Raw genomic sequence first — 72,089 nt, forward strand, 5'->3', positions numbered from 1 at the left:
CCTCTATTTGTAGTATTTTATAGTTATATATAGTTTTCTGTATTAACCACAAAAAATGTGGGTTAACATATCAGAAGAATATAAATTAGCAAACTAAGGTCAACCATGCACAAAGGCCTGTGATTTGTAGTGTTACTCCCCAAAATGTTCTAACAGTTGAATTTATTATGGGCAAAATCCCATGCCAAAAAAAAAAAAAAAAATCTTGTTTAATACAATAGTCTGAAAAACATCTAAATTTTAAAAGGGTAGATGTACAGTTTCAGAGTTAAGTTGGGCTTTGTAGGAACCTCAAAGTGCAATGGCAGCCACACTTCTCATGAGCAAGTTTATGTATTGAGAAATAGTATTGGATTTTAAATCTAAGGTAATTAGTTTTTGCTAGGAATGGAGATCCTTTTCTGGAAATGTATTTGCTGTGCTGCTTGGTAGAATTTATATGAAACTTGTGATACGTTAATATATTTAAATCTACTTAAATGTTCATATTCATATCTCCCTAGAACTGCAACTGGAAAGGATGACTTGTTTTCCAAATGCGTGTTTAAGATGATCATATTTGCACAAGCATTATTGACTCTGTGGAATTTAGAAATAGAGATCTTGCTAGCTTTAAATTATTTATCTGGCTAGATCTATTTCAAGGATTCTGAAAAATATATCTGTTGTCAAAAGTCTTCCAATAATAATTAGAATAATAATTCTATTAGAATTTTTCTATTAGAACAACAGAGAATGACTTGTCCTAGAATGTCCATCATTTGCTTCTGCCTTGAGAATCAGCTTTGACAATAAAGATCGGATCAAGAATCCAGAGATTCATGATCTTTTTAATTATTTTTCCTACCTGAAATATATTCATAACCATATTCTTGACACTGTGAAGTTCTAATCACCAGATATTTTTAACCTTCCATTTTGAGAAATCAATTCTACCTCAGATCTGCTGCCTGTACAGAGATATTAGCATAATCAGAAAGACTCTCTGTTCCCCAGGGTTCCAGATTCCTGAAATACATTAATCCTGGTCAGAGATGATATTTGAGATGCCAAGGTTAAGATAACAATATTGCTTAGCCTGGATTGAAATTGTTTAATACAAAGTCAAAGAAAAAAATTTAAGGAATGTCAGAGAGAAAATGTGTCACAAAGACTTATACAGATACCAATAAGGTTTTTAAACAAGAAAACCAAAAAAGAAGTGGCAAAGGGCAGAGTTTTTTCTCTGGTAGACAGTTTATGGATATTAAGCAGGATGCTGTCACTTCTTTGATCTACTCACCACTGCTTATAATGTGACTGAGAGGAGGATGGTGACTTCAGACAAATTGGGAGTAGGGTTATCTGTATGCCAGTACTGGCTGTTTAGAAGGAAGAGCTGTAAATATGTTATTTATTAATCTTTTAGTCTTGCTTCACTATAACACTCTCCATACATAATTGGTTGTTATGCGAGAACACAAAGAGCAATAGCAGAGTGTATAATAAACAAAGTAACATACGGGACAAAGAGGTTTTCTTTTGTTTCAATAAAAGGGACAGGGAAGTCCTGGATGGTGTTAGTAGTTCTCTCCATCAGCAGAATTATAAAACTATAGTTCAAATTCTTTTTCATTATAATAGCTTGAAATCCAGTTATTTTAGAAAAAAATACTTAATTGCTATAAAGCTATAGTTCAAATTCTTTTTCATTATAATCGCTTGAAAAATTTAAAAAATATTTAATTATACTACCATTTAACTTATTTATAATTAATAACTGCAATTTTATCATTTATTAAACTCTGAAAGGTAGGTATTTTTATATTCATTGATGAATTCTCAGCTCTGAAGCCTACAGAAATTGGTCCAGAGCCAGGCGTATCTGATTCCAAAGACAACGCTTTTTCCATAGGGCCTTGCTTGCTTTATTCAGGCCTCTTCCACCTACAGAGTTTCTTTCACTTTGAGTGATTACCAACTTAAAAAATCTGGCCAGGTCTCTTGAGAGAATGATATAATTTTGAAGTTCTGTGGCACATTAGAAACTTCCTAGACCAAATCCCATCCAATTTAAGAACAATATCTTTATTTTTATCCGAGGAATGTTCTTTCATTGGCATGATAAGAAGTATGTTATTTCAAAAGTAAACTATTGTATTAAGCAGAAATCACATTATTTTTTTCCTGGTTTTGCTTTGTGGCACAATTTAGAAAAGAATAATCTTTTTTATTTTTAATATGCTTTATTGTTTATGCTATTAAAGTTGTCCCAATTTCTTTTCCCTTTGTTTCCCTCCACCCAGTGACACACCTCCCTCCAGTTGTCCCCCCCCCTTAGTCCATGTCCATTGGTTGTGCATATAGTTCTTCTCAACATCTTTCTATCTACTCCACTACCTCCTATTTTGCTTCTTAATTCCTGTACCATCTCCTTTCCCTTCCCCTGTTCCCCCTCCCCACTGACCTCCCCCAAAAATGTTCTCCATACCCATAATTCCCCTCCCACTCTCGTTGCCTACTCAGTCTGTCTTTGTTTCAATTCCCTAGCTTCTGTTGTTGGTTGTTGTGATAGAGTTTTCATTTTAATCTTCATAGTTTTGATCCTCCTAAACAAGTCCCTTTAACATTTCATATAACAGTGGTTTGAATCTGATGAACTCCTTCAGTTTTCCTTTGTCCTGGAAGCACTTTCGCTGCCCTTCTATTCTGAATGACAGCTTCGTTGGTTAGAGTAATTGTGGTTGTAGGTTTTTGCTTTTCATTACTTGGAATATTTCTTGCCAGTCCCTTCTTGCCTGCAGAGTTTCTTCTGAGAAATCAGCTGATAGTCTTATTGGGACCCCTTTGTATGTAATTCTCTTCTTCTCTCTTGCTGCTTTTAAGATTCTCTCTTTATCCTTAATTTTTGACATTTTGATTATAATGTGTCTTGGTGTGGTTCTCCCTGGGTCCAGTTTTTTTGGAACTCTCTATGCTTCCTGGACCTGTAATTCTATGTCCTTCCCCAAGTTAGGGAAGTTCTCCTTCATTATATTTTCACATAATTTTTCAATTTCTAGTTCTTCTTCACCTTCTGGTAGCCCTGTGATTTGGATGTTGGCCCGCTTATAGCTGTCCGATAAGTTTCTGAGCCCTCCTCATTTTCCTCACTTCTCATTTCCTCTTTCTGCACTGGTTGACTGTTTCTTCCCTATGTTCTGATTTGTTGATATGATCCCTGGTTTTCTTGCTCTCACCACTAGTGTCATATGTGTTTTTGTTCATTTCAGCAGGACTAGCCTTCAGTCCTTCCCCAGCTTGTTTAACATCTGCTATTAGGTCTGTAAGCATTTTCATAAGCAAAGCTCTGAACTGGGCCTCAGAAATATTTCCTATCTGTTGCTTCTTTATTAGATATTTGCTGTCTGGTGAGCTGCATCACCAGGATCTCTATCATGATCTGTGCCAACCTGACCATTTTGTGTTTACCTTTGCTTCCTGGGCAGGGCTGTCACACTTCCTATGCTAAAGGGGGCAGAGCCCTGTGCACTCATCACAGCCAGGCGGCCCATCTGACCATGCTGTGGTATTTTCTGCGGGGGTAGGAATCCAAGACGGTTTCCTGCCGTTCACTCTGCGCCGAGAGACCAAGAGCCTCCTCCTCTGTTCCCACCTCTTCCAGGCCTCACAGTCCAAGGCAATGAAGGTCCGCCTTCCCCAGCTTTGGAATCGTAAGCTGACAGATCTGGCCTGCAGCCTGGGGTGTTCCCCAGGCGCTTCTCGCTTCCCCCTAAATACAGGTTTCTGTGCTTACTGCTCTTCTGCCTCTGTCGCTGCTGCTGCTCTGGACAGCACAGCTTGAACTCTTCTCTCCGGCTTTGCCCCTCCTACCTCTCTGGACGAGCACCACTTCTTTATAACTTCATATGTTGGACTTCCATTTATTTTCTGGAACTTCTGGTTATTTCTGGTTTTGTGGTAGTTGTATTCCTTCTTGTGGAGGAAAATGGGACATGTCAGTCTAGACCTCCATCTTGGCCAGAAGTCTCTTGTGTTTGTTTGCTTCCATGTCCCAGGGAGAGCTGTGGCTCCTACTATGTTGTAAGGGATGGAGCCTTAGGTATTCATCAGTAATGGGCGACATGTTTCACCACATTGTGGTGCTGTATGTGGGGGAGGGGTCTGAGAAGGAACAATGCCGCTTGCCCAGCACTCACCCCTTTTCCAGGCACTTCTCCCACTTCCGCACCAGACTGGCGCCCCTCTAGCTGTGGCCCTGGCCATCGTTCCCAGAGTGGGTGGGTCTGCAGATGTTCTAGGTCCGTGGGGGCCCTTTAACCAAGCAGACTCTGGTGAGACACTGGCAGTTTCTGCCTCCATCCCAACCCCCACTGATTTGCATAGTCAGAAGCAATGAGGCTTGATTTTCTTCGGTGCTGGGATAGTGAGCTACACAGTCTGGTAAGGGGCTGGGAACGCTCCCCAGGTGTCCATCCTGACTTTTTAAAATGTGTAACTGCACTTTCTGCTGGCCTGCTGCCATTGCCACTGCTGCCACCACCACACCGAGTCCTCTCTACCTCAGCTCTGCCCCTCCTACCTGTCTGGGTGAGTATTTCTTCTTTATATCTTTGTTTGCTGGACTTCCATGTAGTTTGATTTTCTGGAACTTCTGGTTGTTTCTATTTTTGAGGTAGTTGTATTCGTTTAGTTGTGGAGGGAGATGCAGCATGTCTGTCTATGCCTCCATCTTGGCTTGTAGAGAAAAAGAATAATCTTTATTGCACCTATCCTATTAAGCGTTAAGCAGTAGGTAAATAATTTCTTTTCTTAGCTAAACATTTTCAATTTCTCAGGGCAATAGAGTGCCAGGAGACCCCTGCCTCTTCTCCTGCCTAAGAAATCCTCTATTCAAGCCAGAAGGCATATTTGTCAAGTAAAAATATTTTCTTCACCTGCAAAATGGGAGTCTTACAAAAAGCTATGAAAGTAATTTATCAAAGTTAAAACAAATGATGGAAGGAAGTGGAAGCATGCTAATACTAGCTTAAATCTCCATGTCATTTTTTTGTTATTTAGCAAGCTTTACAGCAATTAAAGTAAAAGGGTTGATTTGTTGGCCTATTGGTGTAATCAAGAACTCTCTCACTTTCTCTCTCTCGAGGACTAAGTCAAATATCTCACCCTTAATCAACCACCATCACAGCTGAGCTAGGCTGTTATCATTATCTTGGATCAATTCTAATCTATCTTTTGAGGCCAAGGATGTGGCCACTCACTAAATTGGTACTGTTTGCAAGAACAAAGGGAGAGAATTGGTGAACTGATGACTTAGTGCAGAATGAGAACAAATGTATGCCACAAAAAATGATGACGTTTATAAATTTAACATTACCTTATAGCACATGCAATGAGGAGCTATCTGGGTAAAAAATAAGTTTTTGTCATTTGAATTATTTAAATTATTAAGAAATAGGTAGGAGATCCAAGATGGCAGACATCCTTCTGGGACCAGTCTGAACTTACAACTTAATTGTGGGGAAATCATCTGGAATAAACAACTGAACAGTAGCTGGAGAGAAGTCTTATAACCACGGAGGGACAGAAAAGACCGCTTCATCACAAGGTGACTGGTAGGAAGTGCAGAGACGTGAAAGGGCTGGCTGGGCTCCCACAGGTGGCAGTTGAAGGAACTGAGAAACAGCTCAGCAGCCAGGGGTTCTCCCTGAGAAGGGCAGGGTCTAAACCCCCAGCTGGGCTTCCCAGCCAACAGAAACAGAGCAGAAATTAAAATAGCATCCAGCTGTGAAAAGCAAAAAGCCACAGGTTTTTTTGCAGCCCTGAAAGACACAGCTGGAGAAAAAGAGCTCTTAAGCAGATCACGTATGAAAATATTTTGGCACCCACTTACCCTGGGCTCAAGCAGAGGGAGAGCAGAGAGGACTAGAGACATTTGGGGAGAATTTTGTGTGATCGCTTTGAGGACAGAACTGAGGAAGCAGCTGATCAGATCCCAGTGCTGACTCATTTCCTATACTGCAGGAAGACTATTCCCCTCCAAGTGGCATCAATCTGAGGGGAACCAAAAGACCCACCTGCAGGAATTAGTTTGCCCTGCCCTCGGTGCTTAAGCCTGATGGCTGATCACGGATTGAATAGATTAACAACTAAAGGAGACAGACAAAGGCAGTAGATCTCTGGTATAGTCTCCAACAGGTTGCCTAGGCCCAGACTGGTGCATGATATGACGCCACCAGGGTCAGGTCCAGGAAGCGCAGATCAATCTAAGAAGCAGCAACAAACAAGAAGAGTCACAAAAATGGGGAGATGGGGAAACAACCTCCAATCGAAAGAAAAGGAGGAATCCCTAGAAAGAGTGCTAAATGAAATAGAAGTAAGCAAACTATCAGACATGGAATTCAAAATATGGATTATAGGGAAGATCAATGAGCTCAGCGAGCTCAAGGAAAACTACAAAGAACTCCAAGGAAACTACAAGGAACTTACTGAGAATTACACCAGCATGAAAAAGGACATAGAAGCTATCAATAAGAGCCAGGAGAGAATGAAGAATACAATTTCTAAGTTGAAGAACACAGTAGAAGAAATTAAATCAGTCTAGAGGAAGCAGAAGATCAGATCAGCAAGCTGAAGGAAAACATAGAAAAAATTCCCAGACAGTGCAACAAAATGAAAAAAACTGAAAAAGAATAAAGAGGTTTTAAGAATGCTGCACGACACATGAAAGGTAATAATATTCATATAATAGAAATACAAGAAGGAGAAGAAAAGGATCAAGAACTAGGAAACCTGTTTGAAAAACTAATGACAGAAAACATCCCTAACTTGAGGAGAGAAAAAGTCATGCAAGTCCAGGAAAAATAGAGGGTCCCAATGAAGATGAACCCCAACAGACTCGCTTCAAGACACATCATAGTTAAAATGGCAACATTGAGAAACAAAGCGAGAATCCTAAAAGAAGTAGAAAAAGCTAGTAACATACAAGAAAGCTCCAATAAGGCTATCATCAGATTTCTCAACAGAAACACTACAAGTCAGAACTGAATATTCCAGTCAATGAAAAACAAGGGCCTATAATCAAGAATACTCTACCCAGCAAGGCTCTCATTCAAAATGGAAGGTGAAATAAGGAGTTTCTAAGACAAAAGAATTCTAAAAGAATACATCTCCACCAAACCACCATTGCAAGATATGCTAAAGGGTCTGCTTTAAGAAGATGAAGAAACAGAGAGAAACAGAGGGGAACACAAATACAAAGGAGTTATATGACAATAAATAAGTACCTATGAGTAATAACCTTAAATATAAATGGATTAAACGCTCCAATTAAAAGACATAGGGTAGCTGAATGGATTAGAAAGTGTGACCCACATATATGCTGTCTACAAGAGACCCATTTTAGAACAAAATACACAGACTGAAAGTGAAGGGATGAAAAAAATATTTCAAGCAAATGGACATAAAAAAAAGCTGAGATAGCAATACTTATATCAGCCAAAACAGATTTTACAGCAAAGGTCATAAAAAGAGACAGGGAAGGACATTTCATAATACTTAGGGAAAAAAATCTATCAACAAGATTTAACCTCATAAACATATATGCACCCAACATAGGAGCACCCAAATATGTAAAAAAAAGTTTGAAAGACTTCAGGAAAAATATAGACAGCAACACACTCATAGTAGGGGACTTTAACACCCCATTGTCAAAAATGGACAGATATTTGAAGCAAAGAAACACCAGGATTTTGAGGCATTGAACAACACTCTAGATCAAATAAACTTAGTTGATATATATAGAAATTTTCACACCAAAGAAGCAAAATACATATTCTTTTCAAGTGCACATGGAACATTTTCAAAGACAGACCACATGGTAGGACACAAAACAAGCCTCAACAAATTCAAGAAAATTGAAATTATATCAAGCATCTTATCAGATCACAGTAGTTTGAAATTGGAAATCAACCTCAAGGAAAAAACTCAAAGACATTCAAACTTATGGAGAATGAATAACATGCTATTAAATAATGAATGGGTTAACAATGATATCAAGGAAGAAATTAACAAGTTACTGGAAACAAATGATAATAAACACACAACAACCCAAAACCTATGGAATATTGTGAAAACAGTCCTGAGAGGAAAGTTCATAGCAATACAGGCCTACCTAAAAAGGATAGAAGAATCTCAAATAAAAAAATCTAACCTTACAGCTACAAGAACTGGAGGAACAACAAACAAAGTCCATAGCGAATAGAAGGAAGGAAATCATCAAGATCAGAGCAAAATTAAGTGACAGAGACTAAACAAACAATTCAAAAGAACAACAAAAGGAGGAGCTGGTTCTTAGAAAAGATAAACAAAATCGACAAGCCTTTAACCAGGCTCATCAAGAAAAAAGAGAGAGGACCCAAATAAATAAAATCAGAAATGAAAGAGGAGAAATCGCAACCGATACCACAGAAATTCAAAGGATTGTAAGAAATTATTATGAACAACTGTATGGCAAGAAATTTCACAACCTAGATGAAATGGACAAATTTCTGGAACCAAATAATCTTCCAAAACTGAATCAAGAAGAAGCAGAAAGCCTGAACAGACCAATAACAACAGTGAAATTGAAGCAATAATCAAAAAACTCCCAGCACACAAAAACCCTGTACCAGATGGCTTCACAGGTGAATTTTACAAAACATTTAGGAAAGAACTAACTCCTATCTTCCTCAGACTAATCCAAAAAATCCAAGAAGAGAGAAAACTCCCAAACACATTCTATGAAGTCAGTATTACCCTAATTCCAAAACCAGATCAAGACCCAACAAAGAAAGAAAACTACAGGTAAATATCACTGATGAACATAGATGCTAAAATCCACAACAAAATATTGGCAAACCAGATCCAGCAACACATTAGAAAGATCATACACCACAATCAAGTGGGATTCATCCCAGGGATGCAAGGATGGTTGAAAATTCACAAATCAATAAATGTAATACACCACATAAACAAAATGAAAGATAAAATCCACGTGATCATATCAATAGATGCTGAAAAAGCATTTGATAAAGTACAACACCCATTTATGATGAAAACTCTCAGCAAAATGGGAATAGAAGGAGCATACCTCGTCATAATAAAGGCCATATATGAGAAACCTGAAGCCAACATCATACTCTGTGGACAAAAACTGAAAGCATTCCCCCTGAGGTCAGGAACAAGACAAGGATGTCCACACTCCCCACCCCTATTCAACATAGTCTTGGAAATTCAAGCCACAGTAATCAGACAAGAAAGAGAAATAAAAGTCACCCAAATTGGAAAAGAGGAAGTAAAACTGTCATTATTTGCATTAGTGTACATAGAAAACCCTATGGACTCCACTAAAAAGCTACTCGACCTAAGAAGTGAATTTGGAAGGATAGCAGGATACAAAGTCAATATTCAGAAATCGAAGGCATTTCTGTACACCAACAATAAAATATCAGAGATAGAAACTGGGAAAAAATCCTATTTACTATAGCAACAAGAAAAATAAGGTACCTAGGAATAAACTTAACCAAGGACGTAAAAGACCTGTACTCAGAAAACTACATAACACTGAAGAAAGAAATTAAGGATAATACAAATAAATGGAAGCATATACCATATTCATGGATGGGAAGAATCGACATCATTAAAATGTCCATCCTACCCAAAGCAATTTATAGATTCATTGCAATCCCTATTAAAATATCAATGCCATATTTCACAGACCTAGAACAAATACTTAAAAATTTATATGAAACCAAAAAAGAGCCCGAATAGCTACAGCAATTTTGAGGAAGAAGAGCACAGTAGGAGGAATCACAATACCTGATATCAAATTATACTACAAAGCCACGGTAATCAAAACAGTCTGGTACTTGCATAAGAACAGACATATAGATCAATGGAACAGAATAGAGAACCCAGAAATAAACCCTGGTCTATATGGTCAACTAATATTTGACAAAGGGGGAAGGAACATAAAAATGGAGTGAAAAGAACTTCTTCAGCAAATTGTGTTGGGAAAACTGGACAAGGACATGGAAAAAAATGAAACTAGACCACCAACTTACACCATACACCAGAATAAACTCAAGATGGATCAAAGACTTAAATGTAAGCCGTGGCACCATAAAAGTCTTAGGGGAAAACATAGGCAGGAAAATTTCAGATATCCCATCTAGCAATATTTTCACTGATATGTCTCCTAAGGCAAGGGAAATAAAGGAAAGAATAAATAACTGGGACTACATGGACATGAACTCAGGTGGATGGGATTATTTGGGGATGGGGGGTGCTGGGCAGAGGGGAGCAAAGGGAGGAAAATGGAACTATTGTAACAATATAATCAATAAAATATAATTAAAAAAAGAGAAATAAGTAAAATTTGGATGTGGGCTTTAACTGGCAAATATGCCTATTTGAGTGTGTTTGATAATTGTTCAAAAATAATAATAATAATAATTTTTATTTCTTTCACATGTACAACATTTATTATATATTATTACATAAAAATGTCATAATGAAGTCAGGGAGAGGGAACTATGACACACCTTTATTTAAAAATAAGAAAACAGACGTAAGTGAGTGCTACAGGTAGGAGTGAGGAGAGAATTGCCTAACCTAGAGCAGTGCATGTTTTTCCACTACCTACTGGTGCCACCTCCTGTTGTGCTTTGTCCGTTTTTATAACAATATATACTTTAAAGAATAAAATCCATGGGACCAATTAAAGCACCCATATGTTTGATATTTAGATTTCTTTTGTGCCAAAGCACAACTAAATTATAGGCTACTATTTTGGGAATAATTGAAATTTCAAGAAAATAAATTCTATCAAATACCTTTTGTGTTTCAAACAAGAAGGTAAGATTGAATATCAAATAATAATATACAGAGGCATTAAAATATGTCTGATTTCATAAGGTTTTATATTGAAAATTCTGCTCTTTATTTTATACATATACATATGACATCTGGGATGTGACTGCTCCCTAAGAAATCATTGTAAAGAACTTCAGCATTTTCTTTAGAAATGCTGTGGTTATCACAGTCACTCAGGGGTGACTTTACACATTTGATTGTTAAGAATTCCAACAAATACAACTCCAACTGCAACAGGATTTTATCATGCTGAGGCATCTCAAGGCATTTTGAAGTCATATTAAAAACAAAATGTGAATCAAACTTGAAACTTTTGTAATTCCTGAAAGGTTTATGAGCAGGTCTCAGCGTCTGCATCATGATCAATGTTAAGTGCTTGCCTGGGGGCATTGTGGCATTATCACTAGATAGGCAGCCCAGTCATGTCCTACAAAACATATAGCATGTGTCCCTCTGACAGATGCTGACAAAATAGTGACAAGAATAACAAGTGACTACAGAGGTTGTTAGGGCAAAATCCTCTTTCTATACAGAGTGGTATAAACAACAGCTGTAGTGGCTTATGATACTCTACTCTACCCTGCAACCCCCCAAACCAAAAGACCCTGTCAGGCCCAACAGACACAGACTAGCAGCATTGAAAGGCAGGAGTTTCAGACCCTACCAAAAGAGATGTGTAATGGAGGGGAGGTGTTAATGACATCAGGGCTAATATACAGGAACAGTATCAAGTGTTTGAGATAGAGAAGCTGATTAGAATTAGGAATAAAGATCCTGGCAGTTGTCTGATAAAAGTTGACAGTAAATAAGATACAAATAATGAAATTCAATGTATGCCATGAAATCCTGCACATCTACTTAAGATGTGTCTTGTAGAATGTCCCTAAGTTCTTAATAACTGCTTTACTCAGAGTAAATCCTAAATAATTATGTGGTGAATGAATGAAGAGTTGATTTTAAAAGAAAACTCAATTATGTTAAATTACATAGTAATTACAGAATTTGACTTTTATTGTTTTCTTTTCTTTTTTTTTTTTTTGTTGTTGTTGTTGTTGTTGTTTTTGCTGTCCTTGCTCACTGGTCTATGAAGAAATGAAGGAGAAAGAGGCCATGTTTTAGGGGATCTGTCCTTATTACAAAGATCAGTGACTTTTTTGTAGAACAAAACAAGAGGGCATAAGTAGACAATGTTTTTGGTTAATCAATAAGCCATATTTACTAAAGGGAAGAAAAGACCTCTGCTGAATGACAAGAATAAAGATGGTGACCATAAACCCTGCCAGTTGCATTCTCTGATGGAGTCTGGAGGGACAACAGGTATTGATTTACATGTTCTGTAGCTCTGAGTATGAGGCGTCATTCACCCTACAGCCATCCACTGGGGACCATTGGAGAGCCTCTGGCTGGTAACATGGATGTTCCTCCCCATGAGACAGCTGCAGATTGGGCCTCGCCATCCTGAACCCCACTGAGCTTTCTCCCCTTTTCTTTTTCTTTCTTCTTTCTTTCTTTCTTTCTTTCTTTCTTTCTTTCTTTCTTTCTTCTTTCTTTCTTTTTATTTCTTTCTTTCTTCTTTCCTTCCTTCCTTCCTTCCTTCCTTCCTTTACCCCCATTACTGGGAAATTTTTCTACTGTCTAGGGTGAGATGATTTTTCTTATCTACCAAGATTTCATCAGCTCATAGCCTTGGCTTTTGAAACTAAAACTTATTCTCTGTATTTTTCTTTTATCAGTATTTTTCTCTATTTTAAGAAGGGGAATCAGGTTGTAAAAATTCAAATACTTGCCTTTTCTCACAGCTTATCTCTCATGTTTACCACATTCCAAAACATTGGTTTGTCTTCATTTTCTTAAATATTTCAATCCCTTAGAATTTTAGCGCCTTCATACATTCTGTTCTTGCTTCCTGGACCTCTTTCCCCTGCCCCCACACAACAGATACTTCCCATTCAAATATCAGCTATAGTGCCATCCCTTTGAAATAGCCTCTCCAGATCACACAACCTGAAGTAGATCATGCCTCTCCTAAAGTTCAAATATACTTTTTCAAAGAATTTTTTCTTCTTTTATAAAATTTAGCAAAATCTGCAATCATATGAGTTGGTGTACTTGCTATCTTACTGTATGTTTTTTTTTTTTTCTTTCTCTTATTACCATAAATTCCATGAGGAGAGGGACGGGCTATGTTGGTTTTGTTCAACACTTTATAATCTGACCCTAGGACTAGTGGATGCTTAAAAAATATTTGCTCAAAAAACATGCAGCAAACACAAACATACCCAATATTTAATTTCCTCTTTTCACTTACTGACAGAACCCCAGTTTGTTTGCTTGCTTGTTCATTTGCTTGTTTTTGAGATTCTGCTATTGGTTATTTGCCCAGTTACAGTGCTTGTCAATGCTCCCTTGTATGAGGGTCAGAGTGAACAGTTTTGCTTTATTTTAATGTAAGTCGAACTATATTAGAAGTCAGACTCAGTTTTTTGTGTTTCTCTTTTTCTTACTATATATCACATGGAAAATAGATACAATGTGCCAAAGAGGTAAAAAAACATTATAGAAGCACAAATGAAAAAAAAACACACTCTAAGGGTGATGGAGCAGAAGCTAGTATGGCTCTCAGTCTTTAATGGCTGTCCTGAACACTCACTCCAGGCTTGGGCTCTGCCTCTAGAGTTCCTCATATATGTGAAGTCAGTTTTGACTTGCTTAAGCCAGTATAGTGAGGGTTCTGTTCTATGCAATCTTGATTCAAAGTGTGATATTAGGAAAGTGATTTCATATCTAAAAGTCCTAATTTAATCATTTTGTCATTAGACTAGACAATTTCTAAGATCACTAGTTCCAACATGAGTTTTCCTTTAAAATAAAAACATAATTTATCCAAACATCAACATATCTTTGAATTTAAATTATTTATTTTGTTTTAAAAACCAATATGATATATGAATTTTGAAATAACTGCTATGTATAAGATAATGTGCCAGATGGCTCAATAAACAAGATTTCATTTTTACGTGCACATGTGCATTTCCTGTATTTTCCTTGCATTTTTTTAAGTATCAACATGTCATCAATTTAAATTATTGTAATTAAGTATTCATGAAAATATTAAAAGAGACAGTATTTCAAACTTACTTTTATGCAATCAAATATTACTTTTTTCAGCAAATTACTGTGAAGCCCAGATTGTAGTGGAGCAGGAACGATGTGCAATTTGAAGCAGTAGTTCTAAGATGCTGCTTTACAAACTAGTGTTAAACAAACTACACAAATTACCTGGGTGATTTTCTAGTCCTATCCCAAATCCCCTATGTAGTAAGAATTTAACATTGACCAAAAAGGTGTCCAGCCTTAGTCCTTGGCTTCTGGAAGGTAATGTCCAAGAGCTTGGAATGTTAGGCCTGATAGGAGTTTTTCTTTGTCTGTGGATCTTCAGACAGTTTGCTAATCATAATGCGGTGAGAACTTTTCACAGTTTCATCTTGACTTCCTGTGGGTCTAGAAACTGAAATCAGCATGTGGGCCATTAACCATGCCTATTTGATGGAGCTCCAATAAAGACTCTGGATACCAAGATTCAGGTGAACTTGTGTGGTTGACAATCGTTTATGTGTATTTCACATACTGTTCTTGGCATTAATTAATGCTGTATATGACTCCATGAGGAGAGTGACAGCCTTGGTTCCCATGCCCTCTCCCTCCCCTGCCCACCTGCAGCTCTCTGGGAATTTCTCATGATAGTGGGGAGTGTCAAGCCGAGCTCCATTCGGCCTTAATCAGCCCCACTTGCAGCTGCATAATAATGATTGAATTCAATAGTGCCTTCTATCTTACCCCTATAAAATGGCCCCCTCCTTCCCTAGGACCCCGGAGTTGGGCCGTTCGTGGCACAGCTTCCTCCCCTTTTGCTAATTCCCTCAAATAAACTTATTTTCTTCTGCTCTCTGCATCCTCGCGGTTCTCTGAGCGACACCGTCCTTACATTATGGTGCCAAAACCCGAGATTGGGACACTGGTTCAATCAGGACTCCCGAGTCAGACTTGGGCCCAAGCCAGCCTCAATCCTTGGACCTGGAGTCGCTCAGACCTCCATAGGTCGGCAACTCAAGCTTCCCCTCTAGCTTGCTGACCCCTTCTGCCTCCTTTTTCCTCTGACTCCTCCCCCAACTGCCATCTACTCCCAGTCAACACCAGCCCTCAGATTTGTAGGTGAGTTCTCTGCCTCCATTTTCTCTGGTGGTTCTGTTTCCTGGTCTAATCTGAGACCATTCTGGGCAATCCAGCCCTAAATCTGAGCACTCAGTTGGAACCACTCTTGGAGTCCTTTGACTCCTTGGGGTCAACCCGGACCCCTCTCTCTGGAGCCTGATGAATCCCAGGGATGCCTGGAATAAATCAGTGCCTCTCCTCTCGGCCTTTGGCCCTCCCCACTCTGGTCAAAATGGGGATGCTCCTCTCAACAGTGTGTGGAGCTGGAAACGTTGGCTTGAACTTGTCCTCCCCCTCTCCTTCCTTCTCGGACCCACAATAACTGTAACCGTAACCACACCTTGAGAATCAGCCAGTCCCTCCCACCCAAAAATACCCCTCTTGGGTGTTTAGCCCGTAATCGCAGATCTCTCCAACTAAATAGAGAGGTCAAGGCACTGTCCCATAGCCCCAATATCCTCTAAATAACCAAAGTCAGTAGCCAAAAAAATAATGGCACACTTAACTTCAATGTTCTCGCAGACCTCCATAACTTTCTCTGGCAGTTGGACAGGTGGTCAAAAAAATTTCCCTATGTTCAGGCTTTCTAAACTCTCCAGACCACTCTCTCTCTCTCACTGTCCACCAAATTCTTCTTACCCCCCCCAAAAAACCCCATCTTCCTCTCGCCCTTCTGCACCCCCTTTAACCCCTTCTTCTTCCTTACACACACACACACACATAAATTAATTACTCACAGTGAAACACTGAAACAGATTTTTAGCAATAACCAAGACATTATTCACAGACCGGTAGCTTTAGGCGCAGCCAAGGATCAAGGGGGCTGCCTAGCTGCATTTTCCCATTTCCCAGAGTTTAGTAATGAATGTCCTCCCCTCAGATTTCAGATGTCCTTTGTTCTCAGAGGCATTTGTGCTAAGCCTTTTCTAATGCTAGTATTTCTAATGCTAGTTTTCTGGCTCAAAGAAACCCCTCTAATTACATTTGCCCTTTACTGCTAAATATTTTTCCACTGGTCTAAAAGCTTATTACACTGAAACACTTTCATCCAGCCTCCATGCCAGGCCACAGGGGGCTTGGCGCCAGAAGTGAGAGGCCCTCGGGGCTCGCCCCTCCGCCACCTCATGGGGTGGGAGAAAAAACAATCGGAGTGCAGTAGTAGTATTTCACCAGCGGCCGATGCCCCAGTCCAACTCCCCACCTGGCACTGTCCCCAGTACGCTCCTGTCTCCCTATCACACCGCAGCCCAGGCAGCTGAGGGAGAACTCTGGCCTGCTGTTTCCCCTTCCCGCCCCCGGGAGCAAGCTAGTCGGTTCCCGCCGCAGCTAGGGCGATCCACAGGAAGGGCCCGACTCGCGTCCAAAGTCGCCTGGGGCCCCCGGCTGTCCGGGGGCCCCCGCCCACGAAGGATACCTCCACCCACCACCTTTAAAACCTTCGTCATCTGACTCCTCACAGTTCCCAGCCCTTCAAAACTCCGGACCCCGCCTCCCTCCACCAGCTCCCGCCCTCCCCGCTGGGCTGGGAGAGGTAGAGGGAGGGGTTTGCTGGCCAGGGCTGTGCTGCTGCAGCCCCCTGTGGCGGCCGCCACTGAGCCGGCGGAAATCAAGGTCAGGCTCCACGCCAGAGGCCTGGGCCAGGGACTCCCCACCCCAGAGGCAGCCAGGCCGCCCTCCCCGCCCCCACACTGCACTACTCTTTATCCCTCCTCCTCCACCTCCCCCAACTTCACTGCCACCAACTTCTCCAACCAATCCTAGAGGCCCATCCCTGCCTCCCCTTCCCCAAATGTCTCCCAACCTCCGATGAGCATTGCCCCTCTAGTCTCCAACTCCCCACTATAACCACCGTCACTCATAAGTCCTGCCACTCTGCATCCGCTTCAGACATGTCAATGATATCCACATTCAGCCTCGCTCCTTAGGCACATTCAAGCCTTCCCTTCTCTACAACCACACCCTAGACCTAGCCTTCATACACTATAAAAGCCGATCAAAAACTCCTACTCATCCTTACATATTAGCCCAAATTCACAATCATACCAACTTCAAACTTTCTATCTCCCTATCCTCTCACACCTGAGATCCATCCTCCAAAGCCAGATCAATTCAATCCTACCCACCCCATCCACTGATCATCAAAAATTCCCCATTACACCAAAAGACTATATCAATCTTAAAACCCTTACTCCTAAAGCTCTTGCTCCCTGGTAGTCCGGTCCGCATCTAGTCCTAACCAACCCCCACAAAATACACTTATTCAAATCGCCTTCCAAATATAAAACCAGCAAGAAAAGAGGGAGAAGGGGCCACAAAAACAGAAATACAAGCATTCTCTTTTCCTGGCTAATGCCCTAAAAAATTCTTCCAAGGAAAAAAAAATTAAAATAAGCCTAAAAGCAAAGCCTCCACCATCAGGCAGCCTCCAGGCCTCTGTTTCTGCTATGGTCAGGAGAGACATGCTCTGTCCAAACCCCTGCTTACCTCCTCTAGGTCCCTGCCCTTTCTGTCAAAAGACAGGTCATTGGAAGGTAGACTGTCCATTGGCCTCTAACCGAGGGACTAGCCCACCTACCCCGGCAGTGGATCTAGATGTTAGCCTTATGGTTCTAGACCTCCTTTGTACTTTCCACTGCCTGATGGGGCACGGGTTCGAAAGCCGTGCCTTTCACCATCATAGCTGTACACTCAGGGTAAACATATTGGTGGCAGGTAAGCTTGTCTCCTTTATCCTGCCTGAATTTTTAGGGCACCTAACTCCCTCTGCCATATAAGTTATAAAAACAGATCGCAAGGCGACCCAACCCCTAAGTACTCCTCCTGTAACCTATCTCATTAAATATCAGGCATTCATCCCACCCCTCACATTCTTCTTCTAATTTTAGGGCAGTCCCTTCACACAATCCCACACACTCCCTTGCCATCCTGTCTAACAGCGGTTAATCCCAATGTCTGGGACACAAACAATCCTTCCACTGCCTCTCACCATACTCTGGGCTCTGTAACCCTAAAAACATACCTCCCACTTTACCATCCTAGACCTCAAAAATGCCTTCTTCACTATCCCACTCTCCCCGGCCTCACAAGACCTCTTTGCCTTCACCTGGACCAACACAACCACAAAAATAACCCAGCGACTGACGGAAACGGTCCTGCCTCAAGGGTTTTAAAATAATCCCCACCTCTTCAGTCAAGCCTAGCAGCTGATTTACAGCAACTTGACCTTTCCCCAAGTGTCTTCCTACAGTACGTGGATGATCTCCTCTGTAGTCCATCTAAAAACCTTTCTCATCTCCATACTGCCCAGCTCCTAAACTTTCTTGCCAGTTAGAGATACCATGTGTCACAAAACAAAGGCCAATTCTCTCGAACTTAGACCACATATCTCGGACTCTACATCACCCCTACTCATAAAAACCTAACTCCAAAAACACAAACCCTAATAACAACCTTCCCCCTGCCCCATACTAAACAAGAACTCCTATCATTTTTAGGTCTCGCCAATTTTTTCAGAACTCAGATACCAAGTTTTAGATCCCTAGCCAAACCTTTGTATCAGGCAACAGATGGAGACTTGTCTAAACCCCTAGAAAACTCACGAGCCCTCCTTAAACCTTTTAGCACACTCAAAATAGCACTCAGCCAAAACCCAGCCTTAGCTCTTCCAAACCCAAATAAACCTTTCCTCCTAGACACTGACACAAAAGATGGCTTTGCTCTCGGGCTGTTAACACGGCAATATAAACCAGACCAACGGGTTATAGCCTATTTTCCCAAACCACTCAATTCCCCCTTCCTAGGGTAGCGAGCCTGACTCCACGCCTTAGCAGCAGCAGAAATTCCCAATCAAAACAAAACAAAACAAACAAAAAAATAAACACCCCACCCCTTGCCTCTTTTTATTAAAACAAAAAGGCTAGAATGACAGCCTTGGTTCCCATGCCCTCTCCCTCCCCCTGCCTGCCTGCAGCTGTCTGGGAGTTTCCCATGATAGTGGGGAGTGTCAAGCCAAGCTCCATTCAGCCTTGATCAGCCTCACTTACAGCTGCACGATAATGACTGAATTCAATAGTGCCTTCTATCTTACCCCTATAAAACAGCCCCCTCCTTCCCTAGGACCCCGGAGTTGGGCCATTCGTGGCACAGCCTCTTCCCTGCTTGCTAATTCCCTCGAATAAACTTCTTTTCTTCTTCTTGTTGCATCCTCATGGTTCTCTGAGTGACACCATTCTTACAGAGAGGACTTCTGAAAGCTCCATCTTTGGAACTCTTCCATGATATGCCTTATGTATGCATCTCACCCCCTTGGTTGATTTTAGTACATATCCTTTCCATGTAATAAACTATATTGTGAGTATAACAGCTTTTAGTGGATTCTGTGTCCTTCTGGTGACTTTTGAAACCTGAGAGTCATTTTGGGAACCACCTGAACTTCTCCCTGGTATTGTAGAGGGAGTATGTGCAGGCTGTGTTCCCTAACTTTGCAGTTGCCTAATTAATGTATGTCAGGTAATCAGATTCAATAGGCCCAAGGTGTTTACAGAGACCCTGATTTGGAAACCACATCAGAAAATAAGTGTATTAAGCAATTAAGGAAAAGCCATTTCTATACAAATAATGTATATCATACATTTGCTTATTTAATTTATATGTGTATTATATATGTATACTTGTGCATGTAATGTAGATATTTGAATCTTTCTTAAAAAACATTTTGCTTGATTAGGCAGAATTATTATAGGTATGTGACTAAATAAAACATTATTTGATTTGGAGCAATGTTACATATAAAGAAAGGAAAAATGTAAAGAACCTGAATTTCAATTTTACTATGCAGCATAACATCTTGCATATCTTAGTAAGCCAGGTAATGTGTAGATCACATGCAAATGCTATGTACCATGACTTTAAAATATTTATTTCTCCACTGACGATTCTTTTACATTTGTCAAAGAGTTGCTAAATTATTAAAGTGCTCTGGGGATACATTCCTTTCTATTTTTATTTTACTTCCATAATAAATTTAAACTTAATCTATATACTCATTTTGTAACCAAGTCTTATTTTCTAGGCTTGCTGTCTAATTCCACCAACAGGAAAGAAAAAAGCCAGAAGCTGTGTTTTCAAAGATTATTATCTTTTAATTATATAAAGTAAATAACATAATATTCTTTCTTTAAAGGAAGATAATTATTTAAACTTCTTTTTATCTTTGATGCTGTTTTTTTGTTTTTTATGTCAAGAGGGGTAATTAGGGATGACCTCAGAAAACACCAGAAAGGTAGTAGAAAAACAGGACAAGGAAAGCAGTCAATAAATGGCTACTTACCAATCAAGCCACTTACTACTGTAGGAGCAAAATCTGCCCGGGAAACTCTGGGAATTGGTGTAGAATACATGATTTAGCAAAGGGACACATGAGCTAGGATATTTGTGCACCAACTTCTGTCATTCACTGGCTGATGGCTATTACTAGTTATTATTTATTCCCCAGCTTTTCTGACCAGCTGTGATGGTAGGCAGAAAACAATTTGTCTTCTAGAGAAAATCCTCAAGCAATTGGAAGTGGAACCGACATCGTACTACAATGGGAAGGCCTGAGAGATGTGGAGAGGGCACAAACAGTGTTTATGATATAACTGATACACACTTGGTACCAGGGATAATTGTAGGAAACAGACTCAGAAATATTGAGTTCTGCAATTAATTTTAGCTATAACTCTTGGTTTTGAATGTAATGGGAAATGGTTCTTTAATAATGGGTAAAGGAATGAAGCAAAAATAAAAAATAAAATTTATAGATTCAGATAACAGTATATTGATTACCAGAGGGAAAGACAGGAGGGGGGAGGTATAAGAGGGTAATGGGGAAATAAATAGTGAAAGAAGATTTCACTTGGAGTGGTGAGCACACAATACAATATACAGATGATGTATTATAGAATTATACACCTGAAACCTACATAATTTTACTAACTAGTGTTATCCCAATAAACTAATTTTAAATAAATAAATAAATAAATTCAGTGGCATTGTGACTAATTGGAGAAATCACCTCTGTTTTGCTGAAACCAAGAGCCTATTAAAAGGAAGTACCTAGGGAGACCAAGTGACTTGTGCATGTTAATCTATCTATAGCAGTAATGAAGGCAGCAAGGACTGGGCAGTGGGATTTCTACTTCCAAATGCACTAGAGAAAAGAAATACAAAAATGTTAAGCACAGAATTTTAAGTTCTCCGTTCAAATCTTGGTAAGAGGCTCTGAACTTTTCCATGGTAGCTCTAAAATGATCTCTTAGTTCTTTTAGTAGCAGGTCTAGCCTAAATGAAGACCAGACCCAAAATTATTTTGCAGGTGATAAAGTTATAACAAAAGTTGACTTCGCAGCCTTGCCATGTTCCTTATGTAAAAATGAGGGTATATTTTATCAACAAATGAGATCCAGAAGCTTAGAACAGGGACATCTGCATCTACTGAGGCAAATGAGAATCTTGAATCCATAAGTCTCTTTGAGATGTCTTTACTAATACAGCAGCCTGCACGCTAATATCTGAGGTCATCCTAATTTGAGGACATCGAACGACACCACTTAAGTAAATTAGTTTATAGAGGAATGTCTGCTCTTCTCAGGACACACTTCAGCAGCTCTTCATTGCTTCTAGTGCTATAACTGCAATGAGATCTTGTGCACCAGAGGGACAAATGTCCAGCCTGATCTGGGATGACATAGCTTATGTTACAAAAAGGTGCAAGATGTTACTAATTCATTTTAATTCATAATAATTCCAAAATTATTATGCTATCTCGTATAACAGGAAAAACCTCAAATAGTTGCTTTGATTGATTGGAAATTGAACTCAGTTATGACCCACTTGTAATAAGGTTGAGATGCTAGGAGTTCCCCAGCCTGTTGTGGAGGATGAATCCCATAAGCTTGGGAAAATAGAAATGATGAAGTAAAATTTCATGTGTGAACTACAAACAGCCTCCCTCCAAAATATACCCAAACAAATACACACTAAATCCCCAAAGAAAGCCCAGTGGGCACTCTTTTTTTATTAAGACATTGAGGAAAACATTAGTGATGGGAGCACCACATTCTCAGGCTCATCTCTGGTCATTGTTTTTGTTGGGTTGGGAATGGTAGTGGAGGTACCATCACTTAGATTGGCTCTCTGACCTAAATGGGATTAATGGCAGCTATGACACTTCAGAGACAGCATGGGTGGTAACTGTAATGGGCAGAAAAAGTGGGAATATTTTAATCTACAGGGCTCTGTTCAATGCCTAATGATCACGGTGCATCTAGAAAAAAAAAGAAAAGGTGAGAAACTACCAGACAAGAAAGGGTTAACTCAATAGGCCTCTGTGGCACAAATTCTGCACATTCCAAAGAAAGTGTATTTTCAGGACTGGTCCTAAGGTAGCTTCTGGGAAATAATTTATACAGGTTTGACCAGATAAGTTTATCCTAATAGTCTGACATAGGGTAAATACCTACTTTTGCTGTGAAAGTAAGGGCAGAGTGGAGTAGCTGATGTCAGCACATGGCTACATGCCTATATGACTGACCCCAATAAGAAGCCTGAACACTAGGGTCACAATGAACCCCCTATTGGATAATACATCACACATGTTATCACATACATTGTTGTTGGCAGAACTAGCATGAGACTCCAATGAAAGGGGTACCTAGAAACTTTTCCTTGGTTTTTCCTGGATTTGAACCATGTATCTTTTCCCATTGCTGATCTCTCGCCTTTCTCTATAATAAATACTAACCAGTAATATAACATCTTTTCTCAGTACTTTGAGTGTTGCTAGCAAGTTATCAAGCATCACAGTGACCTTGGGCACCACTGTCGTATCTACTAAGATATCACTTCATCTACATAGCAGGGAAAACTCTAGATCTGTTCTCTAGAACCCTGGCTGAGTCACCATAAAGGAGAGTTATGGTTTCGCTCTCAGATTTCCAACTGAAGTCATTATATTAACTGGAGCACCTTGCTGAAAATGAAGACGCACTGAGGAAAAAACAGCCAAAAGTACTCGTGGTAACTCTTTCTCCAAGATTTTCCCAAAGAATCATATGGCCATCCCTGGTGGAAACATAAATATGGAGACTGTTCAGGGATTACTAGACCCTGGTTCTGAAATTATGCTAAGTCTTAGTAATTTAAAATGCTATTATGATCCACAAGCCAAAATAAGATACCTGGCAGGTTTTACTCAGCAGATTGAGTGCCAGCCTGCAAACCAAAGGGTCACTGATTTGGTTCTCAGTCAGGACACATGCCTGGGTTGTGAGCCAGATCCCTAGTTGGGGCCACATGGGAGGCAACCACACATTGATGGTTCTCTTCCTCCTCTTCTCTGTCTCTTCCCCTCTCTCTAAAAATAAATAAATAAAATCTTTAAAAAAGAGAGAGAGAGCTTAACATGAGGGAGAAAAAATGCAAATCAAAACAAAAGTTCCGATATAACTAAGAAAAGATTTCTTATTCCATAGGTGATGCATATACATACAATTCTCCATTTTGGAGTCACTATTATAAGCTTATTCCTTTATGTGAGATGGGATAGCTATTAATTTTAATCAGAAAAATTTATAGTATAATATTTCCAATAATATGACAGTGTTCCAGAGACTCCTGGTATACAGGTTATAATATGTAGCTATAAGTCATTAAGACTATATTGATTTAAAAAACATGCCATAGTTTCTAATAAAAAACATAAATCCCTTACACCTTCAAGTACTAATCTTAATAGGCAATACATGGATTCAAAAGAATTAGCAGACTCACTAAATTTGTGGAGAACCTTCTAAAGAATTGCTTTTGCTGATTTTCTTGGTGAGACTTTGTTATGTTCACTTTGGTTGTTGTTATTTGAAAAAATAATTTCATTTTCTAGAAAGATTAAGTAAGCATTTATAGGCAAATATAGTAAGTAGGTAGCTATTAACTAAGAAACAAAGGTCCAGTTAACTGAAAAAAGAAGTTCCACTAAGAATCAAAAGTGTGTGAGAGTGTTGACATGCCAAAAAAGGAGAAGGAGGAGGAGGAGAAAAGGAAGGAAGGAACAATGAAAGAAGGAAGGAAAAAAGGATGGACGGAAGGGAGGAAGGAACAAAGAAAATTACCCAACCATGAATCTTGTCTTCACAATGTCTGCATGATCAGCTCTTTTTTCTGACCATCCTTGTGGGCTGGGACTCAACAATAACATCATGATTGCCAAAGATAAATCATTATTATCTTTGCCTGTTATCTTAAAGCACAATTTTTCTCAGGTCTCCTGGGGCCTGTGCGATTTTTTTCCCCCAGCAAGCTGTGATGTTTTGTCTCTGGGTCATTCCAGAAGCACGATATTTTATGACCAGTTGCTTCATTTTTGCAAATACTTTCTTCTTCAAATTCTATGGAAAAATAAGAACCAATGTCAAAACACTGCTTTTTGTCTTCATCACTCAAATTAAATGTCACAGCAATTACAAACACTCACACACATACACAGGACTATTTTTTTAAATGTAATTTTATCTGATTGTTCTTCAAATATCATACAGTAAATTATCTATTTAATGAACTAAATCTCTGAATTTTGTTATTTTATTGAAATTGTGGAAAATTGTCTGCCTATATCTTATACTGTAATTTATCTTTCTCTCTTTTCTTTAATCCTCACTTGAAACGATTTTATTATTGATTTTAGTGAGAGTAAGAGAGAAACAGAGAGAGAGGGAGAAATGGAAACATTGATGTGAGAGGGAAACACCAATTGGTGGCCTTAAATACACAACCTGACTAGGGGTTGAACCCACAGCTTAGGTATGTGCCCTCACTGAAAATGAAACCCACAGCCTTTTGATGCATGGAGTGATGGTCCAGATGGCCCACCCAGTAAGGGTTATCTTTACTCTCTTTTTATACATTTGGAGTAAATTCAGACACATAGTCTCTTGACATTTCTTTATTCCCATCTGATTACTAAATTTACTAGCAGATTTGCTTAACTTCACACAAAAATTTATATTTGGTTTTTGTTCTGTAAAATTGGTAGTTGTTTTTATACCAATGCAGAACACTTACCCACATCTAGTACCAACATCTGTTCAGAAGAATAAAAAGCTCAGAAGTTCATCTCAAAAGTATTTGTTTGTTGAATCTCATTGCAGTAGTTCTTTGCTAACAACAACAACAAAAAAAAAACCACTTTTATTCTAAATTTTTTAAAGCACCAACCCCCAATAAAACCTTTTATTATTCTATGACTTTACCTTATATATAAAATCAAAGAAATTCCCTTTGAAATGAAGGAAAGACTAGATCCATATAATGCGCCTTTTTGAAATATCCAGTGTAAACAGTAAACTGCCATTCTATATGAGTCAGAGAGATTATAATGTCATATTTTAAAACATTAAATCTAATATTTACCTAAGAATTAACTCATTTAAATCAATATGTTTAATCTTAAACTATATCTTTCCCTTTACTCTTTATGTCTTTTACTCTAAATTCCAAAAAGCATGTATTACTTCCTTATAATCTGCTGAAGACATTTTCTGAATGCCATTCCTCAACTAACAGGATAATTCAGAAAAAGCCAAATCCAAGTTGCCCATTGTTACCACTCCTCACAGGCCAAAGACAAAATAAACTTTAAACTCCCCTTCCCCACAAGTCGACCTCCATTCCAAACTAGAGTTAAACTGATTTATCCTGCAAGCCTTCAGTAAACAATATACTCTAGATCCAATACTCCATTCACCTCTCTTCTTGTTCATCTCAATATGTTTTCTGATCATGTATCAGTTATAGCCATTAATTTTACTTTCTGCTTAACAAGGTCAGTGGAAGTAATGAGATCAGGATTATCATAAATTTTTACTTCTAAATGTATAAAACTACCAGATCCTAATCCTACCAATCCCTCTCTATTACTGTAAAAGATGCATTTCCCTTCTGTTAGTTGACATCGATAAGCTTTATGTACCCTAGATCTCACCCTCCGTTCCCACAGAGCTCCTCAAGAAGGAAAGAGAGAGCAAGGGATCAAGAACCTATTTGAAGAAACAATGACTGAAAGCTTCCCTAACCTGCTGGCAACTTGATCTTGGATATCTAGACTCCAGTCCTGAGAGAAAACATATTTCTGTTGTTTAAGCCACCTGATCTGTGATATTTTGTTAAAGCAACCATACATAGCAAACTAACACGTCATAATTCTCTTAAGAAATAAGGACACAGACAATATATGTTTGAGAACTAGAGTTCCTCTTAGAGAAGATAGAAGCAGGCCCCTTATTCTTGCATCTAGCTACATTTCTAAACCCTTCTGGTTTAGAACCACAGGTCTGGTTAAGGATACTCATCTATATGGGAATAATACTTACCTTATTGGGTGGGTGAGATGATGAGGAAATTTTAAAAAAAGGTTTATAAATTTATAAATGCATGTCTGCTTTTAGTATGTTCTCCATCAAAGTTATATACTTAATTTATTACAATTTCCAACATTGTAGTCAATTGTTTAATAAAATCTTTTTGATTGTATATACTGATCAAACATTCTGAAATCTCATATTATAATACACACATGCCATATTTGTCTCTTAGATTTATTTTATCTGTCTATCACATTATTTCTTCACAGAAAAAAGCTGATGGGAGTTTTTCTTATTTTGAAATTAGATTTTTTTTTTTATTAAGGACATTTTACAGATATCTTTAATAAGATAATGCCCTTTATGTCAGCCTCAATTAATTATCTGTTTAACTATTTTCTCGCATCAAGAAGAAAATAAAAATAAGTCTTCAAAACTTAAAAGGCAGCAGAAGGAGTTACATGCCATTTTTTCAGAAAAATAGCAACCTGTGACAGATTTGCTATCTGAACCTGAGGTTAGTGCTTAACAGCAGCTGCTGGAATTGGAAATACCAGTTCCTTCTGCAATCACTTGAAAAGTAAATACAAAGGATAGTACCAGATAGAGTTTGGAGCATTGAAGTGGCCATCAGTCACACTGCAGAAACAAATGAAAGAAAGATATATTGTGAAGTCAGGGAGGATACAGTTCATCTGTCACATAACCAGCAAAATTGCTATTTGTTATTTTCCAGCCTGTGAAAGATGAAACTAACTTCTCTATCTTCTATGGGGAAGCAGCTGAGGAGATTTAATACACTCCAAAATACACCACATGGTTCAATATAATCTTAATCAAACAACTTTAAAAAATGAAAAAATAATTAGAACTAAAAATCTGATTAAAATAACTTTTCTAATTAATGTGCAGTTTTCAATCATTTTACTTGCATACTAAGTACTTATTGATTTTATATTCCATTAACTTATCTAATCTTAAGAGTTATTTATTATATATTTTGGAAAATATGGGAGTTTTAAAATTAATTCTAATTAATTACTTGTTGAATTTGTTGTCAGAATTGCTTCTTATGTGTTTGAGTTGTCTCATCCCCACCTGTCTATTGTTTTATCTGTTGCTTCTGTGATCACCAGCTTTGCGTGGTCAGTGACCAACTTCATGCCAGCAAACCAACCTGGCAGAGCATCTCCTGATGCCCCTGCCTCCTGCCCCATATGTCACACATCCTGACCCCCATGGTGGGACTGCTCTTTGGACCCTTAAGCAAGCTACACAGTAGAATTTGGAAAGGTTGGTGTTTACCTACACAGTTCAAGGGCCGTATGGAAATGGGAGGTAGGCCAGATTTAGCCCTATAGTTAGTGAATCTCTGCTCTAAACATGTGGAAATAATATTTTACAAGTTTTTAAAATGCAGACTCTGAAAGGATAGCACGATAAGACTTAATTAAAGTACCTCAGATCATATTCCTGCCAAAGAATAGGATTTAACTCCTAGGCTGATATGCAACTGGTAAAATAGTACAAGGATCTAAACAGTATTCATTCTGATATGTTGATTCTCATAGGTAACTATTATTAAATATTTGGAATATCACTCCTGATATAGGTCTATCCAGAGAAGGAAAACTCTGACTCCAAAAAACCTCCGCTGCCTTGCGGCATACCTCTTCAGGGGAAAGGCTAAGGGAGTAAACCCCGACAGAAAATCCGGAGCCGGAGTCCCTAAGGCGGTTTGACGTCGTAGTCAACACCGGCAACTCCTGCGGCGCACCTGAAGCCAAGCTGTATTGACTCCGTCTTTCCCTTGGACCCTTCAGCTGTGAAGAGAGGGGGGGTCTGCTGCATGGGCAACAGCAGACCCTCCATATCACCCTGCCCAGGCTCTGTAGCTTCAGCTTCACTGGAGAGGACACTCCAGCGTCATCGTAAGATGTCGATTCAACACGGGAGGAGACAGATACCGTGTCACTCCCGAGTCGGACTGCACAGCCATTTTCGGCGGTGCAGATAGACTCTTAAGAAGCTACACCATCGTCTCTCGAGACGGACGGCTGCCGACGACTCCTGATATTTTTTAACTGGCATTATTGAGATATAATTCACATACCATAAATCCATTCATTTAAGATGTACTATTCAATGATTTTTGACATATTATTGGGTTGGACAAAAAGTCCATTACATTTTTACCATAAAATAAAAAACACATTTTTCATTTTCACCAATAACTTTATTGATTTGGATATTTTGAGTATGTCTGCTATCTCCTGCTATTGGCTTCTAGTGAGCAGAGACCAGGGATGCTGCTAAACATCTTTCAATGCATAAGAAACTCCACAGCAAAGAATTATTTGGCCAAAATGTCAATATGCCAAGAAACTTCACAAACCACTTTAGACACATTTATTCAGTCAGTCATAGCACCTTCTCCATACACTGTACAAATCTTTTGTGTGTGTATTTTAGTTGCGTTTTCACCTTTCTTGAAATAATAAAGCATAATATGCCAAAAGTGTTGTGTATTTCTTTCCATCTTTAATATTAAAATCGCTGCACAAAAATTCACCAATTTTTGATTTTTTTTTGAATGAACACTGATGATTGCTGTCACAATACAATATAACAAAAGTTTTTCAAATGAAGTTAAGACAAATAAGCACTACTAGAGCCATTGTATGGAAAAAACCACTTTTGGCCAATGCAATATATTATTAATTTTTTAAAACTTCTGGTAAAATATATATCATAATATTTGCCATTATAACTATTTTATGTGTACAGTTCAGTTGCACTAACTTCTTTCACAAGGTTGTACAACCATTATCTCCATTTTTAAACATGTTCATCAACCAAAAAGAAACTCTGTAACCATTAAGCAGTAATTCTTAAACCCTGGTAACCTCTAATCTATTTTCTGTCTCTCAATTTGCCTACTCTAGATAGTTTACATAAGTAGAATAATAAGACATTTTTCATTTCTTATCTGGGTTTTAACATGTTTTCAAGGTTCATCCACATTGTAGCACATATCAGAATATCAATATTTTTATGACAGAATAATAGTCCTTTATGTTTATACAGTAGTCCCTCTCTATATCGTGGTTCACTTATCATGGCTTCACTGTATCGCAAGATTTTTAAAAAATATTATATTTAATTATTTATTGTGGATTTTTTGCTGTATCATGGGATTTTGTGATACTGTATACGTATGCTGTCAAAGTTATGTAGGTTTAAGAGTGTAGAATATGTTTAAGAACATAAGTAGTGTTTATAAAAGTGTGGAAAAGGTTAATAAGGTAGTGGGAAAGATTAATAAGGGACTGGGAACAGTTTACAAGTGTGTGGGAAGGGTTTATAAAGCCTTAATATATATATATATATATATAAATACTAAAATAAATGTAAGGTTCCTACCTCTCAGATTTTCACATATCGCAGGGGGGTCTAGAACATAATACCTGTGATAAATGAGGGAATACTGTATACAAACTTTTGTTTATCCATTTATCTGTTGATGGACACTTAGGTTGTTTCTACCTTTTGGCTCTTGTGAATAATGTTAAAATAAACCTTGGCATACATGTATCTGGTCAAGTCCCTGCTTTTTTTTTTTTTAATTATAGCCATCATAATTGGCATAAATGGTATCTCACTATAATTTCTATAACTCCTAATATTTTAAAGCACAACAACATAGACACATTTGTTGAGTGCTTACTTTGTATGTGCCTAGCATTATGCTAAACCCTTATTATTTAATTCTGATAGTAGTTCAATGAAGTCAGTATTATAATTTTCATTTTATAGATTGATGTTGATTCTTAATCAAGTTAAATTATTTGCAAAAGGCTGTATAGCCATGAATCGCATGAGACCCAGGTTCAGGTCAATCTGAAAGTGCCCTCTATGATAAGAGAAGCACCAAAGTTCTGCAATCAGATCAAATTCAATATTCTTACACAAATTCTGAGACTCAAGTTATGAAAGAGACTCTCTGAAAGATTCCCACATTAATTAATTACAATTAATTAATTTATATATCCAAACATATGTACATTTAACCAACTTACATGTAAATCTATTTATATAGAAATGAATTTGCATTATCTAATAATTATACCTGCTAATCAATCCATGGAAGGTAATAAAAAAACAGAAAGATATGTCCCCTTCATGCTATCCTCTGTCCTACACCCAAGAGAGAAACACCTTTCATTTATCTTGTATTAGTTCTGCTGCTGCTTAACAGTAAAATTCCAAATATAAACAGATACATATATTTCCTGATTATATTGATTCTATCAAAGTTTTAATTGATCCACCACAAACTATTTTGTGGCTATATTTTTAAAAATATTTTCTTTATTTGTTTTTAGAGAGAGGGGAAAAGATGGAGAAACAGAGGGAAAGAAACATTGATGTGTGAGAGAAACATTGATCAACTGCCTCTGGCATGTGCCCTGACCAGGGCTGAACCTACAACCCAGGTATGTGCCCTGACCTACATTCAAACCTGTGATCCTTTGCTTTGTGGGACAACACCCAACTGAGCCACACCAGTCAGGGCTTATAGTTATATTATAAATTCTTCTCTTATGTACGTTTAGAGCTATACGTAATATACTTCAATCTCCTTGTATGTTATTTGAATTTGCCTTCATTTAAAAGCATAGTATTGGGGTTTTTTATTCTCAACCTAATTCCCAGTTTTACAACGTTTTCATATCAACAGATGATTCACTTACAACTCTTCCCATTTCTTTGTTTATAGATCAAGTTTTATACTGAGTTTTAGAGTAAGAGTTAAAATTTAAATATTAAAACTGTATTTTGAATTTTCTACATAAAATAATTTTTTATTTTTATTGATTTTTTTCTTTTATTTTTTGGTTTTTCAATTACAGTTGTCCCATTTTTTCCCCCATTGCTCCCCCCCACCCAGCCCACCCCTTCTCGCAATCATACCCCTCCCCGTTGTCCATATCCCTGAGTCATTTATACATATTCCTTGAATAGACCCTTCCCTTACTTATCCCCCTTCTCTCCATCCCCTCTCCCCCCTATTGACTACTATTCTACTCTTTGTCCTATTTAGTTCGTTTGTTTGTGTTGTTCTTTAGTTTCCTGTATTAGGTGATATCATATGGTATTTTGCTTTCTTTGCCTGGCTTATTTCACTAAGCATAATTCTCTCTAGTTCCATCCATGTTGTCGCAAATGGCAGGAGTTCCTTCTTTCTTTCTGCTACATAGTATTCATTGTGTAAATGTACTACAGTTTTTTGACCTACTCCTCTACAGATGGGCACTTAGGCTGTTTCCAGCACTTAGCTATTGTAAACAGTGCTGCTATGAACATAGGGGTGAATAAGTTTTTTTTTGAATTAGGGTTTTAGGATTTTTCAGGTATAATCCTAGCAGTGGAATAGCTGGTTCAAAAGGCAGTTCCATTTTTAGTTTTTTGAGATAATTCCATACTGTTTTCCATAGTGGCTGTACTAGTCTGCACTCCCACCAACAGTGCAGTAGGGTTCCTGTTTCTCCACATCCTCGCCAGCATTTGTTGTTGATTTGTTGATGATGGCCATTCTGTCAGGTGTAAGGTGGTATCTCATTGTGGTTTTTATTTGCAACTCTCTGATGGCCAATGATGTTGAGCATTCTTTCATGTGTCTATGGGCCTTCTGTAGGTCCTCTTCAGAGAAGTGTTTGTTCAGTTCCTTTGCCCATTTTTTAATTGAGTTGTCTGTTTTCATGATGTTGAGTCGTATAAGCTCTTTATATATTTTGGAGATCAGTCCCCTGTCTGAGATATCATTGGCAAATACGTTTTCCCATATGATTGGTTTCCTTTACATCTTGCTGATGTTTTCTTTTGCTGAGCAGAAACTCTTTAGTTCAATGTAGTCCCATTTGTTTCTTCTTTCCTTTATTTCTCTTGCCTTAAGAGATGTATCCGTGAAGATACTGTTACGTGGGATATCTGAAATTTTCCTGCCTATGTTTTCCTCTAGGACTCTTATGGTGTCACGGCTTACATTTAAGTCTTTGATCCATCTTGAGTTTATTCTGGTGTATGGTGTAAGTTGATGGTCTAGTTTAATTTTTTTTGCACGTCCCTGTCCAGTTCTCCCAGCACCATTTGTTAAAGAGGCTCTTCTCACTCCATTTTATGTTCCTTCCTCTTTTATCAAATATTAGTTGACCATAGAGACCTGGGTTTATTTCTGGGCTCTCTATTCTGTTCCGCTGATCTATATATGTCTGTTCTTATGCCAGTACCAGACTGTTTTGATCACAGTGGCTTTGTAGTATTGTTTGATGTCTGGTATCATGATTCCTCCTGCTGTGTTCTTCTATTTCAAGATTGCTATTGCTATTTGGGGTATTTTTCCGTTCCATATGAATTTATGGAGTATTTGTTCTAGGTCAGTGAAATATGTCATTGGTATTTTAATAGGAATTGCATTGAATCTGTAAATTGCTTTGGGTAGTATGGCCATTTTGATGATGTTGATTCTCCCATCCAAGAACATGGTATTTGCTTCCATTTATTTGTATCTTCCTTAATTTCTTTCTTCAATGTTGTGTAATTTTCAGTGTACAGGTCTTTTATCTCTTTGGTTAAGTTTACTCCTACGTACTTTATTTTTCTTGTTGCTATAGTAAATGGTATTTTCTTTTTTGTCTCTGTCTCTGATATTTTATTGTTGGTGTACAGAAATGCTTTAGATTTCTGTATATTTATTTTGTACCCTGCTATTTTGCCAAATTCACTTATTATATCGAGTAGTCTTTTAGTGGAGTTTATAGGGTTTTCTAGGTATACTATCATGTCATCTGCATGTAGTGATAGTTTTATTTCTTCTTTCCCAATTTGGATGCCTTTTATTTCTTTTTCTTGTCTGATTGCTGTGGCTAGGACTTCCAACACTATGTTGAATAGAAGTGGAGAGAATGAACAGCCTTGTCTAGTTCCTGATTTCAGGGGGAATGCTTTCAGTTTTTGTACATTGAATATGATGTTGGCTTTGGGCTTCTCATATATAGGCTTAATTATGTTAAGGTATGCTCCCTCTATTCCCATTTTGCTGAGTGTTTTCAACATAAATGGGTGTTGTACTTTATCAAATGCTTTTTCTGCATCTATTGATATGATCATGTGAATTTTGTCCTTCATTTTGTTTAGGTGATGTATTATATTTATTGATTTGTGAATATTAAGCCATCCTTGCATCCCTGAGATGAATCCCACTTGATCGTGGTGTAAGATCTTTTTGATGTTTTGCTGAATCCTGTTTGCCAAAATTTTATTGAGGATTTTAGCATCTATGTTCATCAGTGATATTGGCCTGTAGTTTTCTTTCTTTGTTATGTCTTGACCTGATTTTGGGATTAGGGTAATACTGGCTTCATAGAAAGAGTTTGGGATTTTTCCCTCTTCTTGGATTTTCTGGAATAGTTTGAGGAGGGTAGGAGTTAGTTCTTCCCTAAATGTTTTGTAAAATTCACCTGTGAAGCCATCCGGTCCAGGGCTTTTGTGTGCAGGGAGATTTTGGATTACTGTTTTAATTTCTTTCTTTGTTATTGGTCTGTTGAGATTTTCTACTTCTTCTTGATTCAGTTTTGGAAGGTTATATGCTTCTAGAAATTTGTCCACTTCTTCTGGGTTGTCAAATTTCTTGTCATACAGTTGTTTGTAGTAATTTTTTACAATTGTTTGTATTTCTGTGGTATCAGTCGTGATTTCTCTTCTTTCATTTCTGATTGTGTTTACTTGGGTCTTCTTTCTTTTTTTCTTGATGAGCCTGGCTAGAGGCTTGTCAATTTTGTTTATTTTTTCAAAGAACCAGCCCCTAGTTTTCTTGATCTTTTGGATTGTTTGTTTAATCTCTATGTCATTTAATTCTGCTCTGATCTTGATGATTTCCTCCCTTTTTCTTGCCCTAGGCTTTGTTTGTGGTTGTTCTAGTTCTTGTAGCTTTAGGATTAAATTTTTTATTTCACCTTCTTCTATCCTTTTCAGATATGCCTGTATTGCTATGAACTTCCCTCTTAAGACTGCTTTTGCTGTGTCCCATAGGTTTTGGGCTGTTGTGTGTTCATTGTCATTAGTTTCTAGAAATTTCTTGATTTCTTCTTTGATGTCGTTGTTAACCCATTCATAGTTTAATAGCGTGTTATTCATTCTCCATGAATTTAGGTGTCTTTGATTTTTTTTCTCTGAGGTTGATTTTTAGTTTCAAGGCATTGTGGTCTAAAAAGATGCTTGATATGATTTCAATTTTTTTGAGTTTGTTGAGGCTTCTTTTGTGTCCTATCATGTGGTCTATCTTTGAAAATGTCCCATGTGCATTTGAAAAGAATGTATATTTTGCTTCTTTGGGGTGGAAAGTTCTATATATATCAGTTAAGTCCATGTGGTTTAGTGTGTTGTTCAGTGCCTGTATATCAGTGGTGTTTCTTTGCTTGGATGATCTGTCTATTGTTGATAATGGAGTGTTGAAGTACCCTACTATGAGTGTGCTGTTGTTAATATCCTTCTTGTGGTCTTCTAGTATTTTCTTTATGTATTTGGGTGCTCCTATGTTGGGTGCATATATGTTTATCAGTGTTATATCTTCTTGATGGATTGTTCCTTTAAGTATTATGAAATGTCCTTCTTTGTCTTTTTTTATTGCCCTTGCTTTGAGATCCGTTTTGTCTGATATGAGGACTACTACCCCATCTTTTTTTCAGGTCTGTTTGCTTGGAATATTTTTTTATATCCCTTTACTTTCAGTCTATGTAAATCTTTTGTTTTGAGGTGTGTTTCTTGTAGACAGCAAGTATGTGGGTCCTGTTTTCTTATCCATTCCGTTGCCCTATGTCTTTTACTTGGAGCATGTAATTCATTTACATTTAAGGTTATTATTGACATGTACTTATTCATTTCCCTTTGTGCCACTGTTCCTCTACTCTTTTTTACTTTTCCTTTTTCTTAGAACATTCCCTTTAGCATCTCTTGCAATGCTGGTTTGGTGGATATGTATTCTTTTAGTCTTCCTTTGTCTGAGAAACGCCTTGCTGGGTAGAGTATTCTTGGTTGTAGGCCTTTGTTTTTCATTGCTTGAAATATTTTTGCCCATTTCCTTCTGGCTTGTAGTGTTTCTGTTGAGAAATCGGCCGATAGCCTTATTGGTGCTCCCTTGTAAGTTATTTGCTGTTTTTCTCTTGCTGCTTTTAGGATTCTCTTTGTCTTAGAATGTTGCCATTTTAACTATGATGTTCCTTGGAGTGGATTTTTGGGAGTTCCTCTTCATTGGAACTCTCTGTGCTTCCTGGACTTGCATAACTTTTTCTCTCATCAGATTGGGAAAATTTTCTGTCATTATTTCTCTTATCAGTGTATCTATTCCTTGTTCTTCTGATCCCTCTTTGATTCCAATTACTCTTATATTGTTCTTCTTTACATTATCCTGTAATTTCCTTACCTCTTCTTCATACTTTTTCAATCTTTTTTCATTTTGCTGTATCGTCTGAGAATTTTTTTCTACATTATCTTCTAACTCACTAATCCAATCCTCCTCTTCGTTTAGTCTGCTTTTGACTGATTCTACTGTGTTTTTCAGTTCAGAGATTGCATTCTTCATTTCTTTCTGGTTCTTGTTGATAGTTTCTATGTCTTTTTTTTTATGCTGCTGTAGTTCTCTGCAAGTGCCCTGTAATTTTCTTGGAGCTGTTGGTAACTTCCTTGGAGGTTGTCATAGTTGTTTTTAAGGTTGTCGAGTATATTGAGCTTCTTCACCACCATTGTTTTGAACTCTGTGTCTGACATTTGGGCTATGTTTATTCCATCTACCTCTCTTTCTGGGGATTCCTCTTTTATTTTCATTGAGAGGTTGTTTCTGCATCTTACCATGTTGGATTCTTCTTGTTTATGTTTGTTTTTTGGGTTTGTCTGCTTTGACTTCCCAGCTTTGTGGTATGGGATTCTTTATGGGAGATCTGGGGGTTTCAGTGGTGCATTCTCTTTGATCTCCTGAGCCTGATGTTCTTGCGGTACCCTTTATGTCTTTTGTTTATGCTGTCTGGTTATATTTCAGATGCTCTTTGTTAGGATCTTCCTTCTGGCTAGTTGATTGAGAGTCACTCTATCCACTTTGTCTTGTATTCTTTTGTGGAGATGTTGTTAAAAACATAAACACACAGCCTAGGCAGGAGACCCGCACCCTCAAAAATATCCCCCACCCTCTATCCCGCTATCGTCAGCCAACGAGCCAGTATTAATATAAATGTGAAGAGATTAGAGCTTTTATACTATAGGAAGAATAGATAAGAGTTGTTTTTAGGGAGGAAAAATATTATTTTTGAGAGAAAGGATAATAGATTAATAATAGTTGAGACTGTGCAAGACAGTAGGTAATATTTACATTGTATGTTAATAACTATAGAAGAAAAAAAGGGAAGAGTGCAGAATATAGTAAGGAAGTAGAATTGTATAGTATTGGATTTATATAGTAGTTATATTCTATTTATTTAGAGTGAAAGAGAGGCTAAATTAGAGCCACAAACATATAAACAACAATTAAAGAGGATGAGAAGGAGAGATTGTATGAAACAGATTAGAGATATAATTTTTTTCCCCTTCAGAAAGAAAAAGAAAAAAGAGAAAAAAAAAAAAAAAAGGAATGTTTTTATTCAGTTCAGCCTTTGTGTGTCCTCTTCTTTTTCTGTGTCCACAGCTGGTCTAATGTGGTGGGTCAGAGGTTCCTATTCCTTGCAACAGCAGTGTACGCACAGTGACCGGCACGGCGTATTCCTTTGGCGCCCGTTGGAGCTAGCTGAGGTGCCCCTGCGCGCAAGGCGCCCAAGAGCCCACCTCAGGCCTGCGAAGCCGCTCTCTGGGAGTTGGTCTCTCGCCTCCCAGTGCTGGGCCCTAGACACTGTGCACAGTGGAAGTGAGCGACTGGTGGGTGCTTTTGTGCTCACGCGCCTGTGCACACGCGTGCGCACCCAAGGTGCCAGCCAGGGAGCTAGCCTCAGGCCTGCCGCCGCATTCCGGGAGCCGGTCTCTCACCTCTTAGGGCAGGGCCCTGGACACTTCTGCTCAGGAGAAGTGAGTGTCCATGAGTGGCTGCTGCCCGCTGTTCCCACACCGCAGCCACCCACCATTCCTGCGTCCGCCTGGGTGGGCACGAGCAGAGCCTAAGCAAGTGCTCTGCGCTCTGGCCTGGCACCCACTGGAGCAGGCCAGGGGTGACTGCACACAGTCTTCTGCGTGTCCAGTGGGCCCTCCCTACACCTGTTGGCACATTGATCTTATGTCTGTTGGGGTGTGTCCGAGGGGCACCTGGACGTGCAGCCCTGTGCACCTGGGCCAATGAATGAGGGCACTTCCCCATGCGCACCCGCGTGACCCAAGTGGAGGGTTGGGGAGTGGGTGAGCGCACCTCTGTGCCTGCACTCCTCAAGAATGTCCTATCACCCCTAAACTTTACCCCCCTCTCCGCAGTTCACAAGAGGAAAATACAAAGGAAAAATTACATTTTCACTTGTACAACAGCATGCTGTCTCCTGTCTTCCAGCGTCAATGCCACCTGGTCGAGTCCCTTCTCTCCCAGTGGGCAGAGATGTGCTTTCCTCCTGACTCCCCTCTGGGGAAGCCTGTGGTCGCCAAAAAGCCTTTGTGTACTTCCAGCCACAGCTCAGGCAGCCACCTCAGTCAGGAATCCCGTTTCATCCCTTTTTCTTTTGCTATCCTCACTAAATAGATTGTTCCCAGATGGTTTTTCTCTAATCCACCAGTGCCAAGGCTGGACTCCTGCCAGTGTCCAGCTGCTCACTGAGATGTTCTCTCTGCAATTAGTCCAAACTACAGACTGGTCTTGGGAGCCTAAGAGCGTGGCCTCCCCTCACTCCTCCGCCATCTTCCTCTCTAATTTTTTATTTTTAATATGTTATTCCATGTTACAGCTTTTTAAATTATGCTGCTTATTAAAATACAAAATATAAGCTGATTTTTCTAGGCCATTTCAACAACGTTCGGTCTAGAAATTCTTTCACTGCACCCCTGTTTTAATATGGTTTTCTAATGTACAAGGTCTGTCCAGGAAAAGTCCATCCATTGTTAATATAATGAGAACAGTTTGCATGACATTGCTGTAACCTGGCAGTCAAGGAGAGTGGACTGGAATGCGCATGCATGAACAATGATGGCTTCACTGTACTAATCAGTGAGGGCAGTAGGTGTCATTGAGTGAGCACATATACTGTGTGGCCATCAGATTCAAAATGACTGAGCGAGTAGAGCAACAAATCCATCAAATTTTATGTTAAGCTTGAACATTCCTCTGTGGAAACTATTTGGATTATTCAGAAGGCTGCAGCTATGGGCATCTGGTGATTGGCAGCTTCATCACAACAATGCTCCTGCTCGTGCATCACGTCTAGTGCAGAGTGTTTTGGTGAAACATCAAATCACCCAGGTGACTCAGGCCCCCTACAGCCCAGATTTGGCACCCTCTGACTTTTGTCTTTTCCCAAAACTAAAATCAACATTGAAAGAGATGAGATTTCAGACCATCAATGAGATTGAAGAAAACATAACAGGGCAGCTGAGGGCGACTGGGAGAACTGTGTGAGGTCCCAAGGTGCCTACTTGGAAGGGGACTGAGTAGTCATTGTCCTGTGTACAATGTTTCTTGTATCTTGTATCGTGTTCAATAAATGTCTCTATTTCATAGTTCGTGGCTGGATACTTTATATATATATATGTATTTTTTTTCAGGTTAACTTGCTCAGGCCATGACAATCATATCATATCATATAAGCTATTATCTCTGTCTTCCCTACCTTTTCTCACCACCAGAACTGATCTAGTAAAATTGGAATGTAGGAAAACTATGATTGTGATATAGAAATAGAGGAAAGCAAATAATCCAGATTATCTTTAACTTGTTTATGCTTAGAGACTTCCTTTTTCAATTTTTAAATGTCTCTATTTTTTATATTATGTGGCAGGATACCTTCTTGACTGATCTCATATTTTAGCATCTCTCTGGTATTTTTATTTTGATTTAGCAGTTCCTAAAATATTTTGAAACTTCAGAAATATGCATATATCTTTATTCTGGTCCCATACATTATTAATAGCTTGATTTGGCAGAGAAGCCTTAATTCAGATTTAGTCTCATACAGGCCTTGGAAAGAAGTATGTTCATTGCCTGTTGCTGCTGAGAAATAGGACCTGAATTGTGTTTTTATTTGAGATGGTCTAATAATTTTTTAAAGTGCTGTATTTTATACTTTACCGATAATGCATCTGAAGATTTACTGTTAATATTATTGTTATTAAGTTTCCTTGAAGATATGAAGATATACATCTTGTTGCAACTCTGGGAATATTTTTATTTTCTTGAAATTATTTGGGAAATGGCCAATACCTAGGAAGCTATACTTATAAAGGCAGGATCTTTAAAGAAGTAAACCAGATAGAGAACTAGGGGAAAAAAGGACTCTGGTTGACTATCATAAAATACAATATATAACATCTGAAAAAGAAACTGTAAGTTCCAATCCTGATAGTTAGAACCAAAATTGCCCAAGGATGCCCTAAAGTGCATTAAAAACTGTTCTGGAGGATATAGATAAAGACAAAGCCTAGGATAGTTATCAGCCCAACAGATTGCCAAGAGCAAAGGAAATATTCATAAGTATGGTATTATCTAGGTAACTATGTCTTTAATTCAGGGGAAAAAAAAAGACAATGTAAAACACAGACATTAGGACTGGCATGCAAAGGGAAGGCCTAGGCTCAGAAATGAAGTGAGAATTAATCAGTAGCCCTAAAATAGGGTAGCTTGTTACTGTTGGATGAAATGCCTTGCTGCTTTGTCCCTAAATATGAGGATGTATCTACTTTAATATCTTCTGCTTCAGGCCCATAACTATATAACTGAAATGAGACTTAGCCTACATATCTGGATAAAGCAGAACTAATGGGAGCAGAATGTGGGGAAAAGAAGACTCCAAGGGTGCTTAAAAGCACATAGGATGTACATTGAAAATATTAGTGGCCTAGGGTTAGTGTTAATAGGTCTCAAGTGTCCAAGGCTGTACCTTTGTTTATCCTAAGATAATTATTGTGCTTGTTCTTTTGTGAGGTTCCTATGTAGCTCAGACATTGGGGTGGGGGGGATTAGTATTGTTATGTGTTCAGAAATATTATTTTCTCATACCATTATTTTTTTTCTGTTTTCCCCAATGACAAGAAAGATGAGTGCTATTTAGAGGTGCTATTACTCATAACCTTTGGGACATATAGCCTCAAGAAATTCTGTCAGCATTTACATACTTCTTTAAGATTACTGTAAGTGGCACATTTCCACTTTTGAGTGTTCCATTCACTCATGATTGATCACAGCCTTTCCATTTAACCTTGGGTAAGTCATAAAATCTGTTATCTCTCTGAATTCTGTGATGCTCTATAGAGTATTCTTTGTTGTGTGTGTGTGTTTCCTGTTTAAGGAGGATTATGTTAACTAAGTTGAACTCTAAACTTCTCTCTGTGGTAGGCAGGAGCTAAAATCTCTCTTCAGTTCTGCTAAATTTAGCTGAATTTTCTGGAGTCTGCTCCATACATGTGTACAGCATAGGCAATCAGATTACTAGACAGAGTTTAGACTTCATTTTGTAAGTGCTGTGGTCACAGAGAACACTATACTCTCATTTCTCAGCTAGAATGTAATTTTCCTCATTTGTTTAGCCATACTTCAAAGCAACATTTGGGACCTGCACCCAGATGAAAAGTCATGAAACTAGAAAACTTTCCCTATATTTTCAGAAAAAATCCATATAAAAACAAAAATTCAAGAGTTGCCTCCTTTCTAGAATTTGTCTGCATTTGGCTACTTTACAATGCTTATAAATATTTTTAATGTATTTTTTATTGCTTTTAATTGTTTTTGTCAAGATCCTTGATTTAATAAGAAATAGTCTACCATTGCTGGAACTAGCACTCCAGATTTATTCTTAATGCAAAACTTCTAAAACTTTTATTAAAATTATTACCATTTAAAAATAACTGTCCAGTCAGTGTGTCCACAGTTGGTTGGAGTATTGTCCCATATACCAAAAGGTTGCAGGTTCAATTCTAGGTCAGGGTATGTGCCTAAGTTGTGGGTTTGGTTCCTAATTTGGGTGTGTGTGGGAGGCAACCAATGAATATTTTTCTCAATCTCTCCCTTCCTCTCTCTGTCTTCAAAATCAATAAATATTTTTTAAAAAACATAACTAATATGCATAAATAATCACTAAAGTATTTGGAGATAATATTCACTCTTCTCTGCCATTTTGCTAAAATAGATTAATAATAAAAATAAATGAGTTGGGCATCATCTGCAAAGCAAAAGGTACTGATTTGATTCCCAATCAGGACACATGACTGGGTTGTGGGGTTTGGTCCCCAGATGGAAGGCATATGAGAGACAACAGATCAATGTTTCTCTCTTACATCAATGTTTTTCTCCTTCTCTTTCTCCTTTCATTTCCCTCTCTTTAGAAATATCTTTTGTTGGTAGTTTACTTTGCTGGGCAAAAAACTTTTTAGCATGATATGGTCCCATTTGTTTATTTTTTCTTTTTTTCTGGGGAGATATATCAGATAAAATATTGCTACAAGCAATGTCCAAGATTTACTGCCTATGTTTTCTTCTAGAATTTATATGGTTTGGGGTCTAACATGTAAGTCTTTAAACTATTTTGAATTTATTTTTGTGTGTAGTATAGAAAGGTAGTCTAGTTTCATTTTTCTGCATTTATCTGTCCAATTTTCCCAACACCATTTATTGAATAAACTATCTTTAGCCCATTGTATGTGCTTGCTTCCTCTGTCAAATATTAATTGACTGTAAAGGGTTATTTCTGGGCTCTCTATTCAGTTCCATTGATCTATAGGTCTGTTTTTATGCCAGTACCAAGCTGTTTTGATTATTATGCCCTTATAGTATAGTTTGATATTAGGTAGTGTGATTCCTCCAACTTTATTCTTCTTTCTCAGGATCGCTGTTTCTATGCAGGGCCTTCTGTGGTTCCATATAAGTTTTTTAAAATATTTGTTCTAGTTTGGTGAAATACAACATTAGAATTTTGATAAAAATTGCATTGAATCTACAGATTTCTTTAGGTGCTATGGACATTTTAATGATATTAATTCTTCCAATCCATGAACTCAATGTGTGCTTCCACTTATTTGCATCTTCTTCAATTTCTTTATTCAGTGTCTTATAATTTTCTCAGTACAGGTTCTTTACATTCTTGCTTAAATTTATTTCTATGTATTTTATTCTTTTTGAAGCAATGTGAATGGGATTTCCTTAATTTCCCTTTCTGTTCATTATTGGCATATGAAAATTGTAACTAATTTCTATGAGAGAACATATTTATCAATACATTTGATAAGGGGTTAATATCCAAAATGTATTTAAAAACTTACAAAATTTAACACCAAAAAAATATCCAATTAAAAAATGGACGAAGGATCTGAATAGACACATTTCCAAAGAGGACATGCAGATGGCCAAAAGGCATATGAAAAGTTGCTTAGTGTCACTTATCATGAGAGAAATGCAAATTAAAATCATAATGAGATATCATCTCATACCTGTCAGAATAGCTATCATTAATAAATAAGTCAAGAAACAGCAAATGTTGGTGAGGATGTGGAGAAAAGGGAACCTTTATACACTGTTGGTGAGAATGCAGTCTGGTGCAACCATTGTGGAAAGCAGTATGGAGATACCTCAAAAGATTAAAAATGAATTTGCCTTTTGACCCAGTGATCTCACTTTTGGGAATATATCTGAAGGAACCCAAAACACTCTTTTGAAAGAACATAAGCACACCTATGTTCATTGCAGCATTATTTACAATCACCAAGATTTGAAAGCAGCCCAAGTGCCCACCAGTAGATGAGTGGATAAAACAACTATGGACATTTACACAATGCAATGCTACTTAGTCATAAAAAAGAAGTAAAATTTACCATTTGCAACAGCATGGATGGACCTGGAGAACATTATGCTAAGTATAATAAGCCAGTCAGAGATTAACAAATACCATATTCTTCATGCATACATGGAATCTAATGAACAAACTGAACTAATATGGCGGAGGTGCCACACACACCCTAGGCTTGGTTGGAAGTTGCTCTGTCCAACAGAGGCTTCGTGACCACGGTGGAACAAACTTTTACCCAGGACACTTCATTATGTCTGGGAGAAGGAAAGCGATTGCCTCTTTAGTGGAGACCAGCAGCCAAACCTTCATCTCTCATGTCTTTTATTGAGGAGGATACATACAAGAGATAAAAGGTTAAAATTCATAAATCATTTATTGTGTTTAGGCATTTGACAGTAACAGATAACATACACTAATTCAGGAATCACAGTGGTTGATTAGAGTCAAGGTCTATAAAACATTTGGACCAGGTGCAGGGTTCCATGTACTCCCTGCTAAAGATAGCTTACACGACATTGCTGATAAGGAAAGCAGAGCAAGTTTTAAAGCACAGTGAACTTAACAAGCGCTCTTTGATCTAATTCCCATGGCAACCCTCTGAGTGGTTGACAGTTATGTTCCACACACAGCCTTATGTTGAGACTTAGAGACAAGCACAGCCAGGACGCTAGCAGCTTGTCATGCTCAGGCCGTGTCTACAATTCCTTAAACCACGAGGAGTGGTTGCCCACAAACTAACAATCAAATAGAGACAGACAGAGAGCAGGATGACAGCTATGGTTGGGGGGTGGGAGGTTAAGTGGTGGAGGAATTGAGCAAAAAGGAAAAAGGACTCAGGGACATGAACAACAATGTGATTATTGCTGGGAGTAGGGAGGTATAAGTGGACTAAATGGTAATGGAAAAAATACAATAATTTACTTTTAAATAAAATCTTTTTTAAAATAAATAAATAAATAAGTGAGCTGACATGCATCCTGACAGCAAATACATGATAGCTACTATCTAGCAAGTGTGGAATTGTATGCTGATGTTCTTACCTATCTTGTCTTCAGAAGTCCTTAGTGTGGGAATAAGGCCTGTGATTAAAAGACATTGTCTGAGCATAACCATGTAAAAAAGTGAGAGGGAACATGATCTGAAAGTCACTGAAATCAATTCAAAATATTTTTAATACCTAATGGAAAATTGACTTACCTTACAGTAGAAATAAGGTAGAATTATTTATCTTATCAAAACAACATTTGTCTTTCATATTGGGGGAGGCTTTGTTATAAAAGATTATTTCTTGATGGTCATGTAAATAATGTGACAGCTCTGTCATAAAGGGCCACCAGGCATAAAAGATGTCAGAGACTAAGAATTAAGGTCCCTGTGGATTACGTACAGCTGAAAGCATTAATGAGGCTTGAATTTGGCTAAGTAACATTTGACTGGGTACACTTCTCTATATCGCGGTTCACTTATCATGGCCTCGCTGTATCACCGGATTTTTAAAAACATTATATTTAATTATTTATCGCAGATTTTTTGCTATATCATGGGATTTTGTGGTACTGTATACATATGTTGTTAAAGTTACGTAGGTTTAAGAGTGTAGAATAAATTTAAGGTTCCTACTTCATGGGGGAGTCTAGAACATAATACCCATGATAAGTGAGGGAATACTGGGTTTACACTTCCTCTTACTTTATTTCATCCATGAATCCTGTTTTAAATGTGTTTTCTTTCTTTGATTTTAAGAGAGTTAAATTAATTTATCACAAGTCAATGTTTTTTATGACCTGAATTACCACTACAGATTATGAATTGTTTTGTTTGTCGTTTATTCTTCTGGTTACCTGTTTTGACTCCAATTAGAATCATATAAAATTCTACATTTAGGCTCCTATAACACTCATAATCTAATGCTTTTTGTTGTTGTTGTTATCAAAATACACAGGCAAACTCCATTTTAGGCAAATCTTGTATGTAGGGCACAGAAATTTTAAATAAGGACAAATGTGAAGCATTGGTATATATATATATGGTGTTTTAATGTTAAGAACTGCTAACATTATAGATGTACAACATACTTGATATAATTAAAGCTTGAATTAGTTTAGTGCCTCCTGTTAAATGGAAATATATCTAAATTTATAAAACTGAAAGCAATACTGGAATGTTAACCAACATTTTTAAAATATACTTAACATTCCTGGAGAAGCTGCAGTGTTGGGGATGCTCTAGCCCGAGTACTGCCCCCCGTGTCTTTCCACATCCTTCTCCTGCAGCGGCAGCAGCCAGCAGTACTAAGTGGTAACTTGAGGCTGTAGCCTGGCAAGGCCCCCAGGGTGGTGCTTAGCTGAGACGAGAGCTCAGCTCCCTGAAGAGGTGTGTGTAGGGTGGGGGCAGCCAGCTGGGACCAGCTGGTGGCCCTGGAAAATCTCCCACACACCCACACCCACACACCCCTTTTGTGTTGCAGGCTAACCCTCCCAGAACAGAGGCAGTGAGAGGACGTGTGAGCCTTTGAACAGGTCTACCCAGGAAGAGCATTGGGGATGGAAACCGGCACTACCTTCTGGTCTTCCCTGCAGTCTAAATAGTCCATGTGTTAGTAAAGAAACAATAAAAATAGCAATTTGGGATTGGAGAAGATGGCGGAGGAGTGAGGGGAGGCTGCGCTTTCTGGATCCCAAGACCCATCTGTAGTTTGGGCTAATTGCAGACAGAACATCCTGGTGAGCAGCTGGACACTGGTAGGAGTTGAGCCTTGGCAATGCTGGATTAGAGAAAACCATCTGGTAGCGACCTGTTTGGTGAGGATAGCAGAAGAAAAAGGGATGAGATGGGATTTCTGACTGAGGTGGTTCCCTGAGCTGCGGCTGGAAGTACACAAATACTTTTTAGCAACCACAGGCTTCCCTTGATAGGAACCAGGAGGAGAGCAGATCTCTTCCCACTGGCAGAGCCAGGAAAGGACCAGGTGGCATCTGGTGTTGAAAGACAAGAAATAGCATTCTGCAGTGCATGTGAGACCGTGATTTTCCTTTATTTTTTTCTCTTGTGTACTGCAGAGACATTCTTGAGGAGTGCAGGTGCAGAAGAGCGCTTGCCCACTCCCCAACCCTCCCCTTGGGTAGCGCGGGTGTGCACAGGGAAGTGCCCTCATACACTGGCCCAGGTGCGCAACCAGGTCACCGGCTGTGTGTCTGGGTGCCCCTCGGACACACCCCAACAGACATAAGATCAGTGCCCCAACTGGCGCCGGGAGGATCCGCTGAGCATGCCGAAGACTGTGTGCAGACACCCCTGGCCAGCCCCAGTGGCCACCAGACCAGAGCACAGGTCACTTGCGCGGGCTCTGCTGGTGTCTGCCCAGGCGGGTGTGGGAACAGTGGGTGGCTGCAGCATGGAAACAGCGGGTGGTTATGACTCACAGACACTCACTTCTACCATGCGCAAGTGCCTGGAGCCCTGCCCCAAGGGGCTAGCGCTCAGGCCGCCTTGGGCGGGTACATGTGCATGACCACAAGTACCCCGACCGGCTCCAAACAGGCACCAAACTTGCAAAGATTAGGAACCTCTGGCCCGCCTCATTAGATCAGCTGTGGATCCAGAAAAAGAAGACGACATACAAAGGCTGAACTGACTAAAAACTTTCTTTTTTCATATATATATATATATATATTTAAATTTTTATTTCTATTTTAGTTTTTTATTTGTATTTTATTTTATTTTTATTTTTTTTAATTTCATAATTTCAATTTTAATTTTTACTTTTATTAAAAAATTTTTAACTATCTCTTTAATTTGTTTCATACCATCCCTCCTTCTCATCCTTCCACTTTAATTTTAGTTTACTTGTTTGACTGTTTTGTTTAGCCTCCCTTTCACACTAAATAAATATAACTACTATATAAATCTAATACTATACAATTCCACTTTCTTACTATATTCTGCATTCTTCCCTCTTCTTCTTTTATTATTATTAACATGCAATGTAAATATTACCTACTGTCTTGCATAGTCTCAACACTACTTGCTACTATTACTAAACTATCATCCCCTCTCTCAAAAAATCATATTTTTCCTCTTTAAAAACAACTCTTATCTATTCTTCCTATAGTATAAAAGCCCTAACCTCCCTAAATTTATATTAATACTGGCTTACTTGCTGATGATAGTGAGATAGAGGGTGGGGAACATTTTTGAGGGTGTGGATTTCCTGCCTGGGCTGTGTGTTTATGTTTTTAACAGCATCTCCACAAAATAACTCAAGACAAAGTGGACAGAGTAACTCTCAATCAACTAGCCAGAGGGAAGATGCCACCAAAAAGCATCTGAAATATAACCAGACAGCATAAACAAATGACATAAAGTGTACCCCAAGAACATCAGGCTCAGGAGATCAAAGAGACTGTCTTACGGCTACACAGGCAAGATTGAACACTCTGAAGCAGTGTATAAAGTAAGCAAAGGATTTTAATAAGGACCAGGAGTTGGGCAGACCCTGAGCTGGTCTTTAACATGCTCCAACCTACAACAGAGTCTAAAATGCTGAGTTTTTATACTGATGTGACCCCCTTTGTTTCTTTGGTGGGAAACAGCCTTAGGAAGGGGGGGCTAAGCACGACTGCAGGAATGTCTTGGCAGTAAAAGGAACAGAAATTCACAAGGCTATAAGGTTATCTCCAGCAGCAGCATAGCTCTTCAGCCAGGGACGAACTCCCTGTGAAGCAATCTATTTTCTTAGGGCTAGACATTCTGCAAAGCACAACCTTCACAAATCTTATAAACCAGACACAAGTAAATGGAAGGTGATAGAGGCTGAGGTCCTTTTAGCTTGTAAATCACCAATTGCTACACTCCTTCCTACATTCCTCTCTTCAAGGCTTTTTTAGCAAGCCATTGCTACTTTTTACAAAGAATATCTGAAGCCTCTACATATTTAGCAGACCTTTGAAACTTTTTAAAAGGAATATTTGGTGCCGCTACAAATGCACCACTGAAACCCCCAAATCTCCTATAAAGAATCTCATACCACAAAGGTGGGAAGTCAAAGAAGACAAACTCAAAAAACAAAAACAAGAAGAATCCAATATGGTAAGACTCAGAAACAACTTCTCAATGAAAAGAATAAAAGAATCCCCAGAAAGAGAGGTAAATGGAATAGACATAATCCAAATGTCAGGCATGGAATTCAAAACAATGGTGGTGAAGAACCTCAATATGCTCGACAACCTCAAATAAACTATGACAACCTCCAAAGAAGTTACAAAGAGCTCCAAGAAAATTACAGGGAACTTACAGAGAACTACAACAGCATAAAAAAGGACATAGAAACTAATAACAAGAACCAGGAAGAAATGAAGAACACAATCTCTGAACTGAAAAACACAGTAGAATCAATCAAAAGCAGGCTAAACGAAGCAGAGGATCAGATCAGTGAGTTAGAGGACAATGTAGAAAAAAATTCCCAGACAATACAACAAAATGAAAAAAGATTGAAAAAGTATGAAGAAGATGTAAGGGAATTACAGGATAGCATGAGGAAAAATCACATCCGAGTCATTGGAATAAAAGAGAAAGAAGAAGAGGAATGGGGAATAGAAACGCTGATAGGAGAAATAATGACAGAAAATTTTCCCAACCCGATGAGAGAAAAAGTTATGCAAGTCCAAGAAGCACAGAGAGTGCCAATGAAGAGGAACCCCCCAAAACCCACTCCAAGGCACATCATAATTAAAATGGCAACATTCAAAGATAAAGAGAGAATCCTAAAACCGCAAGAGAAAAACAGCAAATATCATACAAGGGAGCTCCGATAAGGCTATTGACCGATTTCTCAACAGAAACACCACAAATCAGAAGGAAATGTTCAAAAATATTTTAAGCAATGAAAAACAAAGTCCTACAACCAAGAATACTCTACCCAGCAAGGCTCTCATTCAAAATAGAAGGTGAAATAAGGAGTTTCTCAGACAAAGGAAGACTAAAAGAATACATCTACACCAAACCAGCATTGCAAGAGATGCTAAAGGAAATGTTTTAAGAAAAAGAAGAAAAAAAGAGGAGAGAAACACAGGTACAAAGGGAAATGAGTAAATACACGTCAATAATAAACTTAAATGTAAATGGATTAAATGTTTCATTTAAAAGACATAGGGTAATGGAATGGATAAGAAAACAGGACCCACATATTTGCTGTCTACAAAAAACACACCTCAAAACAAAAGATTTACACAGACTGAAAGTGAAGGGATACAAAAAAGTATTCCAAGCAAACGGACATGAAAGAAAAAGCTGGGGTAGCAGTACTCATATCAGACAAACCGGATTTCAAAGCAAAGGCAATAAAAAGAGACAAAGAAGGACATTTTATAATACTCATCAAGAAGATATTACACTGATATACATATATACACCCAACATAGGAGCACCCAAATACAAAAAGAAGATACTAGAAAGGCACAAGAAGGATATTAACAGCAACACATTCATAGTAGGGGACTTCAACACTCCATTATCAACAATAGACAGATCTTTGAAGCAAAGAAACACCAAGGATATACAGGCATTGAACAACACACTACACCACATGGACTTAACTGATCTATATAGAACTTTTCACCCCAAAGAAGCAAAATATACATTCTTTTCAAGTGCACATGGGACATTTTCAAAGATAGACCACATGATAGGACACAAAACAAATCTCAACAAATTCAAGAAAATTGAAAGCATATCAAGCATCTTTTCAGATCACAATGCCTTGAAACTAAAAATCAACCTCAGGGAAAAAAATCAAAGACATCCAAACTCATGGAGAATGAATAACATGCTATTAAATAATGAATGGGTTAACAATGACATCAAAGAAGAAATGAAGAAATTTCTGGAAACTAATGATAATGAACACATAAGAGCCCAAAACCTATGGGACACAGCAAAAGCAGTCCTATGAGGGAAGTTCATAGCAATACCGGCATATCTGAAAACAATAGAAGAATCTCAAATACAAAATCTAAACCTGCAGCTACAAGAAGTAGAACAACAACAAACAAAGCCTAGGGCAAGAAGAAGGAAGAAAACCATCAAGATCAGAGCAGAATTAAATGACATAGAGACTGAACAAACAATCCAAAAGACCAACAAAACTAGGAGCTGGTTCTTTGAAAAAATGAACAAAATGGACAAGCCTCTAGCCAGGCTCATCAAGAAAAAAAGAGAGAAGACAAAAATAAACAAAATCAGAAACAAACAAAAAATAATTATGACTGATACCGCAGAAATACAAAGAATTACAAAATATTACTACAAACAACTGTATGGCAAGAAATTTGACAACCTAGAAGAAATGGAGAAATTTCTAGAAACATATAAACTTCCAAAACTGAATCAAGAAGAAGTAGAAAGTCTCAACAGACCAATAACAAAGAAGGAAATTGAAACAGTAATCCAAAATCTCCCTGCACACAAAAGCCCTGGACCGGATGGCTTCACAGGCGAATTCTACAAAACATTTAGGGAAAAACTAACTCCTACCCTCCTCAAACTATTCCAAAAAATTCAAGAAGAGGGAAAAGTCCCAAACTCTTTCTATGAAGCCAGTATTACCTTAATTCCAAAACAAGGTCAAGACACAACAAAGAAAGAAAACTACAGGCCAATATCACTGATGAACATAGATGCTAAAATCCTCAGAATCCAGCAATACATCAAAAAGACCATACACCATGATCAAGAAAGAAATTAAGGAAGATACAAATAAATGGAAGCAAATACCATGTTCTTGGATGGGAAGAGTCAACATCATTAAAATGGCCATACTACCCAGGGATACAAAGATTGTTTAATATTTGCAAATCAATAAATATAATACATCACCCAAACAAAATGAAAGACAAAAATCAGATGATCATATCAATAGATGCAGAAAAAGCATTTGATAAAGTACAACACCCACTTATGATGAAAACACTCATCAAATGGGAATAGAGGGAGCATACCTTAACATAATTAAGCCTATATATGAGAAGCCTGAGGCCAACATCATACTCAATGGTCAAAAACTGGAAACATTCCCCCTGAAATCAGGAACAAGGCAAGGCTGTCCACTCTCTCCACTCCTATTCAACATAGTGTTGGAAGTCCTAGCCACAGCAATCAGACAAGAAAAAGAAATAAAAGGCATCCAAATTGGGAAAGAGGAAGTAAAACTATCATTATATGCAGATGACATGATAGTATACCTAGAAAACCCTATAAACTCCACTAAAAGACTACTCGATATAATAAGTGAATTTGGCAAAATAGCAGGGTACAAAATAAATATACAAAAATCTAAGGCACTTCTGTACATCACCAATAAAATATCAGAGACAAAAAAGAAAATACCATTTACTATAGCAACAAGAAAAATAAAGTACCTAGGAGTAAACTTAACCAAAGAGATAAAAGACCTGTACTCTGAAAATTATGCAACATTGAAGAAAGAAATTAAGGAAGATACAAATAAATGGAAGCAAATACCATGTTCTTGGATGGGAGAATCAACATCATCAAAATGGCCATACTACCCAAAGCAATTTACAGATTCAGTGCAATCCCTATTAAAATACCAATGCCATATTTCACAGACCTAGAACAAATACTCCAAAAATTCATATGGAACCGAAAAAGACCCCAAATAGCAAAAGCAATCTTGAAATAGAAGAACACAGCAGTAGGAATCACAATATCAGACATCAAACAATACTACAAAGCATCTGTGATCAAAACAGTCTGGTACTGGCATAAGAACAGACATATATAGATCAGCGGAGCAGAATAGATAGCCCAGAAATAAATCCAGGAATCTACAGTCAACTAATATTTGATAAAGGAGGAAGGAACATAAAATGGAGTGAGAAGAACCTTTTTAACAAATGGTGCTGGGAGAACTGGACAGGGACGTGCAAAAAAAATGAAACCAAAGCTACAACTTACACCACATACAAAAATAAACTCAAGATGGATCAAAAACTTAAATGTAAGCCATGATACCATAAAAGTCCTAGAGGAAAACATAGGCAGGAAAATTTTAGATATGCCATATAACAATATTTTCATGGATACATCTCCTAAGGCAAGAGAGATAAAGGAAAAAAAATAAACAAATGGGACTATATCAAACTAAAGAGTTTCTGCTCAGCCAAGGAAAACATCAGCAAGATGAAAAGGAAATCAACCATATGGGAAAAGATATTTGCCATTGATATCTCAGACAGGGGACTGATCTCCAAAATATATAAAGAGCTTATACAACTCAACATCAAGAAAACCGACAACCCAATTAAAAAATGGGCAAAGGAACTGAACAAACACTTCTCTGAAGAGGACATACAGAAGGTCCATAAACACACAAAAAAAACGCTCAACATCACTAGCCATCAGAGAGATGCAAATAAAAACCACAATGAGATAGCACTTCACACCAGTTAGAATGGCCATCATCAACAAATCAACAAACAACAAGTGCTGGCAAGGATGTGGAGAAACAGGAACCCTACTGCACTGTTGGTGGGAATGCAGGCTGGTGCAGCTACTGTGGAAGACAGTATGAAATTACCTCAAAAAACTGAAAATGGAACTGCCTTTTGAACCAGCGATTCCACTGCTAGGATTATACCCAAAAAATCCTAAAACCCTAATTCAAAAGAACTTATGCACCCCTATGTTCATTGCAGCACTGTTTACAATAGCTAAGTGCTGCAAACAGCCTAAGTGCCCACCTGTAAATGAGTGGATTGAAAAACTGTGGTACATTTACACAATGGAATACTGTGCAGCAGAGAGAAAGAAGGAACTCCTGCCATTTGCGACAACGTGGATGGAACTAGAGAGAATTATGCTTAGTGAACTAAGCCAGGCAAAGAAAGCAAAATACCATATGATATCACCTAATACAGGAAAGTAAAGAACAACATAAACAAACGAACTAAACAGGACAAGGAGCAGAATAACAGTCAATAGAGGGGAGGGGGGGGAGAGAAGGGGGATAAGTGAGGGAAGGGTTTAGTCAAGGGAGATGTATGAAGGACTCATGAACGTGGACAACGGGGAGGGATATGATTGTGGGGATGGGGTGGGCTTGGTGGGGGTGAGTAATGGGGGAAAAATGGGACAACTGTAATTTAGTTTAGAAAATAAGGCTCAAATACCACACCCATTGGGAAAGCTGTTGAGATAGGACATTTTGGCCATCCTAGAGACTACTGCTACAAACTTACCTTGGACTCTGACAGCCATATAAGTCAATAACTGCACTTCTATTACTGCTGTGTTTCTAATACTTGTCTGAAAGACCTTACCTGTTCTGCTTAAGAGGAACCCAAAATAGGTTTGTCTGTTTTTGTATCAGATGAACCCAAATATCTGCAGCACACTATCTTCGTAGGTAGTATCAAACAGTGAGGGAAAAAATGGGAAGAAAGGTCTCTATTATGGTAATTAATCTAATATTTTGATCTTTTAATTTTAGAGCACACACATTAAAGGAATTTTATTCAAAAGTGTAGGAAATACAACATTTACTGAGAGTTATAATTTTTATCTTTCGATGTACAGTCATAGCTAGAGTCTTTTTATAACACCAGATGTTCAAATCTCATCAGATGTGTTAAGAGCATATATGATTTGGCTGGTCATTCCTTTCTCACTATGTTTCTCTGTATAGTTATTGACAGAAATTTGAGGAGTTAGTTGATTAAATACCTCCCTGAAGTTATAAAGATTTTTTAAATGTTTCCTTGAGACTTTTGAGCAAATAATCAGGGAGCAAAAGAAGTGGTCATCACGAGTAAATTTCCTAGAGACAAAAATATCCAAAAGATGTGTAAACTTGGTGCTAAAGTTAGAAAGTAGTAAATGATAATTGGAGAAAAATCCAATACGATTCTTCCTTATTCATAACATCATCTACATATATGTTGAAGGTAGCAAGAATGATAGCAAAGTCTGTTACGAAAAGTGAAGCTGGGATAAATGGAAAAGTCTTCAGTGAATGAAGGGGACTGAGTAGAAGGAAGTAGGAGCTTATACTGTGGGTATGAGAAGGTTTTGGCTGTGGTTTTTATCATACTCAAATTGTCCTTATTTTTCTGCCTTTTCTCATTCCACCTCTTCTATTTATAATGTCCTCTCTTTATTTATTTTACAGATTTCTTCTGTCTTTTAATACTTAACAACATTTGGTAGCTTGCACCTTTTTGTTTCTAAAATACCTTGTGCATTTCTTCAGTATAGTCTATCTCAAAATGTTTTATGCAGTTTTAAGTTTTACATTAATTAGAAAGTTTGCCATTTCAATTTTGCATATACTCATGAAAGTTTTAATTTTATTTTTTTAGTCAGCACATGCTATTTTTAATCAGGTGGATCAAAATATGATTTACAGTATTCCCTCACTTATCACAGGTACTATGTTCTAGATCCCCCCTGCGATAGGTGAAAATCCGCAAAATAAGAACCTTATATTTTAAGGCTTTATAAGCCCTTCCCACACACTTATAAACCTTTTCCAGTCCCTTATTAACCTTTTCCACTCCCTTATTAACCTTTTCCACACTTTTATAAACACTACTTATGTTCTTAAACATATTCTACACTCTTAAACCTACGTAACTTTAACAACATACATATACAGTACCGCAAAATTCCATGATATAGTGAAAAATCTGTGATAAATAATTAAATATATTATTTTTTAAAATCCTGCGATACAGTGAGGCCACGATAAGTGAACCGTGATATAGAGAGGGACTACTGATACCAAATGTATAAAACCAAACAAATTTTCATATTCTTTTTGTAAGTTTGTGCCATTTATACTTCTGAAGTTATTAAAGCTTAGGACTGCTCCAAGACTTTCAGGCTATCATGTATTGAACTTTCCAGGCTGTAATTTATAACAATTATTTGCTTATGTGTCTACTTCATGGAATAAATTATAAATATTTTAAAGGTGGGCATGTTATGTTATATTTATCTTTTTTATTTGTTGGACAATAATGGGACCCAGAATATATTAGAAATGACAAATAATTTTATTATTAAACAAAAGAATGTGGGCCAAGCAGTATGTATACACACACACACACACACACACACACAAACACACACACACACATTGTACTACATTTTGTTTATCTGAATAATTTCCTTCTTTGACAACTTTCTTTTTCATATTATAAGTACCTTGAATCACACATTGTTATAGGTCAATGACAGTGCGAGGCTATCAAGAAAAAAAAAAAGAATGCTACAATTCAGAACATTTAGGACATACTCCACATTGTTAACTCTCTATTCTTTATTCGTTATAAAAAATAAGTCATTCCTGGTCATGAAAAAAGAAAAATTATCTGTCTTCCCAAATCTCCTTTTTCTTCGTATCTGCTATATGGGGTTATAGATTCAAAGCCTTGGCTGTAATTTGGATATTATACTAAAAATGTCTTCTCACATATTTAGTCCTGGTTCATACACTAACATTTTCTCTCTTTAGTCTTAATAAATGTGCATCTTTGAGCTTATATAAACAATATGGCATGGCTCATCAAGTCCGTGATTAAAGAGGTACCAGTGCACTTTAATCCATGAGAATATGCTGTTTAGAGAGGATATTCAGAGCAGCTAAAGACAAAACCATTATCTCTGGGTGTAGGTGATACTAATGAAAACTGTGCAACCAATATCTCTTTCTACTGGGGATGAATTAAATGAGGCTAAGTGGTAGACAACCACAGAAATAGGCACAGAAAGGTATGCTTTAAATACTAAAACCATGGTTTGGATAATTCCCATATCACTTAAAATGTGTGGAATTTGAACAAAGCTACTCAGAGTCTATGAATTCATATTTCATTATAAAAATAAATATGACAATATTAATTTTAAAAATTGAACAAAATCACATAAGAAGGAAATATAGTTACTGACATATATAAACTCTATAGGTTTATGATGTTAATATTAATCTGCTTGGTTCATTCCTGTTTCAAGTAAATATCCAAATTTTAGTGGCTACCTGTCCATTCTCTGACACACTAACAAATAAGGACCAGTTTTAATATCTAATTTCTTAGTAAAATGACCTCAATGGATTTACAACTATCATTAATATCTCCTCTCATTTGCTTGCAAATTTCTATTCCAGCTTAACATAAAAACACCTACAAGTAAAAGAGATAGCTAGAAATTAATATAAGATTGAGAGAAAATTAAGGATTGAATATTTATGAATATTTATAACATATTTCTATTTATATTGAGAAAACTGCCCAATCACTTATCCAATCTTGGCCAAATTGAACATTTTGATTATATTTTGATTATATTTTTGAAACTGAAAGTCAACAGCTGCAAAATTCTTCAATGGAAACATGACTATAGCAGAGAGCCATTTTTCTCTTCCAAGGTTCTTAGAAAACTATATATTATAAATTACATGAGGCTACTAAACCAAAAGGACAAAAGCTAGTAAGAATTGTTGAAGTACTCTTATTGATTTTTAGGCATGGTTTATAAACATGTGGCAGTGCCTATCATTCAGAAATAAAAACTGAAGTTCAAAATGAATCTGTCTCAACTTCTAAATTCAACTAATGAAATATAACTTTGTAAGTATATTTGGAGTTACACTATTGAAATTTCAACAAGTGCTCTTAAATTACCTGTGTGAAGCTAAAGAAGTTTATGATAACACTGCTACTAAAGCTCCCCCAAACTTAAGATAACATTTCCTGAAAGGATTACGGAATGTAATATAAAATTTAACTTACATTGATATTAATTTAATAATATAATTTTAATTTTAAAACATTAAATTTAATCTTATAGAAAGAACATAATAAAATACTTAAAAATTTTGATATGTTATGAAAAATGTTTGCACAAAGACATGGGATTACTCATGTAAAATAAGATATTTTTAATATCAGAGCTATTACTGTCATCATTTTAATTAAAATATTCCAAGAAAATTAGACTTGGAAATGACAATAATACTTAAACTAATATTCTCATTTTTCTAATTAGACCACCTAGTATAAAAGGGAACAGTTTTTTATAATTTTACACAGCTCTTAGGGACAGATTTGGCTGACTCCAGAACAATAGACACTTGATTCCTAGTTTAACAGAGTATTAAAAAAGTCAGAACTTCATTAATATGTATAGGTCCTTTGTGAAGTCATAGGTCAAAAGCAGATGAGAGTGAGATGTAACTTAGTCTTGATTAGAGTACAGATTGAAATAAAAAAATTTTCAGGGCAATTCAAAAGTGTTAATAGCAGAAAGTGTGCTAATATATAGTACTTTACATGCACTTCAAGTAATGAATATTGGTAATAATGTCTTAGATCAAAGTACTCATATTTAAGTGACTTAGATAAATAAACATTATCTTCATCCTACATTTACAGTTTCTCTATATATGAGTATTGGTAGGAGGCAAAGGTTGTCCTGATATAGACGAAGGATCAGATACTAATTTCCCAGAATGATTTGCTACCAGGATATGTGTGTAGCTTTGAATAAAAATGAAAATTCACCACAAAAAAATGCATCAGAAATCTCTCTGGGGGACGGTGAGAGCATGGATGGAGGGTCCAGTGGTAGCAGAGGTGCATCTGTTGCATGCGATGTGTAGCAGTGAAGATGCCATCCTCTTGATCAGATAGTCTGTTGTGTAGGGGCAGAAACCTTTCCCTTTTCCTTTCCAGGTTCTTTGGCTGATGTAATAATTAAATTGACATAAGGCAGATTAACAGGAGAAAAAAATATTTCATATGTAGGGGAACCCCATAAAAATATGAAACATATACCATTCTGAGCAAAGAAGGAGATAGTAGTCTGGGGCTTCAAAGGGTAGAAAGACAATTCACAGAAAGCTGGGAAGAGACATGCAGATAAGTCTTTCCAATATAAAAAGTTATCTCTGGTAAAAGCTCCCTTTCTTTTACAGGCCCCCTACCTAAATTATTTCAGGCAGTTATGGGGGACGTAAAAAGCTCTTGCTAAGTCTACTGGACATGATTATCTTTAGCTTGAAGCAATCTATATGTCATAGTGGCACATTATAAGGTGGCATGTTCATAAAAGGCATGATGAGTGTAGGGGTATTTCAGTTCAAACAACCCATATATGTAAACGACACTGTAATTCCTAGTAAGCTTATTAGTTTTGAAGATTTTTTAGATAATATAAGCTTTTAAATATCTTAATGACTATAAAACACATGCATTGTCTTTCATTTCTTCCTATCAAATCACATTTTTGTCCTTTTTTCCAAATTTACTTCTGACTATCCTGTTTGAGTCTGTTTAGCATATTATTATGCCATTACATATAAAATAGTTTCTACTTTAACAAGTTGGAGCTTGAGGAAATAAATGAGATCTGTATCATACGCTGCCTCAAGTTACCTATGTAAATTTCTCAGTATGCAATTGCACTATATATTTTAAAGGATGATTAATAATTTCATTTGGCTATTTGGTCTACTCAGCATATGTAGTGAGCAAGAAAATGGTGGGTGTTACCTTTATTCCTCATTTAAGAATCATTCAGTCTTTAAGATGTCTCTTTTTTTCAATTATATCAAATCAGCTCCCCCCCACCTCATTTTTTTATTTTTAGCACTTTTTCAATTTGTCTCTCAGTGCTTTGTGACTCAACACCAAGGAATATAACATATGTTTAAAGGAGATTTATTTATTTTTTAAGTGTTAAGAAATATTTAAATAAATAATTGCTAGTTACATTAGCAGTGAGTGTTAGGGCCCAAGACAGGCACTCCAAAATACCCCACAATGTCATATTGATTAATTTGAGCTCGAGTTACTTCAAGCATCCAGTGCAAGAATGGCACATTGACCCTTGTCTCCTTGAAGGCAGGAAATAAATCTTCCCTTTTAAAACTGTACTCTGAGAAATATACCCTTATTGTAGAGTTAAGGAACCCAGGCCTGAGAAACCTATGTAAACAAATCTTGCTACTCCTTTACTAATTTACTACCTCAAGCCGTCTTTCTGTTTAGATTCCTTACTAATGAACATCCAAACCTAAATGTCTTTGTCCTGTCAATTTTTCACAAATCTATTGTTTCTATGTCAAAAAATGTATAAAAAGCTACCTGCTTTAATTATTTCTCTGAACATCATTTATGAACTCCCATGTTCATGTATTAAATTGTTTTTTTCTCATATTAACCTGATCTTGAATCAAATTTATTATTAGTCCTTCCATAAGAACCCAAAAATGGTAGAGAAGGGAATTCCCCTTTGTTGACATGACAAAGCAGCATCTTTCTGTAACACACCCTACTGGAAGCCTAAGCTCACTGAAGGCAGGAGTCACATCTGAGTTCTCTTTATATTCTTCACTTTGCCAACCAAACACAGTGCTTGTACCTTTGGTAGCCAGTTGAGAAAACTCCATACACTGATGAATGAATAAATTTGTATCAGTGCTCTTGAAAGAAACCAGAATATGTTGCCCTAAAATGCACCTCTTTGACATAAAAGTACTCTGAGCTGAAGACAATTCAGAAGCAGGAAGAGCTTGCTCTGTCCTCCCTCCTTTCAGCCTAAAGTCTTTTTTTTATTGATAATTTTACTTAACTACCTAAAATGCAATGACTTCATATCAATGGAAGCATTAGACTTCAGTTCCTGGCATGGAGTGACTGGCCCTTGTTCGCCTTTTCAATTTATTTGTTACTATGGTGCCTAATGCTGAACTTTGTCCTGTTAATCTAGTATACAGCCAATATGTCTGAAATGAAGTTTGATTTGTGAGAATAGGATACTAATTTATGTTTCAACATTGTCTTGATAAAAAGTCTCCATACAAAAGAGGACTTTAGACTCTTATCAGCCCAGAGAACTCTTCAAGCAAATAGTTAAACTAATCCTTATCTTCCTGGTTTCTTTTTCCACCATTAACTGCCATAGCCCAAGCCCCTTTGTCTTGTCAGTTTCACAATTCACTACTCTTTGCACAAATTAGCAAAAAGCAATACCTGCTTTTTTCTTCATTTGTCTTGTGGTATGAAATGCGGACATTAATTAACTTCTGTTTGTTTTTCTCTCTTTAATCTGTTTTTATTGTAGGGTCCCCAGACCTGACTTACAAGGGTAGAAGGAAAGATAACTTTTCCTACCCTACACACTCAAATTCAAATGCTCTAATAAGAGTGGACAAGCAGTATCTATAACTAACTGAAAGAAGAGGTCCTGGCCAAAAGGCCTTCAAATTTAAATAATACTAATAAGCAGTATGACAACCAATCAAATCAAAACAGTGAATTGATTTAGCCCATAAATCACCTACACATTAACATTAGTTAGTTCTTGCATCAAGTTATTGCTTTTTAACCTTTTTTTTTTCTAATTTGAACATGACTAGAGGGAATCATTAATATCATAATCTATGCAAATGTTCTCACTTGGAGTTCATCCTTCAGTGTCCTGGGGTCTAAAGTGCTTCATTTCATGCTGAATTAATTTCAGACAATACTTAGATGTGAGAAAATAATCTATTTTATTTAGATATTTAACCACAACTATATCAGTATCTATCTATATCCTTATTTATAGATTAGATATAGATTAGATATAGATATATACATATAGATATATAGATATAGATATGAAGTATGTCCAAAAAAGTCCAGCCATTGTTAACATGAGAACTGTTTGCATGACATTGATGTAACCTGGCAGCCAAGGACAGTGGACTGGAATGCACATGTGTGAACAATGACAACTTCACTGTACTAGTAAGTGGGGGTGGTAGATGCCATTGAGTGAGCATGTGTACTGTGTGGCCATGACATTCAAAATGACTGAATGAGTAGAGCCATGAGTCTGCATCAAATTTTGCGTTAAGCTGAACATTCCTCTGAGGAAACTATTCAGATGATTTAGAAGGCCACAGCTATGGGCAACTGGCTATTGGCAGCTTCATCAGGACAATGTGCCCACTCATGAATCATAATTCATGCAGACTGTTTTGGAAAAATATCAAATAACTCAGGTAACTCAGTTCCCCTACAGCCCAGATTTGTCACCCTGCAACTTCTGGATTTTCCTAAAACTAAAATCAACTTTGAAAGAGAAGAGATTTCAGACCATCAATGAGAATAAAAAATCGTGACAGGTCAGCTGATGGCAACTGGGAGAACTGTGTGAGGTCTCAAGGTGCCTACTTGGAAGGGGACTGAGGAGTCATTGTCCTATGCGCAATGTTTCTTGTCTTGTATCTTCTTCTTAAATAAATGTCTCTATTTCATAGTGCGTGGCTGGATATTTTCTGGATAAATATATATATATATATATATATATATATATATATATTTTTTTTTCCAGATTAACTTACTCAGGCCACAGCAATCACATTATATCATATAGGCTATTATCTCTGTCTTATCTACCTTTTTTCACCACCATAACTGATCCAGTAAAATGGAAATGTAGGAAGGCTGTGATTGTGATATAAAAACAGAGGAAAGCAAATAATCCAGATTACCTTTAAACTGTTTATGCTTAGAGACTGCTTTTTTCAATTGAGGTATAATTAATATATAACATGTTAGTTTAAGGTATACAACTATATGTTTTTGTAATTGTATAAATTGAAAAATAATCACCACAATAACTTTTAAGATTTATTCTCTTAGCAACTTTAAAATATGTACTATTCATTCCATCTTCTTTTTGCAGGTCTGTCCAAAAAGAATTGTGATGTAATGACTTAAATTTTTCCTGCATTCCAGTGTATTTTGGGTTTAGTTATGTTCCATTTGGAAGCTCTTTGAATATACCTTTTTGATTACAGAGTTTCCACAGAGGATCTCTTAATGAACACTTTTCTTTTTCTGCCGTTTAAAAAAAAAACAGAGAGTATGCATGTCCAATATCTAAAAGGCACACTAGAAAACTTAGAATATTGCCTAACTTCTGAAATCACAATGGCATGGCTAAGCAGAAAAAAAACCACATAAGATATTTATCTCTGAGATTAAAAAAAAATTAGATGTTCAGAAGTCTATCAAAGACTAATGAACTTGAAGATAAACTAATTTCACATTGAGATAAAAACCATTTTGTTAAAAGGATGGACAAACTTCCGGCCAAGATGGAGGCCTAAACTGACACATTCTGTCTCCCTCCACAACTCAGAAGGAATACAACTACTGCAAAACCAGAAATAACCAGATGTTCCAGAAAATAAATGGAAGTCCAACGTATGAAGTTATAAAGAAGCGATGCTCATCCAGATGGGTAGGAGGGGTGAAGCCAGGGTGGAGAGATCAAGCTGTGCTGGTGGCATCAGTGGCAGCAGAGGCAGCAGCAGTGGCGACGGCGGTGGGATGGTGGTAAGCACAGACACCTGTATTTAAGGGAGGCGAGAAGTGCCTCGGGAGCACCCCCAGTTGCAGACCAGATCTGTCAGCTTGCGACTCCAACTCCAGGGAAGGCAGACCCCCATTGCCTTGAACTGTGAGGCCCGGAGGGGGTGAGGATGGAGGAGGAGGTTCCCGGTTTCTCAGCAGAGAGTGAGCAGCAGAAATCCATCTTGGACCCCAGCCCCCACAGAAAACACCACAGTGTGGTGAGAAGGGTTGCCCGGTTGTGACAAGTACATGGGGCTCTTCCCCCTATAGCTTAAGAGGTGTGACAGTCCCGCCCAGGAAGCAAAGGTAAACATAAAACTGTCAATATGGCACAGATCATAATAGAGATCCCGGTGACACAGCTGACCAGACAGCAAATATCTAATCTAATGAAACAGCAGATAGGAAATCTTTCTGAGGCACAGTTCAGAGCTTTGGTTATAAAAATGCTTACAGCCTAACAGCAGATCTTAAGCAAAACAGGGAAGAAATGAAGGCTAGTTCTACTGAAATGAACAAAAACACATATGAAACTAGTGGTGAGAGCAAGAAAACCAGGGATCAAATCAACAAATCAGAACATAGGGAAGGAACAAACAGTCAACCAGTGAATAAAGAGGAAATGAGAAGTGAGGAAAATGAGGAGGGGCTCAGAAACTTATCGGACAGCTATAAGCGGGCCAACATCTGAATCATAGGGCTGCCAGAAGGTGAAGAAGAACAACTAGAAATTGAAAAATTATGTGAATAAGACTATCAGCTGATTTCTCAAAGGAAACTTTGCAGGCAAGAAGAGACTAGCAAAAAGTATTCCAAGTAATGAAAAGCAAAAACCTACAACCATGATTACTCTAGCCAGAGAAGCTGTCATTCAGAAAAGAAGGGCAGAGAAAGTGCTTCCAAGACAAAGCAAAACTGAAGGAGTTCATCAGATCTGAACCACTGTTATATAAAATGTTAAAAGGACTTGTTTAGGAGAAAGAGGATCAAAACTATGAACATTAAAATGAAAACTGTAGCACCACAACCAACAACAGAAGCTATGGAACCAAAACAAAGGCAAACTAAGTAGGCAATGAGAGTGGGAAAATAATTATAGGTATGGGGAACATATTTGGGGGAGGTCAGTGGGAGGGGGAAGTGGAAAGGGAGGGAGATGGTACAGGAACTAAGAAGCATAGTAGGAGGGTGTGGAGTAGATAGGAAGATGTTGAGAAGAACTATATGCACAACCAATGGGCATGGACTAAGGGGCGGAACAACTGAAGGGCGGGGGGCCACTGGGTGGAGGGGAACAAAAGGAAAAGAAATTGGGACACCTGTAACAGCACAACAAATAAAGCATTTTTTTTAAAAAAAAGGTGGACAAAACCAGATGACTATATCAACTGTGCAAGTGTTTTGTATCGAACATCTAATCCCAGCATATTTTTCATAATCATATAAAATAACAAAATTTTTGGACAGAACAGCCTTGTTAATAGCATTCAACATAATAATGACATTTCTACAATCCTTGAGTTAATGCCTTGTCTCCACCAAATCATCAAGATCTCTTAAATGAAGACATATCTTCCAATTAGCATGTATTATGCTCATGCTCTGCTTTCATTTCTCTTAGCACTTACCATTTTCTGATACACTTTATTGACTTGTTTACTTCTTGTATCTTTCTATCTCTACAGTGTAAGCTTCATGAGGGCAGGAACTTTGGTTCTGCATGTCTACAAACTTGTTCCAGGTTCATAATAAAAACTCAAAAGATATTTGCCAAGTGTTTATAAATAAAGGAAAGTTTACTGGGAAGATGATGAAAAGGAATGAAGATAAAAGCTTCACAGAGTCCTTGTGAAGGGGGAGACCCCATGAAGAAACAGAAAAGATGAGGATCAGTAAAAGTGTGTGTATGATTCAAATATGAGAGAAATCTCTCACATAAACTGAAATAACAGAACAACACAAAGAAATAAAACAATGGTTAAAGGGAAAACTTGGACCAGATAATGGAAGTAAATAATTTATATATAGAAAGTACAAGGAGCTCATTCAAGTACAGATAGAGAAACAAAAATTGAAACTTGATAATTCAATGTAAAAACACCCCATGGGAAATTGTACAAAAATATAAATAATTACATAAATGCAAATTAAAGAAATACCAAGGCTTCATTTCATATGTATAAAATTAGTCAAATAGAAGAAAACAGAATTTCTAAAATGCATGCTATGGACTGAATTGTGTCCCCCTGAAGTTTTCATGTGAAATCCTCATCCCCAATATAACAGTATTTAGAGAACTGACCTATGGGAGGCAATTAGGTTTATATGAAGTCAAGAGAATGGAGCTGAATAAAATAAAAATATGTCATGACAAAATATGCTTCTTTGATGTATGCTGAAAAGCAATTAAGAAACAGTTCATGTTGTAAAATCTCCCCCTTTCCTGCCTAATAGCATGGTAGAAATTCTACTTTAACTAGAGACTGAGTCTTATTTGCCCAGAGGTGGCACCACGGGAATCTGCAGCAAATGTTAACTCCATTAGTTTCCTCCTGTATACTTACTTTCCCATGATTTGCCACCCTTGAAAGCCTAAAACTACTTTCCTCTGTCCTCTATTGTGTCTTGTTGAAGATGCTATATAAGCCAGAATTGGAAGTCAGTTTCGGTTTAGTTTACACCCATGTGATATGCTCCGCACAAATTCTGTAATAAAATGTTTGTTTTTCTCTTGTTAATCTGTTATTTTGATAGAATCCCAGCTTAAACCTAAGGCGAGTAGAGGTAAAACTTGCCCTCATGATTGGATTAGTGCCATTATAAAGACACATAAGAGAAGTTCTCTCTCTCTCTCTCTCTCTCTCTCTCTCTCTCTCTCTCTCTCTCTCTCTCTCTCTCCCCCTCCCCCTCCCCCTCCCCCTCTCCTTCTCTCCCTCTCCCTCTCCCTCTCCTCTCTGCTCCACCTGCACACACCATGGAAAGGGGATGTAAGGACACAGTGAGAAAGGGGCAACCAAGGAGAGAGCTCTCAGCAGACATGAGCCGGGCCCTGCTGGCACTTTGACCTTGGACTAGAAGTCTCCAGAACTGTAAGAAATAAATTTCTATTGTTTAAGCCACCTAGTTTAAGTATATTTTGTAATAGCAACCTAAGCTAAGAAATGGACATGGGTGAAGCAAAATTGAAACACCCTTATAATATCTTTATAAATTATTAGAAGCATATTGTAAAGTGATCTACAAATCCAAATAAAGAGAAATTCCGCATTTCCATTTTTAGAAACTTATCAAATGGATACTATTTCACAGAAAACAAAATAATCTAAAGATAAAGTATTGGGCGGGAGAGGGAAGATGGCAGCAGAGTAAGTACAGTGTTATCGGCTCGCTCCCAACACAGAAGGACTTCGGGTGCAAACACAGAGAGGAGTGAGTGAGTGAATGCAGATTTCAGACAGCATGAACAGGGAAGGGAGTGCGGGAGCAGTGTGAAGGAGGGCAGAAAGTTTGGCTGCGCACTCCAGGCTGAGTCGCTGGGACTCCGGGACTGGCGGGACTGGCACATCTGCCATACCGAACCCAAGAGGGGCAGCTGCTGACCAGCTTGCTAGCCAGGAGCTGCTTGGAGGCTTCCCCCTGCCAGGGGTGCACTGACCAGCGAAGTCTCACAGGGAATGAGCGAGAGGGTATGGCTGAAAAGGCCGGAGGTGTGGGAGGACAGTGAACAACCGAGACTGGGAGAAACTGTATGAACTGAGTCTAGGTGGAGACCTCCTTGGCCGCAATTTGGGACTGAAAGCTCTGTGCTCTAGGCGCACGCAGCACTCGCGCCAGAGCCCTACCAAACAAAGGGGCAGTTTTGAGGCAAGGAGAGGAGCCCACATGGGAAAGCTGTGGTGGATCTGCAGACTTGGTGGGGACCCTAGGCTGGCAGGAGGCGTGCAGGTGTATAGACAGGGATGCAAGTGGATACTGTAGCTTGGGAATAGAGACACAGTTGGAGACAAAGCAGAGACTACTGGCATGAGCATGCTGGCCCAACAGCAGAACAACATTGCTAGACAAGCCTGAGGAGAGCTGAGGGTGCCGCAGGAGGGGACAATGAAATGCGGCTCGCAGCAGAGCAGTGGTAGGCCCACGAGTAAGAGACTATCAACCCCAGAATCAAGCTGGATCTCCCCGGAGCCAGCCAACCAACCAGAAAAGATCTGAAACCCATGGAATTTTGACCAGAGGCGGATCCAGAAAAAAAAGGAGACTGCACCTAAAAGTTAAATTGAGTAAAAACTCTTACTTCCTTTCCTTTTTTCTCCCTCTATCTCTTCCTCCCCTTCAGCTCTATTTTCTTTTTTCTTTCTCTCTTTATTTCCTCCCCCCTTCTTTTCTCTCTCTCATTTCTCTCTTTCTTCTTTCTATTTTTTAAAACTTTTAAATTTTAATTTTCCCCTATTTTCTTTCCCCTTACTTTCTTTTTTCTTTCTCTTTTTCTTTCTTCCCCTTCCCTTCTTCTCTCTCTCTCTCTCTTTTCCATTTCTGTTTCTTTCTATTTTTTTAAATTTTTTAATTTAAATTTTCCCCTTTCTCTTTTCCTTCCCCTTTCTTTCTATACTTTTTTCTTTCTCACTTTATTTCCTCCCCTCCCCTTCTTCTCTCTTCCTCTCTCATTTCTCTCTTTCTTCTTTTCTTTCTATTTTTTCAAACTTTTAATTTCCATTTTTTCTGTCTCTCTCTCTCTTCCCCATCCTTTCTATTTTCTTTATTATTTCTTTTTTCCTTTCCTCTTCTCCCCTTCTTTTCTCTCTCTCTCCCATTTCTCTTTCTTTCAATTTTTTAATTTTAATTTTCCCCTTTCTCTTCTCCTTTCCCTTCCATTCCTTCTTTTCTTCCATTCTCCTTCTTTTCTTTCTATCTTTCCCTTCTCTCTTTATTTCTTTCCATATTTTTTAAATTCCTTTAATATGGTTCCTACCTTCTATCCCTCATATCTTTCTCCTTTAATTTTTGGTTGTTTGTATGTTTGTCTGCATTGTCTCTCCTCCCTTTCACACTAAACATTTAACATATAGTTGCTATATAAACCTAATACTATATACTTCTATTTTCCCAACTCATTCTGCATTCTTCTCCTCCTTTTTAAACATACAAAGTAAATATTACTTGCTGTCTCACATAGCCTCGACGCTATTTCCTAATATTATTATTCTACCACCTTCCCTTTCAAAAATCATCTTCCTTTCATTTTAAACAACTCCTATATGTTTCTCCCATAAAATAAGAATATTAATCTTTCTATATTTATATTACTACTGGCACGTTTGCTGCCGAAATTGGGATTGTGATTGGGGGATATTTTGGAGGGTGTGGATTACTTGCCTGTGTTGTGTGCTTCTGTTTTAACAGCACCTCCACAAAAGAACTCAAGACAAAGTGGGCAGTGTGACTCTCAATCAATCAGCCCAAAGAAAGGACTCACCAAAGGGTAACTGAAATACAACCAGACAGCTTAAACAAATGGCATAAGAGCATAAGGGCAACACAAGAGCATTAGGCTCAGAAGATCCCCCAGGTCTCCTATAAAGAATCTCATATCACAAAAGTGGGAAATCAAAGCAAGCAAATCTAATAAACAAAAACAAACAAGAATTTAACATGGGGAGACACAGAAACAATCTCCCAGTGAAAGGAAAAGAGGAATCCCCAGAAAGAGAGATAGATAGAACAGACATAAGCCAACTATCAGATATGGAATTCAAAAAAATGGTTATTATGAAGCTCAATGACCTTGACAACCTCAAAGAAAACTATGACAAACTCCAGGGAAATTACCAACAACTCCAAGGAAACTACAAAGAATTATAGGAAAGCTACAAAGAACTTATGGAGAACTACACCAGAATAAAAAATAACATAGAAACTATTAATAAGAACCAAGAAGATATGAAGAATACAATCTCTGAACTGAAGACTACAGTAGAATCAATCAAAAGCAGGATAAATGAAGCAGAGGATTGGATCAGTGAGTTAGAGGACAATGTAGAAAAAAATTCCCAGACAATACAACAAAATGAAAAAAGACTTAAGAAGAATGAAGAGAGTTTAAGAGAACTGCAGGACAACATGAGATTAAACAACATTAGAATCATAGGTATACAAGGAGAAGAGGAAGAAAAAGGGATAGAAAACCTGATTGAAAGAGTAATGAAAGAAAATTTACCTAACCTGGTGAGAGAAAAAGTCATGCAAATCCAGGAAGCACAGAGGGTCCCAAGGAAGATGAACCCAAATAGGCCCACCCCAAGACACGTCATAATTAAAATGGCAACATTCAAAGACAAAGCGAGAATCTTAAAAGCAGCAAGAGAAAAACAGCAAATAACATAAAGGGAACTCCGATAAGGCTAGCAACTGACTTCTCAACAGAAACAGTACAAGCGAGACAGGAATGGCAAAAAATATTTCAAGCAATGAAAAACAAAGGCCTACAACCAAGAATACTCTACCCAGCAAGGCACTCATTCAAAATAGAAGGTGAAATAAGGAGTTTCTCAGACAAAGGAAGACTAAAAGAATACATCTCCACAAAACCAGCATTGCAAGAGATGCTAAAGGGAATATTCTAACAAAAAGGAAGAGAAAAAACAAAAAAAGAGTAGAGGAACAGAGATACAAAAGGGAAATGAATAAATACCTGTCAATAATAACCTTAAATGTAAGTGGATTAAATGCTCCAATCAAAAGACATAGGGTAGTGGAGTGGATACAAAAACATGACCCACATATATGCTGTCTACAACAGACACACCTCAGAACAAAAGATTTACACAGACTGAAAGTGAAGGGATGGAAAAAAGTATATCAATCAAATGGACATGAAAAAATAGACGGGGTAGCAATACTTCTATCAGACAAAACAGATTTCACAGCAAAGGCCATAAAAAAAGACAAAGAAGGGCATTTCATAATACTTAAGGGAATAATCCATCAAAAAGATATAACCCTTGTAAATATATATGCACCCAATAAAGGAGCACCAAAATATGTAAGGAAAATTTTGAAAGACTTCAGGAAAGGTATAGATAACAACACACTCATAGTAGGGGGCTTTAACACCCCATTGTCAACAATGGACAGATCTTCAAAGCAAAGAAACATCAAAGATATTGAGGCATCGAACAACACTCTAGATCAAATGAACTTAGTCAATATATACAGAACTTTTCACCCAAAGAAGCAAAATATATATTCTTTTCAAGTGCACATGGAGCATTTTCAAAGAGACCACATGGTAGGACACAAAACAAGCCTCAACAAATTCAAGAAAATTAAAATTATATCAAGCATCTTCTCAGATCACAATGGCTTAAAATTGGAAATCAACTTCAAGGAAAAAACTCAAAACATTCAAACTCACAGAGAACGAATAACATGCTGTTAAACAATGAATCTGTTAATAATGACATCAAGGAAGAAATCAAAAAGTTCCTGGAAACAAATGATAATGAACACACAACAACCAAAAACCTATGGGATACAGCGAAAACAGTCCTGAGAGGAAAATTCATAGCAATACAGGCCTACTTAAAAAGGATAGAAGAATCTCTAATAAAAAATCTAACCCTACAGCTACAAGAACTAGAGGAAGAACAACAAGCAAAGCCCAGGTCAAGTAGAAGGAAGGAAATCATCAAGATCAGAGCACAATGAAATGACATAGAGACTAAACTAACAATTCAAAAGGTCAACAAAAGTAGGAGCTGGTTCTTTGAAAAGATAAACAAAATCGACAAGCCTTTAACCAGGAACATCAGGAAAAAAAGAGAGAGGACCCAAATAAATAAAATCAGAAACGGAAAAGTAGAAATTACAACCAATACCTCAGAAATACAAAGGATTGTAAGAAATTATTATGAACAACTGTATCACAAGAAATGTGACAACCTAGATGAAATGGGCAAATTTCTGGAAATATGTAATCTGCCAAAACTGAATCAAGAAGAAGCAGAAAGCCTGAATAGACCAATAACAATCAGTGAATTGAAGCAGTAATCAAAAGCCATGGACCGGATGGCTTCACAGGTGAATTCTACAAAACATTTAGGAAAGAAATAACTCCTATCCTTCTCAGACTATTCCAAAAAATCCAAGAAGAGGAAATACTCCCAAATTTGTTCTATGAAGCTAGTATTACCCTAATTCCAAAACCAGATCAAGACACAACAAAGAAAACTATGGGCCAATATCACTGATGAACATAGATGCTAAAATCCTCAACAAAATATTGGCAAACCGGATTCAACAACACATTAGAAAGATTATGCACCACGATCAAGTGGGATTCATCCCAGGGATTCAAGGATGGTTTAATATTCACAAATCAATAAGCGTAATACACCACATAAACAAAATGAAAGAAAATAAACACATGATAATATCAATAGATGCTGAAAAAGCAGTTGATAAAGTACAACATCCATTTATGATGAAAGCACTCAGCAAAATGGGAATAGAGAGAATATACCTCAGCATAATAAAGGACATATATGAGAAACCTGAAGTCAACATCATACTCAATGGGCAGAAACTGAAAGCATTCCCCCTGAGGTCAGGAACAAGACAAGGATGTCCACTCTCTCCACTCATGGCCACAGCATTCAGACAAGAAAGAGAAATAAAAGGCATCCAAATTGGAAAAGAGGAAGTAAAACTGTCATTATTTGCAGACGACATGATAGTGTATATAGAAAACTCTATAGACTCCACTAAAAAACTATTTGAACTAATAAGTGAATTCGGCAAAATAGCAGGGTACAAAGTCAATATACAGAAATTTAAGGCATTTCTGTACACCAACAATGAAATATCAGAGATAGAAACTAAAAGAAAAATCTCATATACCATAGGAACAAGAAAAATAAAGTACCTAGTAATAAACTTAACCAAGGACATAAAATATTTGTATTCAGAAAACTACATAACACTGAAGGAAAAAATTATGAATGATACAAATAAATGGAAGCATATACCATGTTCACGTACTGGAAGAATCAACATCATTAAAATGTCCATACTACCCAAAGCAATTTATAGATTCAATGCAATCCCTATGAAAATACCAACGACATATTTCACAGACCTAGAACAAATACTTCAAAAAT

This window comes from Furipterus horrens, unplaced genomic scaffold, assembly GCF_987537825.1.
Source record: "Furipterus horrens unplaced genomic scaffold, mFurHor1.1.pri manual_scaffold_6, whole genome shotgun sequence".
Lineage (NCBI taxonomy): Eukaryota > Metazoa > Chordata > Mammalia > Chiroptera > Furipteridae > Furipterus > Furipterus horrens.